Genomic DNA, 72,089 nt, shown 5'->3' on the forward strand with positions numbered 1-72,089 from the left:
GAATGGAAGTGCACACCACAAGCTTTCGGGCCTAGGTCGGGGCCCGGTGATAGCTCCAAGAGACGGCGTGAAGAGGTTGGGCCACTGCGTCTTACCACCCCAACGAGGCCAGCATTAATAGAGAAGTTATGGGCGTTGTGGGGGCAAGACGTCCCCGGAGTACTGGCTGGCCCTGCGGTGGAACGAGAGTCTGCATCGAGGAGGTGGACCCAGGGGCAGCCCGGCTTGCGGCCGCGGCCTATATGTTTGCACTTTAAGGAGTCGGAAGAGGCAACACAAAAGGTAGACACTGTGCTGTGGCAGGGGGACTCGGCTGGACCAAGGACCACATGTTATAAGTGGGGGCAGAGGGTGAACCCTCATCGCTAATCGTCCATCCCTTCCTAGTGATGAACGCACGTCGGAGCTGCGGCCATTGGGCCGGGGACCGGTGTAGGTACCTGGTCCCCTCATTGTCCCTCTGGGGAGTACGGCTCCTTGGAGGCCCGCACTGGAACTGGTTGCCGGCGGAGCCCACACCGGGACTTAACGGATCACCCTCAAACAGCATTGCCCCGAGTGTCCCACGGACCTCCACAGGTTGTGCTCCGCTAGAACCACAGAGATAGGCAAAGCTAGGGTGAAACAAACAGGGGCTGCCCCAGAACAGGACGATGACCCACGAAAGCAAACACGGGGCAGCATGGAGACACAATTGAAGGTGGACCCCATCCAACAGCAACTATCCAAGATCCTGGAGGCCACTTTGGACACCAAGGTGATGCTGAACCAGGACATCATCACAGTGTCAGTGGTTCTGGGGCTCCTACGTGCATAGCGTAGGGCGGAGGATGGAGAAGGTCGTAGCCGGCAGAACAATATACGGATCATCGGCCTGTGGGAGGGGATCGAGAATGCAATTCTAGAAACTAATCAAAGGCTGGAAGACGTACAATTTGGCTTTCGCCCGGGTCACGGTAAGGAGACTGCATTAGTAACAGTCCTGGACGAGCTTAGAATGCGAGCAGACAGAGGTCAGTCGGCTATATTGATCCTACTGGACATGTCTGCCGCATTCGATAGGGTCAATCAGAAGATCCTTCTGAGGCGGCTCGTGGAAATTGGGGTAGAGGGCACGGCACTGACATGGTTGCAGTCATACCTTTTGAATAGACAGCAAGCAGTGGTCCTACCCCCTTTTCTATCGAAATATGGTACCATCCAGCATGGTGCCCCCCAAGGATCGGCAATCAGTCCGATCCTATTTAATATTTATATGAGTCCGTTAATTCCAATTATCAAATCTTATAAAATCAATTTGGTGAATTATGCGGATGACACTGAACTCATTCTGTATCTAGAGGGAAGTCAATCAATACCACTCAATATTTTTCATGAATGTATGCAAAAAACTTAGATGGCTTACAGATAATTCCCTGCAGTTCAACTGAGAAAAAACAGAAATCGTGTACTGTACGGACAAGAAAGTCCCTCGCCCGCTCCCGGCTAACTTTTGGCCTGCCCCCTCAGATAAGCCCCCGACACCCTCCAAGGCAGTGCGCAACTTGGGGGTGGTTTTTGACAACAAGCTGAGCATAGAAACCCACGTAAACAAAACGTTGGGAACATGCTTTTCCCTTGTCAGAGCACTGCGGAAAATACTCCCTATGTTACCAATGACAGCCAGGGCACTCGTGGTGAGAAGTGTAATTCTGAGTCGACTGGACTATTGTAATGCTCTGATATTGGGCGCCCCAAATTCTCTGATCATGAAACGTCAAAGAATTCAGATGATAGCTGCAAAGCTAGCCCTAAAGAAACCACGTAGATCTTCTGCCTCCTTGTCCCTTAAAGAGCTCTATTGGCTTCCAATACCACAGAGGATACAGTTCAAATCACTCAGTATCATCTTCAAGGCTCTGCGTGGACTAGGGCCGACGCCACTGCAGGGAAAATCTGTCTGGTATGCCCCTATAAGAAGCCTATGATCCTCTGCAGCCCATCTGGTTAGCACACCCAGAATTAGAACCACCAGGTTTGGAGGAAGAGCATTTAGCTGTGCAGCCGCTCGCTTATGGAAGGAACTCACGCCTAACCTTCGGAAAATAGAAGATTTACTACACTTTAGGAAGAAGCTTAAAACCTGGCTCTTCCCAAGGGTGTAATGCAGAACAGTCATCCTTATGGTAATATGTGCAAATAGGGGAGCTAATGTAACCTCTGTGCCAGGATACCCATGGGGTGACAGTGAGCTTTATACGACAACATTACATTACATATGGTAGCACACCTAGAGCCATGGCTCAGCACGTTGGTTGCCCCGGGGACCCTGACGCTGTTTTACACCCTTGAGAGCACATCGGGCGTTGGCTCACCAGGCGGCGCCAAGCCGCCCCTGCGAACAGCGGTTGGCAGACTCCTACACTACAGGGACAAAGATATCTTGTTGCAGAAAGCTCTAACTGACAGCCCTTTTGTAGTGAGTAACAGTAAAGTCTTGATGTTTCCGGATTATACCCTTGATGTCCAACAGAAACGTGGTTCGTTCCTGGAGGTTAAGAGAACATTAAGGGAAGAAGGCCTCCAGCACTCCCTCATATTCCCTGCCCGGCTCTGCATAGTACTGGATGTTAAGACCCACTTCTGCGATGATCCCAAAGAAGCTTGGGACTGGATTGAGGCATATAGAACCAAAACCCCCCAGCCAGCTCAGGGCCAGCATCCTGCAATTAAAGGCCGCAAACACAGAAAACAACCTAAACGGAGACTTGAGCACACCCTCTCAAAGAAACTGAGTCCCTCCCAGACTGAGCGTGAGAGAGCAGCAGCACTTCAGGCAGTGGTCCAGATTGTTCGTGAGGGTGGCTCCCCATCGGAGGCAGGATCGCGATCTATGAAAGGGACCGAAGGTTCAGGTTTGGACTCTTCCAACAGAGCTAGCTTCGATCTGCCAGTGGTGACCCCGAAAACTGCAGACAAGATAATATAGCTGGACCCCATACCAGGAGCAGCCGCAACCCTGAATACTCTGGGGTGACCAACACCGCATTGAATCACGAATAATCGAACTAGGATGGATGAATGCTGGGGCTGGTGCACGAGGTACTGCATTGCAACACGTCACACCTCATAGCATCGCTTCGCACATCCCTGTGCGTTAATTTGTGCGGCCACGATCCCCCGAAGGCTCTTGCTGTGGCTGGTTTGGGCCTTTATTAGACTTTAAAGATGAATTTAAGGTTTGGGTAGATGGTCGTTGCCAGTATGCTCTTCAGCTGGGGAGTTGTTGGGATTTTTGGCCTTTGATTTGCTCTGTACATAAAGCAGAAAGGGGCATGTTTTTTCATTTCTTCGAGGCCTGAGACGGGGTGGGGGACACAGGAGGGGGAACTGGACTTACTTAAGATGCCAACACATCTCCAGTAACTGAGGTTCCTCAATTGGAACATTTGGGGGATGGAGTCGATGTCCAAGCGTCACAACATATACAAATATATGAAAAGACATGGTATACAGATAGCCCTCTTACAAGCAACACACCGCATCCAGGGGGAAGTAGAAAAGCTGCGTAGGCGATGGAGAGGGCAGATATGTGCCACCACATTCTCGGCGTACGCCCGAGGGCGGCTGATATGGACTAGACCAGGGGTCTATTTGAAGCAACATGTACCTTAATAGATCAAGAAGGCATGTATGTCCTACTCGCGGGAAGAGTACTGGGCCAAGAAATCACGCTGGGCTCCTTATAATCACCCAACCAAGACCAACTGGCCTACATGGCTTGTCTCTGTCCATATAGATGGCATAAAGGCGGGGCATGTGATTTTAGGAGGGAATTTCAATTGTGTGGCTGATGTTGTATTAGACTGCTCCCACCCCCCGATCAGGGGAGCTGGCTCATCAAACAGCAACAGTGTTGCAAGAGTGGATGGTTGACTGGGAGCTGCGGGACATTTGGAGGCTGCAACACACAGGGGACAGGGAATATTCCTTTTACTCCCCCATACACCAACTTCACATGAGACTAGATGCCTTCTGGTGCTCCCCAGATATCAGCGGCTCCATCAAGTACACGGAATATCTAGTTCGGACATTTTCAGATCATAGCCCTCTACTGCTGTCATACCAACCCTATGGGCATTGACCCCTGATTCCCAGTGCTGGAAACGTTGCATGATGAAATTACCGGATGCCCCAAGATACTTCCCGGAACTACCACTGGTGGGGCTGCCACACGGGGAGCACAGTCGATCCTTCCGGCCTAACAATTGACATCCTGGACGGAGGCCTGGATTGAGATGGTGGGAGACTGCTACAGGGCAAAACCTTACTCCCTTTTTCAGAGTTGGTTGACGGGTGTGGTCTCCTGTCATGGCAGTTCCTCACATATGAGGGGCTAGTGCAGACATTTGGGCGGCTGTGGGGTGCGAGCAGGGAAGAACCAGAAACTCATGCGGTCCTGGTTTTACGCATCACAACTCGAGTTTTCCCTGACCCCACTGTTGAAGCTGAGGGGTGAATGGGAGAGGCTCCGAGACAGAGAATTCACTGATACAGAATGGAGTAGAGTGTTAGAGTCACTTAAGAAAATTTCTCTCAATAACCGACTAAATGGACTGGATCCAAGGGTAGTGCACTATATAGATAAGAGTTAAAGGGCTTACGCCAGCATCCAATCGCAGAACTCTGGAAAGATGCCCTATTAGTTTGGGAACCCCTGAGCCATTCCAATAGTTTGGATGAAGACAGTGGGACCACCACGGACTGAGGAATTGAGATCAATGGGAACAAACCATGCCTGACCACTGTAGAACTAGAAAGTGATTGTGACCACCGCCGCATTCCCCCCATGTGACACGACATGGAACCACATGACTACACTAGGCGCGGCTACGGACTGGGCTCGGATTGATCTAAATCAATCCACAATGTGCACCACCCATAAAATGCCTCTTGAACACCTTTTGGTACCCCTAACCTGTGCTAGTTGAGTTCTTTGGTTTATGTACTATTTGTTTTATGCCTTCCATACATGATTATTAAATGGCAGTTCAACACTTCCCACCCAACCGCAACAACCCCGGAGAGGGGAAGACACACCACTTCTCACGGAAGAAAACAATTGAGGACACACAAACTTATGTAACTATTTGTCCTATTGAGTAAAGTGGGTAGGATTCACTAGCCACTAAGTGGATCTCTTGTATCCAACCACTAGCAGATAACTGAATGCACAGATATTGCTGGATAATGTCCTCATAAGCTGTACTCCACGTGCCGAAAAGATGTGATAATAAATTAAACTTACTCATTCTGTAATGTAAGTTAACAAAATGCCAATAAAGATATTTTCGAATACAAGAGTGCTTTCTGGACCAAGAGATATCTTTCTGCCCAAATTGGTGTAATTCCGTTCAGCAGTTTGGGATGAAGCCGTGTCTAAAGTGTCCCATGGAAATTAATTACCATGGAGAAATAGCTTTTGGGACCCCCCCTTTTTACTAGGACCCCCACCTGACGGATCACGCTGGAATTTTCCAGACAGCAGCTGAAGTGACTGCCCCAATAGTTATGAAAATTTCACGAAGATTTGTCAAATGGTACCAAAGTTACTGGCAAATTAAAAAATGCTATAAATAACTACTGGGGATATATATAGGTAAAGTGGTCTTCTTCGTCATATATATATATATATATACATATATATATATATTTTTTTTTCCAATGTGCTCGTAGCTTTCAGGAGTCACTCGAGAGCTCGCCTCTACCTCGGCATCTTGAATAACAGTTGGTAAGCCCTACGCGTTTCGAGGCCGTCCGCCTCTCATCAGGGGCTGGCTTTTCATTACTTGCGCCTGAACGCTCTCCTTGATTTTTGCATACTTAATTGATTAATGGCCCCCAGTGGGCCGCGCTTAGTGCGCCGAACTGCATGCAGGGACATGTGGTCCCAGAAGAGAAATTGTATTACCCACAGTGGGCTCCAGGCACCAAGTTCATGTAAAAGCATTTCCTTTCCTTAGTAGGAGTCCAAATTAGTCGAGGCAATGTCCTTTGTAGTTTGGGCTTACTGTGCTGCTTGGATGGACGTAGTCTCTAACCGCAGCCTCTACACTTCAGATGGTGCTCTCCTGCGCGGCCGAACAACCGCGTCAATATTTTTTTCCAATGTGCTCGTAGCTTTCAGGAGTGACTCGACAGCTCCCCTCTACCTCGGCATCTTGAATAACAGTTGGTAAGCCCTACGCGTTTCGAGGCCGTCCGCCTCTCTTCAGGGGCTGGCTTTTCATTACTTGCGCCTGAACGCTCTCCTTGATTTTTGCATACTTAATTGATTAATGGCCCCCAGTGGGCCGCGCTTAGTGCGCCGAACTGCATGCAGGGACATGTGGTCCCAGAAGAGAAATTGTATTACCCACAGTGGGCTCCAGGCACCAAGTTCATGTAAAAGCATTTCCTTTCCTTAGTAGGAGTCCAAATTAGTCGAGGCAATGTCCTTTGTAGTTTGGGCTTACTGTGCTGCTTGGATGGACGTAGTCTCTAACCGCAGCCTCTACACTTCAGATGGTGCTCTCCTGCGCGGCCGAACAACCGCGTCAATATTTTTTTCCAATGTGCCCGTAGCTTTCAGGAGTCACTCGACAGCTCGCCTCTACCTCGGCATCTTGAATAACAGTTGGTAAGCCCTACGCGTTTCGAGGCCGTCCACCTCTCATCAGGGGCTGGCTTTTCATTACTTGCGCCTGAACGCTCTCCTTGATTTTTGCATACTTAATTGATTAATGGCCCCCAGTGGGCCGCGCTTAGTGCGCCGAACTGCATGCAGGGACATGTGGTCCCAGAAGAGAAATTGTATTACCCACAGTGGGCTCCAGGCACCAAGTTCATGTAAAAGCATTTCCTTTCCTTAGTAGGAGTCCAAATTAGTCGAGGCAATGTCCTTTGTAGTTTGGGCTTACTGTGCTGCTTGGATGGACGTAGTCTCTAACCGCAGCCTCTACACTTCAGATGGTGCTCTCCTGTGCGGCCGAACAACCGCGTCAATATTTTTTTCCAATGTGCTCGTAGCTTTCAGGAGTCACTCGACAGCTCGCCTCTACCGCGGCATCTTTAATAACAGTTGGTAAGCCCTACGCGTTTCGAGGCCGTCCGCCTCTCATCAGGGGCTGGCTTTTCATTACTTGCGCCTGAACGCTCTCCTTGATTTTTGCATACTTAATTGATTAATGGCCCCCAGTGGGCCGCGCTTAGTGCGCCGAACTGCATGCAGGGACATGTGGTCCCAGAAGAGAAATTGTATTACCCACAGTGGGCTCCAGGCACCAAGTTCATGTAAAAGCATTTCCTTTCCTTAGTAGGAGTCCAAATTAGTCGAGGCAATGTCCTCACCCGGTAGGAGTCAGTGTTAGAGATGAAAGTAGGTAGGGAGTTCCATAACTTGGTGGGCGCCACAGAAAAGGAGCGGCCACCCCATCTGGTACTATGAAATCTGTGGATCACAAGTTTCTTCTATGAGGAGGATCCTTTGAGAAAAAAACTTCAGATGTAGCGTACCCTTACTATGCATGGCCTTAAATACCATGCTCAGAGCCTTTAAGTAGATACGATTCCTGATGGGGAGCCAGTGAAGGGAACGAATCTCATCCCTGGCTGACAGATGCTTGGGAATTTAGAATAAGACGGCTGCCGCATTCTGTACCAACTGGAGCTTATCAAGGGAGATGCCACTGATGTTCCGGTACAGAGCAATAGGTGACCAGAGCAATGATGATCGACTGGTGCAGTTTGAATGGAAGAAAATACATGACCTTTTTTTAAATCCTCAGAATGTAGAAACATGTGCTGACCGTGCGACTGACCTGTTCATCAAAACTCAGGAGTTTGACCAGATGGAGTTTTGCGAGCCAAACACCAGCACTTCAGTCTTATCTGCGTTGATCTTCAGTGAGGTGTCCTTCAACCAGCAAATAATGCTGGATATGCACTGATTGAACATCTCAGATACCCAGATGGAGACGATAATTTGTGTATTGTCAGCATAAGATAGCACCTGAAAACCAAAAGACCGCACCAGATCGCCCAAGGGAGTCACATAAGGATTGAAAAGGGTGGGACTCAACGATGAGCCCATGGTCACCCCACAGGAAAGACTAAAGGCCTTAGCTCTAAAGCCTCCGTAGCTGACAATATGGGCCCTATTTGACATAAAGGAATGGAAAAGCTGTAAGACTTTCCCAAAAATTCCCACTTGCTGCAGACGCTGAACCATACGCACCGGGGAGACGGTGTCAAAAGCTGCTGAGAGGTCGAGCAGTATCAAAACTGCTGCTCTGATTTACCCGCATACGCATACAATCAGTAACCACATGGTATTCTGCCTTGTGGGCTTTGGGGTGCCACTAGAGTGGGCCCCAGGCAGAGGAGGCACTGCACAGAGGACAGGGCCTGAGTGCAGAATTGAAGTGCAGAAAGAACAAGCTACTACAGCAATAAAATGTCTTAGGGGTGAGAAGGGCAAAAACCAACAGTCTTGGGCCCTTGCTCCTGCCACCGGGAGCAAAACGAGACCTGTCCTATTCAAATCAACCAGCGAGGCAGAAGAACTGGAGGATAGAAGTTAGAAGTTTGGTCCCATGGGGGAACCGGCTGGGATAGAGAATGAACGGTGTTTCACTCACTAAGCTTCAAGGACTGAAAATTTGTGAGGAAGCAGAAGAAATGAGTGACACTACGCTCCACTATACTCTACTCCAGGAGAGGGTGAGATCCCACAGGAGTGGTGCTGGGTGCTTTTCATGGCCCCATGCTCATATCTATAGAGCGGGTTGCACTGGGCCTCAGATTATCACCCTCATAGACAACGGGTGGGAGAAAGATTAAAGGAGTTGACTCCCTGCACCTCCTCTTTAGAGCCATGCTGGCAATGGGAGTGGTTTAGTGCTGCAAGGACTATGGAGGCCCCAACAGGAAACAAAGGGGCTTAGGTGCCCCGATTTGGGTGCAGGCACTCTAAAAAAACAAAGACAAAGCAAACAAAGGATGCGGTGTTGGTGTTTCAAAGGCATTGCCATGGGCAGCACAGCAGAGTGAGGGTTCTCCTCATAAGACAATGGAGCAGTCCAGTAAATGTTCATAATGTGTTTTGTGGTGCCCCAAAAGGTCAGGGGCACCACAAATGAGCTAAAGCACGGTTTGTTAACTGTCAGGAGTTCAGCAGTCTTAAATGCAAATCTTGTGTGGCTCTCTAAATCTCCAAGGTCCTTACTTACCTGACCTTGGGGAGACTTACCCATTGAGTTTAAGTATTCCTGGACCTGGGGATTTTAACCTGAGTGCTTTAGCATGCAGATACCTTTATTGCAGGGCCTAAAGGCTGCTTTAAGGCATATGTAAAAGTAGAAAAAAGACTCATGCAACGAGTTTGTTGAAAATGTAAATCCTTCATTGACAATGAGAACGTCAACAGTGAATCATTACATGTATTAAGGAAGGTCATTAAAATTCTTTATTGACAATCAGAAAAGTAACAGTAAAGCATTAAATGCTCTAAAGAATGTCAATTTTAATTTAAATCATCCTTAGTGGTTTTAATGGTGCTGAATTGGTTTATTATGACATATTTCTGCTTTTATTAATATGGTAAAATCCTGAGATTTACACTTTGCTAACTCAATCCTAATATTTTGTGTGTAGTATTTGCGAGGGCTACCATAGTTTTAGGGTTCAGGGCAGGCTCGGTGTGATCTGTTAGGAGGGTGTCACAAATAGGTATTCCACCTGCTATTCTGTATATATTTGTAAATCAATGTGTAGTATTGAGTAATGTGAGCATAATTCAATAAGTTTCCTTTCATAAGTAAAAGCGCTGTCTGGGAAAGGATTTATTGAATGTTGTTTGTTGTGTGCTTGAGGACTGGTGTACTAGTCTAAACCACCACCTATGAGTAGGACTTGTTCCCAGTAGATGGAAGATTGCAGACGTATTACTAGTCAGTGCTACTAGTTTTATGCTATGCAGCATGGAGGACTATATTAAGTTGCATGGTTAGCTAAAATATGCTGCAACAAATGCAAATTATGTGGCACATTATCTGTCAGCATTATTTTTATCCATTTAAGATAGAAATAAAAATGTTGGTAAAATCTGCAAATTGTGTGTCAAATTATGTGGTAAATACAGTAAATCCATAACTATGCAGTAAAAACTGCAGCAAAAGAATTGCCTAAATCATCCGATCCATCTCTGACCCTACCCTGCACATTTGTCATGCACAGTAATGACATTAAGGGGTCGATTCCGATCCCGTAAGGAAGGCCTTCCCAGAGCCGTCCGGAGCTGTAGCCTACGACCGACTCGTACTGGAAGCTGCATCTTTCAAACGACGAAGTAAGATGCTCAAAATCCCTTACTTACCGAACGACTCTGTCACTTCGAATCCATCTCCATTTTCCCAACGAGAAGCCTCCATAAACGCTGAATGGAGTCATACGGAGGCATATTCCCAGCCCGATTACGGCCGGCCAAGTACCATGCGTACTTCCCATGCCCACGAATGCGTCGCCACTACCCACACGTCAGAGCATCCGGAAGCGGAGTATTTCAGTTTCGAATCACGTCACAACACGATCCCTGCGAATGAGACGGTGCAGACATGTATCCTATAGCTCATGTCATACCCATACTCTATGCCTATGGCCAATACTACAACCCCAACCAACGCTTTCATCGTAGACGGTAAGTCAGACAACCACCACACAAAAACGCCACTATCCAGCGAAAGGCAACATTACACACAGCTTGTGAGAAACCACATTGTGGTGGGGGGAATACTTGCAGCATTGTCTACCCTAAAGGGGGATGAATGGATAACACCACCAGCAATCTAATGCCAATAGGGGGTGGATGGCTAACACTCCCAGCAATCTAATGCCCATAGGGTGGTGATGGCTAACACTACCAGCAATCTAATGCCCATGGGGGGGTGGATGGCTAACACTACCAGCAATCCAATGCCCATAGGGGGTGGATGACTTACTGCCAGCAATCTAATGCCTATAGGGGGTGGATGGCTAACACTACCAGCAATCTCATGCCCATAGGGGGGGTGGATGGCTAAAACTCCCAGAAATCTAATGCCCATAGGGGGGCGGGTGGCTAACACTACCAGTAATCTAATGCCCATAGGGGGGTGGATGGCTAACAGTACCAGCAATCCAATGCCCATAGGGGGCTGAATGGCTAACACTTCCAGCAATCTAAAACCCATAGGGGGGTGGATGGCTAACACTACCAGCATTGTCTACCCCATAGCAGGGTGGATGGCTAACACTACCATCACTGTCTAGCCCATGGGGGAGGATGCCTAACATTACCAGCAATCCAATGCCCATAGGTGGTGGATGGCTAACACTCCCAGCAATCTAAAGCTCGTGGGGGGTGGATGGCTAACACTACCAGCATTGTCTGCCCCATAGGAGGGTGGATGGCTAACACTGCCAGCAATCTAATGCCCATAGGGGGATGGATGGATAAAACTACCAACATTGTCTACCCCATAGGGGGTGGATGGCTAACACTCCCAGCATTGTCTACCCCATAGGGGAGTGGATGGGTAACACTACCAGCATTGTCTACACTATAGGGGGGTGGATGGCTAACACTCCCAGCATTGTCTACCCCATAGGGGCGTGGATGGCTAACACTCACAGCAATCTAATGCCCATAGGGGGGTGGATGGCTAACACTACCAGTATCTAATGTCCATGGGGGGTGGATGTCTAACAATCACAGTGATCTAATGCCCATAGGGGGGTGGTTGGCTAACACTACCAGCAATGTTGAGACAACAGGTTGTTCACACTACTGGTGTACATACCTTCACAAACACTTTTCAACTCTGTCACATATGACTATTTAAACCTTCTCTCAATGTGTGCCAGTCACATCCACATAAGACTTCCATGAGCAAGAACACCATGGACGCATGCACAGTATCAACAAACCTCACTCATTAAACATGCACCGTCACTGCCCAATTGCACAATAGTGCCACAGACCACAGCACTTATCACCTGCAAAAATCGAACCTTGTCCAGCTGGATATTTCCCTATCACATCTACACATTCATACCATACCTTGCGCAGTATGGAAGCAGAAAATCAAGCTCCCATACGCTGAATCACACACCTGCATGTCAAGCAATCACATAGGGTAAATGTGAACAAACCATGTCACCAACACCAGAACTGCCAATGAATTTCAGTCACAACCCACACACTGACATTCTCCTAAATGGTGCTTTCGCCATCTCATAGGAGTCTACACTACACGAAAAGTAACATTGCACCAGTCTCCATCCCCTCTACCATTGTGAGTGCCAGCTCATCACATGCAATATCAACCTTGCTAAACACACCGGCAGCTAGGTTCCGCAAACACATTTCAACATACTCCCCTGTGTGACTTTGCAGAGCATAGATGTGACACAGGCTCAAGTGGCATCTGCATGGCAGACGGACACACTACACATCTGAGTACACATAGTCCAATCATCTGAACACATGTAGCACAGGGCCAACCAATATACATCACAACACCCCTAGACCAGTTCAGTGTGACCAGGCACAGCATCAAGCATAGCTCAAAAGGACATTAGTATTCTAGCACAAATTACAACTTACACACAAATCTCATACTCAATTACAAATGGTGTGTGGGTGAATACATGATGTTAAAGCTTGCACAGACAAAAAACAGCATCAACATGAAGTATCCAGACAAAAGCAGGATGGCACCACGCACATTTGGATGAGAAAGCACTGGACTAGTAAGACAGCGGAAACCTTGTCAAACAAGAACACCTTCATAAACTTGAGTATTTGGAGGCAACAGGGTCTGATGACGTTCAGATTCATGCTCACTTCACACACACCACTGGCTCAGGATATGTCACAGATGGTCACACTGCCATGATGGAAATTCCCTACAGTGGAAGCCCACCAGTGGCAAGCTTGTCATTGTCAGGGGTCTACCAGATCAAAAGGAGACACAGATATGGCTTCAACACTATCAAGTCACATGATAGCTTTTGGATCAACGCCTTGTGTACATGATTGTGTCCAAAGTCGCCACCACGTATACAAAATCCAGATGTACCCAGATGAACTGATGAGACAGGTGGCTTGCTGCACATCATAAACATATTCTGCATGCCCATCATAAACTGTTGCACTTTGTAACACTTGCACTATGTTAACATGTGTTAGCATTACCTATGTGCAAAGGTGAAATGAAAACTGGGACGCTTGGCAGATTCGTGTCACTTTCATGGCCCTAAATCATATGGATGATGATATCCTGCAAAGGTAAACTATGCAGACTTGTATACATACTGTATAAGGTCACATACTCTATGGACCACATGCAGTCCATGACATAACAACCTCATTGTATACCCACCACAAGGATTGTACATGAGTGACAATTGACTTTTAAGCAAGTTGTGGGACACAGAAATCAACATTAAGGAACTTCCAACATGCTTTATTCTGCATGGAAATGCAATGTTGTGAAACTGGAACATAAGGCCAATGGCCAGTCCATATTTTTAAAGTCTTTGAGGGATCAGGGGTAATCCCTCTACATCACCTGCCTGCGCACCCTGGGAGGGGCATCTGGGGGCATGCCAGGCACCAATGGGACTGTGTTGGGTTGTGGGAGGAATGGGATCCGGAGGGGTGTGTGGGTCCACTGCAGTGGGTGGGCTAGATTGAGATGTGTGTGGGTCCACTGCAGTGGATGGGCCAGACTGATGGGGGAGGGACCACTGCAATGGATGGGCCAGATTGAGGAGGGGGGTCCACTGCAGTGGATGGGCCAGATTGAGGGGGCGGGGGGTCCACTGCAGTAGTTGGGCCAGATTGAGGGGGTGGGGGTCCACTTGCAGTGGCAGTTTCAGACTGAGGGGGGACAGTTGGAGGGGGGAATATTCATGGGAGAGGGGGAGGGGCTGGGCCTGACTTTATTTGGGATTGTGTATTTGTGGATGGGGAAACCTGTGATGGGGATGGACTCTTGATTTTGGGAGGGGGACGCTTGGATTGGGATGGGTTTTTTTTGGCGGGGGAAGTATAGGTCGGTGGTGGGGTTTTTGATTCGGAACTCAGGGGGGGATTTTCGGGTGGGGGGATTTGGGCTATTACTCTTTGGGGGAGTGGTAGGGCCAGGTTTGGATGTCAGGTCAAGTGGGGGGTTCCTCTTCCCCTTGGGAGGGGGGACAGATGGGTCTTTGGGGAGGAGGCCAAGGTCACAGAGAAATAGCTTCTGGGCAGAGGGGGGTGTAGGAGAGTCAAGGGTAGGGGCTGTTGAGGCAGAGGGATCTGAGGTATGCAGAGTGCCTGTGGATGCATGTTTGTCTTGTTTCGGTCTCTCCCTGGTGTGTGTGCTGTCAGTCCCCTGAGTGTGCATGCATGTGTCTTTGGAGTTGTGTGTGTGGGGTTGTGTGCTGCATGTGGATGTTGATGTGTGTGCATGTGCATGTTTGCATGTGCTTGGGTCAGGTTGGGTAGTTTACTGTGGATGGGGAAGAGGAAGGAGGGGTGGGGGACTGCTGGATCAGGGACACTGCTGCCGTCAGACATGGAGGCAGACATGTCCGAGTGGATGCCCTCCATGTATGACACCAATTGTGTCAAAAGACAGGTATGCACATGGATGACATTCAGCATGGATGTCTGCCCCACATGGATCTGCTTCAGTAAATCCTTGGCCTCCACACTCAGGGCAGATGGGGAGACTGGTGCAGGGGGTGCGGTGTCTGGCCCAAAGGAGACATGCTCCCCTACATGGGAGCGGCCACAGACACTGGGCATGGGAGCAGCGGGAAGGGTGGAGATGGTGGTGGCGGGCTCAGATCTAGTTTGAACCTATCCTGGCACACCCACCACCAAAAGGGAGTCATCACTGGAGGTGTAATCTTCGGCAGCTCCTCCTGATGGTGATGTGGAGCTGCCCTCAGTGTGGCTCCCCTCACCCTCCATGCCACTAGGTTCCTCCTCCTCCTCCTCCACACTGGACCCAGTCTGGCGAGCTGCTTCCCCGTGGTCAGTGGTACTGCCTCCTCCAGTAGCCGGTGCTGTGAACAAGAATAACAAAGAGATTCACATGAGTCAATCGCATGTACTTGACACATAGGTATCATCACAAATCATCACAGAGCAAGCAAAGACATCATTCTGACTGCAGCTTTCTACTCATTACACATATGTGTATATGGCACTTGCCAGTCTGCCAGTTAACCATGGTTCACAGACACATGATGTCATGTGCAACATTGGTTAGCTCAATGTCAAAGCCAACAACCACACTGTCAACTCCTACCCTACGTAGCATGTGGTCTGATTTAGAATGCTCTTTATGGTCTTGTGTCATGACATACCTGTCTCATCTCTTGCAAAGGAGTCTTGAACTGACACTGCAAACATTCTTCCATACCCAGTCATCAAATTTTGAAGCTATGGCTATGGCCTAACTGGGGAAATGATCAACATGCAATACAGCAGGCTTCCATAGTCAGTGAATGACTCATTTCACACAGATAAAAGTGATAGTGGTCATTTGTCCACTGTATTAGGTACTCTGCTGTCAGGTCACACATCTGATTCTCATTTTGTAAACCACAAGGTGTTAGGGCCGAGCTAGGGTGAGAGGCACTTGGCACACTCTCGTGTGTCAACCATGGACAGTGTGAGGGGGATTCTCCAGGATGTCATGCACATTGTATACAGTCCAACAGTTACCTATTTGTAAAATGTCAAACACAAATTGAAGACCAATGACTGCATCATTACAATGCTTCATGTGGTACACTATGCCACAGGCCTGTCTGGGTGCACCATCTGTATGGACTAGTAGTACAGAACCTCAACATCACATGATTCCAGTCACCACTGTGTACCAATCCTGTCCCGACTATTTCAGTCCACATCTTTGGCTGCCAAGTCTGCATGTCCCTTACGTGGTAGACACAATTTGCACACTTTGACAAGCTGACAATGCCCTTGTTCACCATCAGGGTTTGTGAGCTCACAAATGAAACTGGATGCACAGGTGACATCTATCATGATGAAAGTAATGCAGCATGGATGGCCAAGCCACAAGTATGTATAGTCACGAGATTTTACACACATGTAAACAGTTGTGTATGCAAAACATAAACAATACATTTAACCCCTTCTGTGCCACGCCCTTTCCCCCTCCTGTGCCGGGCGTTACATTAGTGGGTGGGGTTCATGACGAGATAGTCTCGTCATGGGCACAGCGCGACCGTGCTCCATGACGAGACTATCTCGTCATGGGCACTGAAGAGGTTAAAGCGTAGCCTTGTTTCCAACAGTGACAACCTGTGTCTGTCAAATATTGTCACGTGTAGTCACTGTAACAAAATCTGACACATGGATTTTCTAATTTGAATGTGGAAAAGGGAATAACACATACTAACTTGTGATAGGCCAGTGTCACAGTTGCCCGGAATTGGCATACCTCCCCTTGGCCCATGGGATACATGTGATTACGCTGAGCACTACAGCTGGGACAGAAATTTGCCAGAATGAGCAACGTAAACTCAACAAGGCATCCACATTAGTGTCACCTGCTGCCAGGATGTATAGCATTGGCATCACACACCTTTGTGCTCCACTTGCAACATACTGCACATATTTATTTGAACCACACTGAGTACAGGTGATACATAAGTCACTGTGCTGACACATGTCAGACAATTGCATCACTCCACTGATACAGTCCTAGGAGATAATTTGTGAAAACATGTTTTGGCTACACATATTTACTGCTTTTGTGGACTGTGAGATCCACTATGTATTGGGAAAAGTTTCTGACTGTGAATCTACTGTGTCTGAGTCATGTACAACACAGTCAATTTTGACTTTTTGTACCGTGACATTTAGCTGCCATATCAGCTTGTGAACGTTATGTGAGTTGCTGTTGTGTGTTTGTGTACCAGGCATACATGGAAGATTGCAAACCTAATGCCACCCCTACATTGTAGACGTTCAGTGTATGTGATTGTACATGTTTGTCAGACATGACATCATCACAGTGTCCAACCTATGACAGTGGTGTGCAGGTTTCTCTTGGTGACCCACTGTATGTATGTCTAACATATATGTGGCATTACATAATCCTATTGTGTGTACCTTTCAACCGTGTGATGGCTTTCACAAACACATTTCTTGTATAATGTGTTTGACGTGTTGTTGATAATGTGATGGTTGCTCACATGTACGGTGACAGACACTAGTGACATAGTTTGTTGACATGTCTGGAAAGGGAACTAATGCTGTGCTTTGTATCTGGGCTCAACAATTATCCTATCAATATTAATTTCCAAATTCCTGGGACTTCTTTTTGTCCAGATATCATGTTAAGTGTTACAATTCATTTAGCTTTGTACGTTGTATACTGACATCAACTGTGTTTACACTCTACACACAGATATCGCCGAAGACCTCCAGTCTCCAGGCCCTTCCCCGACCTCCAGACCATGGAAGAACATGATTGCATCAGTAGATACCACTTTACCAGGCCACTTATTCTTGAGCTGGCTGACCAGTTGGCACCGCATTTGCAGCCTGGACGCCGATATCCCACTGCACTGACCCCCAAGGTGAAGGTGACGGCAGCACTACATTTCTTCAACACAGGTTCATTTCATTATACTCTGGCAAAATCAGGTGGCATGTCACAGACCTTGTTCAGCTGTGTGTTTCGTGGTGTTTTGGAGGCATTGCTACATTTCCTGGAACAATACATAACGTTCCCAACACCTACACAGTTGACAAACATCAAGGGGGAGTTCTATCCATTGGGGTGCATGCCACATGTCATTGGCTCAATTGATGGGACACATGTAGCTTTGATCCCACCACATGCCAATGAGCAGACCTACAGGAATTGCAAACATTACCACTCAATCAATGTCCTGGCGGTATGTGTGGCTGACATGGTGATCTCTCATGTGTGTGCACGTTTCCCTGGACCAGCACATAACGCGTACATCATGAGGAGTAGTGCCATCCCGCAGTTGATGTCTCAGCTGCAACCTGAGCGTGCCTGTCTTGTTGGTAGGTTATGTTGTATGTTTAAGTTGTGTGTGGCTTGTAAGTCATATTGTGCTCTGTTTTCAGACAACTGAAGTATTTTCTGTGTTCAGCCTCTCCTCCCCATTGCCTACCACCCTCAGCTTCCCCTTTTACAGGAGAGGCTGTTTCAAGACTTGATTCGCAAATTGGGAATCCGGACATGGGGTGATCTGTTCACTGGTGGGCAGTTTCGTGACAGGGACCAATTCTTTGTTGGTTGTACGCCCACCCCTCTGGAGCTTTTCACTTACGTTAGACTGAGACATGGAATGAAGGCCATACTGCGGACGTTCCCGGCTGAACCTGAGATTCTCGCTCCCTTACATAGGCTCCTACAGGCACCCTCACCCTCCCATTTAGTCTCGATACTGTACCACGCAGTTCGCTCTGACACTGCAATCGAGAGTTCGAGGGCTCGTGGGGAATGGGAGTGGGAGCTGGGGGTGGAGCTCGGAGATGACAGGTGGGCCTACTGTTGTACGCAGACGGAGCAGATCTCGGCGAGTAGCAGGCACCGGATCATTCACTTTAAATTTCTGAACCGCCTCTATTGCACTCCGGTGACCAAGCACAAATTTCACCTGCAGGATTCTGATGATTGCGAGAGATGTCACGCCCCTCAGGCGGACTTCCTTCACTTATCCTGGGCATGCCCCACTATTCAGGGCTACTGGGCTCTGGTGTATTCTGCCATTGCGCAAATGATAGAGCTTCCTCTTGTGCCTGAGCCGGTACAGGCGTTACTAGGCTATACTAAACAAATTCCACGTCCAAGTCGTAAATTTGTCACGATGGTGCTTTTATTAGCGAAACGGCGTATTGCTTGCCGGTGGGGACGGGGACGTGCCCCGAAATTCAAGGAGTGGCTCAAGGATCTTATCTATTGCCAAGAGCAAATACTGACATACTCCGAGCTACTTCCCACCCGGTCTCGCCCTGCCAATATATGGGGCCCATTACAAAGTTACCTGTTACGGTGCCCGGAGGTTCTGGCAGAAGACGCTCCCCCTTTGGTCACTGAAGACCCGAATCCCAGCATCCATGGTTTACATCCTGCACAAGATGGGAGGTGAACTGTTACAGCACTACAGGCGCGTCTGCGGTGCTTATCCTTTTCCCCTATGTGTTGCCTTGTGTGCGACGGAATTCTGATATTTTGTACCACATGGTTTGTTTTTATGTGATGTAAGTTCCCAATTTGTAGGAGGTGGCCGTGCCTTGGATGGGGTGTGAAGCATTGGGGAGTTCTGCCCGGGGGTTCCCATGTCACCGCCGGATGACTATAATGTACACTGTTCCTCTACCTGATGTCTTTATTACCTGTACCAGCCACTGGACATACCCACTACTGTGTAAAATTGCTCGCTTGTCCCCTGGAGAAATGGTGGACGAGATGCCCATATGACTGCTGACTTGCATTGTCACTTGAAGTTGAATATGTTTTTTCTGTATGAATGTGAAATGGAACCATAAAATCTCAATAAACAAAGTTTAAAAAAAAAAAAGTATTTTCTGTGTTCAATGTAGGAGACTCTGGATACCCCAACATACCTTGGTTGCCTACACCACTCCGGAACCCTGTCACCCCAGCTGAGATTTGTTTACAATGAGGCACATGGGAGGGCCAGGAGAGTGATTGAGGGTACATTTGGGCTACTGAGGACAATGTTCCAATGCCTGGATCGGAAAGGTGGTGCACTACAATATGGACCCCTGAAGGTGTGCAAGATTATCACAGCACCATGCATGCTCCACAACCTGGCAATCCGGGAAGGAAATACCACTTATACTGGATGATGGAGACCAGCAGCCACCAGCAAGGGAGGAACCAGACTTGGGACATGATGCCAGTGATGATGAGGAGATGAGGGTGATTTGCGACAACAACTTATCCTCAACTTCTTCACATAAATGTGAGTATTGAATGAGAGGAGTCAGCCCATAAATGTTTGTTTGTGTGTTGCCATTGTCCTATGAGTATGTATGCTGCTGAGTGTCTGTTATTCATCAATGGTTTTTGACAGAATCCCCTAATTCAAACTAGCATGTGAAAAGGACAATGCTACACTCAGTAACAACTTGTATTCACACAGACATTGGTACGCTTTAGCTGAGACAGTTTGCGACATCAAGCTAAATGTTTCCTGAGTTCCTGACCCAATTATATTTTTCTCCTTCCCAGGATTATTCACCATGTTCCCAGGATCATTCACCATGTCAACTGCTGAGTTGTGACCACACCAGAGCCATGAACCTGTGGCATACTCCCAACAGTGAACATTGAGGGGTGCCTTGTCTGTTTGCACACATCCACAGGTTATCCTGATACAAAACATGTTCCATGGAGATCAATTTTGGTAACAATGAATGTTTTAGGACTTGAAGATGGGGACGTGTGCTGACAGTAGACTACGATGGCATCATTACCATGTGCGATGGGTTGTGTGATGACCTGGTTGTGTCTGTCTCTCATGCTGTCACTGGTTACATCTACTGGCAAGCCAGTAGTTGACATTACTGAATTGATTCCTTGTCCAATTTTGTGGACACCTTCATCTTTGATCTTCAGTGCGCCATTTCAACGTGTACATATGTGTTTCAAAGTGACGACATGAGCAAGTATTTGGTACAAAGGGCCTTATGTAGGTGGGCTTGCATTTACCACTTCATAAATACCGAATCATACCGATTCGGTATTTATGAAGTGGTAAATGCAATGTAGGTAATGAGTCGGTAAATATTACCGATTCGGAAAAATTCGGTAATTACCGAATCGGTATTTACCGATTCGGTAATGAGGCATACCTTCCCATTGATGGGAAGGTATGCCTCATTACCGAATCGGTAAATACCGATTCGGTAATGGGGGAGCACATGCAAGGGTGGCAGGGTGTCACATTGACACCCTGTTGCACCCCTGAATCGGCCATGTGTGCACATGTGGCGCACATACATGCCCTAAGGGCATGTATGTCTGCCACATTGCACACTTAAACGTGCACATAAATGCTTTTTGTCACCTATTCGTCATTTACCACCAACCTTTAGTTGGTGGTAAATGACGAATCCCCACACCCACCACACACTCCCCCTACATCTCATTTCATGATTCGGTATTTACCGAATCGGTAAATTTACCGAATCGGTAATATTACCGATTCGGTAATTTTACCGATTCGGTAAATACCGAATCATGAAATTCTCCCCCTACATCTCAAAAGCCAAAATACCGGTCGGTAACAGTATAATTACCGAAAATCGGCCGTTACCGACCGGTATTTGGCTTCCTACATGAGGCCCAAAGTGATTTATTTTAGTGCATGGTTGATGACAAATGAGTTGATGGGCGACTGATCAAGCAAAACAGGGACAACAAAGTGCAGAAAGAGTTGGTAGTGTTTGAAGATGAAGTTGTCAGAAGTAAGTCCACAGTTATTTGAGTCCAAAGTCCAACTAAGATCCTCCAGTCAATGTGGGAGAGTTCAGTGAGAGTCAACAAAGTGAACGCTTGGCACACAATGGAGGGTATCAGGAACATCTTTTCAGTTCCAGTGGATAATGTGTAGCCATTGGTCTCTCATGTTGTCTTCTTCAGCGGATGACCCTTTTTCGTTTTCTCGGGGGAACCCTCAGGTGCAGGCAGCAGCGGGTCCGCAGGGGGCTCTCCACCAGCATCCACATCACTCCCTATGGTTGGTGCAGATATTGATACACCTGATGTTGTGGGCACACAGGGAGGTGGTGACATGTTGGTGGCAATCTGCCAGAGGCAGGTGAGAATGTCCCTGTGCACCGCTGTCAGGTCTTCATTTTTTGACATGTATTTGTCCACTTTTGTATAATGGGCTGCCTTCTGTTCTTGCATGGTCCTGAGGATCCCACCTACCTGGCCAAAATCCCCTGTGCAACCCTCATTTGCATTGAGGATTCTAGATAGCTGTGGGTCATCTACAGCATCAGCACCAGGTGCATGATGGTGCATGTCTCCACTGCCCCTCCCACCACACCTACCCATCCGAGCAGGACCAGTTGGTGCTGGCACAGTCACAACAGAGCCTCCTTCCTCGTTGACAGTGGTGATGTTGTCTGCCCCGTGTTGCTGTGCTTTCGGTGTTGGCTCGGGCTGGTGTGTCCATGAGGGTAGGGGTCAGCAGTGTGTTGGCTGCAGAGGCAGGAGGGGTCGCAGAGGCTGTCAGTGTTACTGCTGGGGTGCTGTGGTCTGAGCCACACCTGATGGGCCAGGTAGTTCATTGTCATCCAAATGATGTGGAAAGACCTCAACGCCGGAGAGCTCAGGGTTGACCAGAGTCTGGGATTGGCTGTCCTGGTTTGTTGCTGAGGTGTTCCCAGCTTGCCCTGTGGGTACATGAAAGATACAATGTTCAGAGTTTGTCCTCTCCCAGCAAGGTGGAAGAGTGTTGTCAATGACCACACCTTCCATCATGCCCTGTCCTCCACACACCGTCCCAGCCAGCCCACACAGCACACCTGGGACCATGCTGTCCCAGATGTTGAGTGGAAAAGTACTGTCAAGATACCTGACACTGTGGACTGGTGTGGGGAGCACAAGGCCTTGGCGGGAGTTGTGGTTAATAGCAAACACCAGGTCCCAGTGTCAGCCATCTTGCAAGTACATTTGTATTCACTTTCAGGGACTGCATAGTCCCAGGTGTGCTGTTTGGGATGGCTGGGAAGGTGTGTGATGGACAGGGCATGATAGTAGACGTAGTCAGTGCAGACAGTCCTCCTCCCAGGTAGCCCATCCAGGCCATCAGGGAGCTTGATGTCCTGACAATGAGTAAAGTGAACCTTCAAGATGGGTGACACTGGGACCTGTTTGCTTCTGCCCACAACTCCCATCAAGGCCTTGTGCTCCGCACACCAGTCCCCAGTGTCAGCAATCTTGCCAGTACATTATCATTCAGTCTCAGGGGCAGTATAGTCACAGGTGTGCTGTTTTGGCTGGGTGGAGGGAGTGTGTGTGGGGCAGGGCCAGCTGGTAGATGTAGTCAAGGCTAACACTCCTCCTCCCACCCAGACCAAATAGGCCACCATGAACCATGCTTCCCTGACAGTGAGTACAACTACATTTAAGATGTCTGACAGTGGTGCCTGGTATTTTTTTGACAACAACTCCCATCAGGGCCTTATGCTCCCACACCAGACCCCAGTGTCGGCCACCTTGCCAGTACTTTTTCACTCACTGTGAGGTAAGCACAGTACAAGGTGGGCTTCTCGGGCCATGTGGGAGGAGGAGTATCTGCACTGACTTCAACTCCCATCAGGCCCTGTCCCACACACACTCCTTCACCCAGCCCAAACAGCACACTTGTGACTATGCTGTCCCTGAGAGTGAATGGAAATGTACTGGGAAGATGGCTGTCACTGGGGACTGGTGTGGGGAGCACAGGTCCTAGTGTCACGCATCTTGAAAGTACACTTTACTCTTTGTCAGGACAACAAACTCCCTGATGGCCTGATTGGGCTGCCTGGGAGGAGGACTGTCTGCACTGACTACATCTACTATCATGCCACCTGTGACTATGCTGTCCCTGAGAGTGAATGGAAATGTACTGGGAAGATGGCTGACACTGGGGACTGGTCTGGGGAGCACAAGGCCTTGATGGGAGTTGGGGGCAGAAGCAAACAACAGGCCTCAGTGTCACCCAGCTTGAATGTACACTTTACTCACTGTCAGGACATCAAACTCCCTGATGGCCTGGTTGGGCTGCCTGGGAACTGTCTGCACTGACTACGTCCACCATCATGCCCTGTCCTCCACACACCTTCCCAGCCTACCCAAACAGCACACCTGGGACTATGCAGTCCCTAAAATGAATGGAAATGTATTTGCAAGATGGCTGACACTGGGACCTGTTGTTTGCTTCTGCCCACAACTCCCATCCTGGCCTTGTGTTCCCCACACCAGTCCCCAGTGTCAGCCATCATGCCAGTATATTTCCTTTCAGTCTCAGGGACAGCATAGTGACAGGTGTGCTGTTTGGGCTGGGTGGGAGGAGTGTGTGTGGGAAAGAGCTTGCTGGTAGATGTAGTCAGGGCTGACAATCCTCTTCCAACCCAGACCAAATCGGCCACCATGACCCATACTTCCCTGACAGTAAGTACATCTTTACATTCAAGATGTCTGACAGTGATGCCTGGTGTTTATTTTGACCACAACTCCCATCAGGGCCTTGTGCTCACCACACCAGACACCAGTGTCAGCCATCATGCCAGTACCGTTCCATTCAGTCTCAGGGACAGCATGGTCACAGCTCTGATGTTTGAGCTGGGTGGGAGGAGTGTGTGTGGGACAGGGCCTGATGGGAGTTTTAGTCAGTGCAAATACTCTACCTCCCACATGGCCTAACAAGGCCACCTTGAACTGAGCTTACCTCACAGTGAGTGGAAAAGTACTGGCAAGATGGCTAACACTGGGGCCTGCTGTTTGATTTGCACACAGCACCCATCAAAGCTTGGTGCTCACCACACCATTCCACAGTGTCAGCCATCTTGCCGGTACTTTTCCACTCACTGTGAGAAAAGCATGCTTCCAGGTGGGGTTGTTGGGCAATGTGGGAGGAGGATTGTTAACTGTGACTACAACTCCCATGAGGCCTGTGCCCACACCCACCTTCCAGCCATCTCAACCTTTCTTCCTGTGACTCAGCTTCCCTGTGAGCACAACTGTGCTGGAAAGATGGCTGACGCTGGTGACTGTTGTTTGGAGCACAAAGGCTTGCTGTGAGTTTTTGGGAAGTTGGTACATGTTATGAAATAGTTAAATTTACTTTGACATTGCAGGTATTTTGTTTGTCAAACTGGCATACACGTCACATGCTCATTTGCTCCATATTGTTATGGCTTTGCTAATAGTGATTTGTATCACTGTATCCTTGACAGTGATGTTTGTGAATGTGTAATTGATAACATTAGTGGACAGTTGAGTAGGTACTCGCAAGGCTCTGGTGCTCCTGGTATTCCATAGACGCCCTCTGGCGGAAGGAAGTGCATGGATGGTGCAGGAGGGCCACTGCCAGTCTGCTGACTTAAGGTGTGTTCTCTTGCAATCAGCTTCTTGACCCTCCTTCGCACATCATAATACCTGCTCCTGATATCATCCATTGTGCGCAGGCAAGGTGCTTGAGCGTTCACCTTGTAAACTATCCTCTCCCACATCCTATTTCTTTGGGACAGGGGGGTATGTTGGACTTGGTTCCCAAATAACTGTGGCTCTACTCTGTGTATTTCATCTACAAGTACTTCCAACTCCCTAGCTGTGAAACGTGCCTGCTTTGGGGGCATGGTGAGGGTGAAGGTGTGGGTGAGTGTGAAGGTGTGGGTGAGGTTGGATGGGTAAAGGAGTGTCTATTTGAGGGTGTTCTTTCTCCCAAACAAAATGTGTGGCAGTTGTTTGCTGGTTGATATGTGCGGCAGGGAGCAGTGGCTCTTTTGGTGTCTTCTGGTCAGTTCTGTTGTTGCAAAAGATCATGGTCATCTGTTTTGCCCTTTATATAGGTGGATTGGTGGGTGTGGCTAATGATTTTGAATATTTTTTTTATTTTTGACATGGCCAATGCTTGTTTTCCTAATATTTGACATTTTCCAGTTGCATTTTCGCTCATAAACCGACATATTTCAAAGACCGCGTCGTACGCATCGTCATCTGTTCGCTGGTATAACCGCATCTGATTCATGCCCACAATGCTATGTTTCGCGGATCCTAAACGATTCGGTTGCATTTTCTTTCACAAGCCGACACATTTCAAAGACCGCGTCGTACGCATCATCATCTATTCGCGGGTTGAACCGTGTCTGATTCATGCCCGCAATGCTATGTTTCAGCGTTACTAAGCGATTCGGTTGCATTTTCTGTACACAAGCCAACACGCTTCAAAGACTGCGTCGTTCACATCGTCATCTGTTCACGGGTTGAACCGTGTCTGATTCATGCCCGTAATGCTAGGTTTCAGCGTTCCCATACGATTCGGTCAGATGGGGCTTGTTTCCGGACTAATTGCTTGGACGAATCGGTCTCCGAACATGTCGGTTGGAGTTTACATCCATTGCATCGTACTCCGTCGTTCGGACAGCTCGCGGTCAACTCGTTTGGAAAGCATTCCGGAACAGAGTCGGTAGTAATGCTTTCTGAACGAGATCAGAATCGGTCCCTACTTATGTCATTTCAGATGTCATCAATTATGTTATCAATGATATCAAAGCTTTTTATTTAATGTAAAGTAAGGTATTACGATGCCCAACTATAATGTCACCTCAACCTTTTTTTTTTCAGTGAATTTCTAGAGCTTTTTTAATGTGAAGTAAAAGTTTATTAGCATACCTAACTATCCCAAATATCCCACTGCACACAGCCTTCAGCCTTTGGCTGTGTGTGTGTGTGTAGGACGGGGTTGGGTGCCCAACCCCCCACAGGTACACAACCCTCGGTGAACATGGACTTCACCCATAATTGGCGGCGGGGTCGGGCGCAGGGCTACAGGCAACCACCTTCCTCATTGCTGGCCCATGTCACATGGTCACGCAACACTGACAGATACCCACCCAAAGTTTTTGGGTCTGTTTTTTTTGTTTTTGGTCCCACTGTAGTCTTGTGGTCATTTTATAGTACTCCTGCAAATTTTACCACCACCACAAGTGCCAGGGGTGTCAATGTAACCCTAACCTGCCCCCTTATAGGTTGTTTTATTTTAATTTATAGCAGCCAGGGACCGAGTCCCCGAGTTCTAAAATAGCAGCCACAACTTTTCTCTTCATGTTGTGGCCAGCCAATCACATCACTCAGTTTTGGTCGACTGCTCTCAGTCCTGCGGGACCATCCAATCAGAATGTTTCATTTGTCATTTTGTCCCTCTATAGTCTCTTGAGATTTCTCTTCAAGTTGCGGCTCGCCAGTCACAGTGCTCGGCCTTGAGGGATTGGTCCCAGCCAATCAGAATGCCTTATTGGTTGTATTTTGCCTTGATACTCCTGCGGTAGTACTACATCTCTAGATATCTATTAATTTTTAAGGTTAATTTCTCTCAAACCGCTAAACAGATTTTTACCAAATCACAAAAAAACACGTTTTGGGTAAAGATCTAGCTTTCTAAGCTGTAGCATTGTCTAAAGTTCCTATGGGAAATTGTAAGGGGAAAACATGTATAGGGCCCCCCCCCCTTTTTCTCGCCCCCCCCCCTTGTCAAATCACCCTGAATCTTTGCAAGAAGGAGATAAGGTGGATGAACTTTTGTTTTTTACGTGTTGTGAAGATTCATCAGATGGCACCATAGTTATTAGCAAAACAAAAAGTCCATTACTCATGGTAACACGTCCTAGGTATAATTACACAGCACTACGGTGAAATGTGTCACTTTTTGTTTCTGGATTAAATCAAATGGTGAACTTGAACTCACATCCTGGGGGGCCACCTATTTTTGTTTTTAAATTAAATCACAGGAGTGGTTTTCCTGGGAGGATTGACACAGGCACGAGGAACTGTGCATCGAGGGGGAGAAAGTGTATGTATGTGTGCGTGCGTGTGTGTGTGTGTGTATATTTATAGATATATATATATATATATATATTCACTGAAAAAACCATAGGTTTCACACATGTTATAGTTAGCGGAAATTTTACTGATAAAAAACCAGTGAAATTGCCCCGTTATAGTTAGTGCTGGCAACTATAACTCACGCGACCGCAATCCTCTGCTGATGCTAATACTGTATTTAGACACTTATTTGCCCATGTCTTCTTCCATACATTTTTAGCTATACATATATTACAAATATTTTTTTTTCATAAAGACACATATGTCATCAGCAGAAGATTGCGGTCGCGTGAGTTATAGTTGCCAGCACTAACTATAACGGGGCAATTTCACTGGTTTTTTATCAGTAAAATTTCCGCTAACTATAACATGTGTGAAACCTATGGTTTTTTCAGTGAATTTGCAAGGTTTTTTAAATGCTAATTCCTAACTATAACGTGTGTGAAACCTATGGTTTTTTCAGTGAATTTGTACGTTTTTTTAAATGCTAAGTTACTTTACGCCATTCGAGGCGTGCGCGCCCACTTAACGCAGTTCGTTCCGTGCACGGTTTTTATCAACTTTAATAAGCCCTGTACATTTGGTGGCCTTCGGCCACCAAAAGCACAGGGGGTGGGGTCAATGTGGATAGTGTTTTTTTTATTTCGATTTTATAATTTCATGTTGCCAAAATTTAGTTTTTTTTACCTATTAATAAGCCCTGTACATTTGGTGGCCTCCGGCCACCAAAAGCACAGGGGGTGGGGTAAGTGTGGATAGTGTTTTTTTTATTTTATTTTTTTTACCGTACGCTTACGGTAAGCGTACGGTAAGCGTACTCGGCGAAATTGCCGAAAAAAAAATAAAACCGTTTTTGCTCTTGGGGGATGTTTGGGGACTCCCTCAACATGACTGTGTGGGAGGGAGTTGTCAAAAATGCCCCGTAACATGTTTTTGGGCATCAAGTTTGAGAAATAACTCTCAATGCGAGAGACAAAATGGCGGACGCCGCTTCCTGGTTTCGGCCGATTCGAATGTTTACTAAGATCTAAGAGCCAATCAGAATCGCGCTCGCGCACGCCACCGTACGCTTACGGTAAGCGTACGGTAAGCGTACCGTAAGCGGGCTCAGATATATATATTGATTTAAAGGCTATTTTCTCAGAATCTACTGAACAGATTTACACCAAACCTACAAAAGGCACTTCCTTGACCTAGGGACTACCTCTCTGCCAAATTTCTAGTAATTCTGTTCAGCCGTTCGGGCTGTAGCTCGTTCTAAAGGTCCTATGGAAAAATGCATGGGAAAAACGCGTTTTGGGACCCCCCTTTTATCTCAGCCCCCGCTTGACGAATCCCCCCGAGACTTTCAGGGTAGGAGCGGAGCGTAGCGCCCCACGTATTTTGAGAAATTCGCGAGGATTCATCGACCGGCGCCAAAGTTATTCAAAATAGAATGTTGAGGTTTTCCTATGGAAAAGGGGTCCTAACTATAACTACCTACTGGCGACCGCCAGTAGGTAATTATCTACTGGCAGTCGCCTAGATAGTTATAGTTACAACCTAGTTTCCATAGGAAATCTCAAAATTCTATTTTGAATAACTTTGGCGCCGGTTGACGAATCCTCGCAAAATTTTCAAAACAAATGGGGCGCTCCGTTCAGCTCCTACCCTGAAAGTCTCGGGGTGATTCGTCAAGCGGGGGCCGAGAAAAAGGGGGGTCCCAAAACGCGTTTTCCCAATGCATTTTTCCATAGGACCTTTAGTCGAAGGTACAGCCCGAACAGCTGAACAGAATTACGTGAAATTTGGCAAAGAGGTAGCCATAAGATCAAGGAAGTGCCTTTTGAAGGTCTCGTGTAAATCTGTTCAGTATTTCCTGAGAAAATAGCATTTAAAACCATATCCATATCTATATGCGCGCACCGTGCACGCACTGTGCGCGCACCCTGCCGTGCGCGAGCGCAATTCTGATTGGTTGTTAGATGTCGGTAAACATTCGAATCGTTCGAAACCAGGAAGTGTCGGCCGTCATTTTGTCTCTCGCAATCTGAGGGGGTGAAAAACAAAGGCGGAGAACGTGAAAAGGGGGCAGGGTGGACAGTTCCTGACCCCTTAGCCTTGGTCAGGGGGTCAAAGAATGACCCCCAAGGGAGAAAAACATTATTATTTTTTTTTTTAAATCGCGGGGTGCGCGCACGGTGAAAAACCTGAAAAAAAAATTCAAAAATACATAACTTAGCATTTAAAAAACCGTACAAATTCACTGAAAAAACCATAGGTTTCACACACGTTATAGTTACGAATTAGCATTTAAAAAACCTTGCAAATTCACTTAAAAAACCATAGGTTTCACACATGTTATAGTTAGCTGCACATTTCACTCATGAAAAACCAATGAAATTCCCCCGTTATAGTTAGTGCAGGCAACTATAACTCACGCGACCGCAATCCTCTGCTGATGACGTCAGATATTACATCACTGATGACATATGTGTCTTTCTGAAAAATAAATATTTGTAATATATGTATAGCTAAAGATTAATGGAAGAAGACATGTGTAAATAAGTGTCTAAATACAGTGATGTAATATCTGACGTCATCAGTAGAGGATTGCGGTCGCGTGAGTTATAGTTGCCTGCACTAACTATAACGGGGGAATTTCATTGTTTTTTTACGAGTGAAATGTGCAGCTAACTATAACATGTGTGAAACCTATGGTTTTTTAAGTGAATTTGCAAGGTTTTTTAAATGCTAATTCGTAACAATAACGTGTGTGAAACCTATGGTTTTTTCAGTGAATATATATATATATATATTTAGTATATCTTGCTCTAGCCTAGTGGTCTCATAGCACCATCGCAAAGGTTACCCTTACCCGATTCAAGGATACACATTATATGCTTCTGGAGGATAAACAGCTTCTAAACTTATGACCTGCAGTTTGCAAATATTTCTCAGCAGTTACCATGTACGCTTATTGAGCTACTCTCGTGTGGTGATAATCACATTGTCTCAATTGTATTAATGGTATCTTTGGAAATTAATATATTTCGTGACTGAGCCCATATTTTTCCAAGTGATAGGTACTAAGCTGTATGACATTAGGGAAGGGGGTGAAAAACAAGTAAGCACCATTTTTTGCAGGTTTGCTTTAACGCACTCTCTCTGAGCACTGCCACACATGGGCAAGCGGAAAAAAGTAAACCCAGATTAGAAAGGTTTTGATTTATATGAGGTCTGTCTGTCATAAAGTAAAACTTCACACTTGTGCCTCGTACTTTTGCATAAAAGTACATTTCCTTCGAGTACAGTACATGCGATCCCGGTGTCAAAAATGTGGAGGGAAAACATGTTTTGGCACGCCGTTTTGATCCCTTTTCATGAAAATGAAATGTTGCCTCTCAGGAGACCGCGGTGGTGAATTTTATGTAAATAGATCTCAAAATGAAATGACTTTCTCCTGTGTCTCCGTCTCTCTGAAAGTGTGTCTTACTGTAATCGCTGTGTAGAGTAAAGTAATGAAACCTCCATCAAGCTGTCACTCACCGCGTTTAGAGGAATGTGGGCGAGCGGCTCCCTCGGCGCCGCTTCTCCCATTCTCATTCTGTCATTTGGAAATTTTGCAAAATTAGAAAATGGTTTTCAAAGATCATAATCTGTAGCATGTTTTCCGGGAGAGGGGACTAAAGACGCTATTAGACTTCAGAATGTATTTACAGTGTTTTCTTTCATATTCATGCAACAACAGAAAAGGTATTTACTTTTACAAAACAAAATTTTCTCGCTTAAAGTTAAATATTAGCAACAAATTGATGGATGGAAATGCTTGAATTAATTTAAACCACTAGTATTTAATCTGGACACATTCCAACCATTCATTTTTTTAGTTTGTCCGTGCCATTATTGAAAGTGACCAACAAAATGCAAATCAGTCTTGGTCCTGGTCCTTCTCCCATAGGAACAATGCAGATTAAACTGCCAGGGTGTGTTCCATCTGAACAACAACATAAGCAAACACAAACCTATTTCTGCCTTTTTGGGTTTACCGAAGCCGTGCCTAGCCTGATTTTCATATGATATAAGTAGTAGGGATACGTGGAATGATTGAAATGTGCTACATTTATTACTGTAAATATTTTGTCAAAAAATAAAAAAACGAGTTTCAAACTACCTGCAAATTTCTTGCGGTTAGCATGGGTTCTGGCAAAAGCCAAGCTTGTATGGTCTAAACTCAATATTAGCTTGATTTGTACCTAAGAACAAAATTTCAGTTTTACGTGTGTTTTACCGCTCTTAAACATAATTGTGTTGCTAGAGTATTCGATGGTTGATTATGAAGGTCCACAATAATTTGGCTACCATCTGCATACCAGATCCCATTATTAGATTAAACATTTGGGGGCATATCAACAACAACCGGTGATAATTATCGCTGAGCGCACTTAGCGCTCGGATAATTATCGCTGGCTAGCGCCGATTTTTATCGCTGAGATAGCGTGCTATTAGCAACGCTTATCTAATCAGCGATAAAAATCCTAGCGCTAACTGGCTAATGTGAGATTATCACTGGAAACCCAGCGATAATCTCACGTTAGCTTGTTGATAGGGACTCACAAACTTAGCCTTGATATCCACCTTCCATAGGATATCATGGCTAAGTCAGTCCTGAAGCAGGCGTAAGGAAGGTAGCGATAACAGGGGTTATCGCTACTTTTCCTGACGCTATGCTTCATAGCGTTAGGCTTGCTGATAGGAGAAATGTCGCTTAGCGACATTTCTCCAGTCATGCCAGGTCAGGAACGCCCACTTTGCATCTCATTAGAGATGCAAAGCTGGGCTTTAGGAATCCCCACGCTAAAGCAAGGTTTCACGCATTAGCGTGGCCTTGTTAATTAGGCGATAAAATTATCGCCGCTTTTCGGCCGAAAACGGCCGCAAAAGCGGCGATAATTTTTTATCGCCTGCTTGTTGATATGCCACTTGATTTGTTAGGTAAAGGGTGAGGTTCTACCTAAATGTTTCTTGACATTAGTTGGAGCTTAACCTAAGGGAGAGATTCTGATGAGTCCAGGATTAACAGAATGGGGAGGTTTTCAAAGATGTTCTAATAGTCGACAGTTGTGAAATCGGATGCAGGGCAAGGTATAGCTGATTCCAAACTTTCTGAATGAGCAGCCAGCAATATTGGACTTATTTACTGCTAGAATTTTCAGCAAGTGCCTTCCTTCCAAACCTATTGATCACGGCAGATAAAGCTGTCGAGGAAGAGCTAGACGAGGTTGTTTTTGTGGCAGTATAATTTGGTGATAAAAACAGAGATTTAAACTAGTTCCTTTGCAACTGAGTAGTTAACTTGTGGGGAAACGAGTTTATGAGATGGAAAGGCTACTACTGGGTGTAACTGGCCTGAGGTCGGATCCTGTTCAGATAAGACCCCACCTATTGCCACCAAACAAGCATTTGCTTCCATCAAAAAAGGTTGAGTGGTATCAGGAAGCTTGAATATGGGGGTTGAGCTGAACATAGTTTTGAGATTTTCAGAGAGTTTTGCACCTGTGTGTAGTTGGTGCTTATGTTATTTTATGTTATTTGTGTTTGTATAGCACAACAACTCACCCTGGCGCTGAAGCAGGAGCTGCATGGCCTGAGCCTGGGAAGTGAGGCTATATAAAGAGCCAGGTCTTGAGGCTCTTGTGGGTCTTCCAGAAAAGAGGTGGAGGCTCTGATGGGCAGATGCAAAGGCAGGTTATTCCTGGCTTTAGGAGTGAGGTAGGAGAAGGCACAACCACTGGATCTGGTTCTAGAAGTTTATGCAATTGTTGAAGTACGTGGGTCAATGTTGTGTTGTTAAGCTTTGTATGTGTGCATGAGGAGTTTGAAGAAATCTTGTTTGTAGATTAGAATCCAGTGGAGCTCTTGGAGGTGCGGGTGATCTAAGTGTTTTATAAGAGGTTGAGGGTGAGCCTGGCCAATGGGTTTTGTATTGTGTTGAGTCCTCTACTTAGTTGAGCATTGATTTCAGTATAGAGTGTTTTGCCGTAGTCCAACTTGCTGATGATGAGGGCGTGGATGAGGGTTCTGCAAGTGTTGGTGGGAAGCCATTTGAAGATCTGCTTGAGCATCTTGAGTGTGTGCTAGCAGAAGATGGTGGCTGGTTTCACTTGGCCCCTCATGGTGTGTTGGTTGTTGATTACCATTCCAAGGTTCTTTACAAGGTTGTCAGGGAGTGTGGGTCCAATTCAGCAGACCAGCAGGAGGAGTGCCAGAGTGAGGTGTCATTTTCAAAGATTACTATTTCTGTATTGTCTGTGTTCAGCTTGAGGTAGCTGGTTTACATCTATTTTGCGATTTCGGTCATGCAGGCAGAGAAATTAATGCAGGTGTTTGGTGTCTTTTTGGAGAGGGAAAATATGAGTAGGGTGCCGTCAGCATTAGATATGATGTTGTGGACGCAGATGATGCTGGTGAGTCGGGTCATGCAGGTGTTGAACAGAGTGGGGCTGAGTGAGGATCCTTGAGGAACTCCACAGATGAGGGTGATGGAGTTTACGTTGAAGGGGGCCAGGCTGACCAACTGTCAGGAAAAGAGAAAATTGGAGGACCTTGGATGCTGGCTTCGTGCAGTCGTTGGATAAAAAATGGGTGGGAGAAGTGTCAAAGGCTGCAGAAAGCCCCAGTAGGATGAGGGCCGTGATGTCACCTTTGCCCATGATCATCCAAGGGTCATCCATGGTGGCGATGAGGGCGGTCTCTGTACTGGGGTTGGTTCTGAATACGGATTGAGTGGTGTCAAGGAGGTGTTTGGCAGTGATATGGGTGACTGGGTGTTTGCTTATCATAAATGAGCTAAGCACTAAGAAAAGCTGTTTTGGAACATTTTCACTATCAGGATATGTTGCTTAGTCACCATGTCATACACGGGCCCCCTGGTGACACTGCATTGCAGCTTCAGCGAGTGACAGACAGGTATGTAGATTTTTGTTATTTCCTCAGCTGGCGATGGTCATAAATAGAGGGTCCCATCGAGGGCAGTGGTTCAATCAGTAGCGGCCCATGGTGGGAGTGCTGCCGGACACTGACATGGGGTGGGGGAGGGGCAGGGTGGGGGTAGTAAACTACGGATTACGGCCGATTAGAGGTAAGTAAACATATACATTTTAAAAACGAATTTCGTTGTGCGCGCTGCCTTGCATTTGGTGATGCAGCTCGTGCAACAAAATTTGTTTTATTTGGCCGCTACTGGGTTCAATGTCTGTTTTTTACTAGCTTACATAGAGTTCTGCTTTCAATAGACGACGAGTGATCGGCACAACCACCCAACAACAGCTAGTAGACACAATATGGTTACACGAGTAGCTCAAAGTTCGGCCTTATATTCAGTGTCTCCAATATATCACCAATCCGACCCACGTAGATAGTCCTCCCAACTATTTAGATGGTATTCTCAGGCCCCAGTTCTTGTCCATGAAAAGTCCCAGCAGAAGACATACTTATAAGTTACTAAACACACGTACATGTTTTCAATATTCCAGAGTACAATCCATTTAAGAGAGTCTGGCTTGCACAACATCACACAGGGTGGCATAGGGAATCGAAAAGAGGGTGTCACTGGGTCCCATGAATTGGTGAACTTACTCCCTCTCAAATATCCATTATTTATGGGCCTCATGTGTCTGCATATTTGCCTATAAACAGTCATAAATAGCACCCTTACAAAATTAAATGTTATGTCAGAGGGCTGTGTAATTCGGCTGACCAGCACAGTGAAGAAAGCAAAAAAAGAAATTATGAAAATAGGGAACTATAGATAGAGGCAAATGGAAACTGTACGTGATAGAGATAAAAACAAAATGTAGAAGTAAAAAAGGGGAGAAGAAAGGTGAGTAGACGCAAATGGGAAATAAAGAAAGTGAAGGGTGACCAAAAGGAAGAAAACATAAAAGGGAAGAACGTAGGTAATGTGAAAGGTAGGATGAATAGGCGAAAGGCAGGCAGGGTGAATGAATTGATGGCAGGGTGAAATGATTTACAAAATGCAAGTGTAAAATGATAAATGGGAGGGTTAAAAGACGAATATAGGAAATGTGAAAGCATGGACTGAAGAGTGAAAGGATCGATAAGTGGCAGTCTGAGTGAATGGAAGAATGAAAAGGTATGTGAAATGATGAGAAAGGAAGAGACAAAGCATTGATGGGTAGAAAACTGGATAGATACAAAGATATAGTAATAGGTGCAAGAATGAATGTATAAAACAGTGAAAAGATAGAAGGATTGAAGAAAGTTTAGTTGGACGTGTGAGTGGATGAAAGGACGAGCAGGTTGATGAATGAATAGATGGAAAGGTGAGAGGATGGATAGATAAGATGGCTGAAAGGAGGACGAAAGTGTGAATGAAACTGTTCTAAGGAGGGTCAGGTTCGCTGGCTTTGCAGGCTCAGTGTGACAGGAGGTATAGCTCAAAGTGAAGGCTGTTTTAATGTTCTAGCTACTCTCTTGATCACACAAGCATGCCTCGCGTTTTCAAATACTCGGAACTAAATCACTCCCTTTGGATTGGTCCTTGAGCACCCCCAAGCCAAGAGTAGCGCACTCACACATCCCAGACTTGTGCAGCAGGGCACATGCCAGAGAAAAGGTCCCTACACACCCGGACAGCCAACATGCGATCAACTTCCACACAAGCAGTAGAGTGGAGCGATTAAATGCTACATCATAAAAAATCATACATATTTCTCATATTGAAGCTTCGCTTTGCATGGCATCTCATTATGTATGAGAATACACATGCTGCACCACTTTTCTCATCAGAAAGCCTATGTTTCTGGATGAGTGTTTTGACAGTTGACATCACTTACGCTGTCTCCTTTGGGAGTGCTTGTTTTTGTGCCGATTGATGATGTATGTCAAAGAATTCGCAGTCAGTACCATTACCCTATCTCAGTACACACTGTGAATTCAGAAATTTCAGAAAAGGATGCTCAAGTAGTTTTCGCACCACTAATAAAGTATTTATGTGTCTGAATTCTCTAGAAAATGCTCAATCGTTTGTTTAATCCAGAGCAACCGGTAGTTACTTTCTTGTAGTCGGGCTATTTTATGAAGGTCTTTTGAATTAGCAGGGTGTCCAACGTCGACCCAAGTGGGGCAGATCCATGTCAGGTTTTTACCATCAGAATGGACTTTGTGAATTACTACCACTGAGATTCATCACTTCTCTGGTGTATATGTTTTGAGGAAAAAAGGATGTAATAAAATAATTAAGTAAAAAAATATGCTTCTTTTTTAATAACTAAAAGTCCCAATGAAGATATATGGATTAAAGTTACTTTTACAATTGAGTGTTGATTGCAGAATGTATTGAAATATCCATACAGAGCTGTGTACAGATTACAACAAGCATTGACAAAATCAATAGGTCTTGCCATTTAGACTTATTAGCTTTGCCAGCGCTGCTTGCCAATGCTATGCAGCATTGGGCAAAAGAAAAAGAAAAGTGGAGGTGACACGGTCACTGCTGGTGGGCACGTAATTTCATAGGTGGCTGCATTTGTTTTTTGACTAGCATCAAAAACACATTTTGAAAGGAGGAGGGGCTTTTTGCTGCTAGAGCCATCCAAAATATTGGTGCAAGTTATAGTTACCTTAGGTGAGTAGTTATAGTTACTTGAGATAACTTTGACTGATACATTTTAGTGGTTTTGTGCGTTTAAGATGGTATTTTTTAACTGACATCTTAACCTAACTATAACAACACTTTAAGCTTTGGGGTTTTTCAGTGAATTTCTAGTGGTTTTTTAACATAATATAGCATTTTATTACCATACTTATTGCCAAACCCCGCCACGCACAGCCTTCGCCTGTATGTGGGGGGGGTGGGGTTGGCTGCAGGCCCAACCCCCCTGTGGGCAAACAAAACCCCCCTCCCCTCAGGCACCCAATCCCTTATATATGAGGCGGATCGGTCATCTTTCTCCAACACTCACCAATAATTTTTATCAAATGTATTTTTCAATAATATAAACAATATAATGTTTATTAATATTGATTACTTTAAACATATGTAATAAAGATTTATTAAAACAGATGTCTGTAACTCTTTCTTTTTGCATAGTTTTTATTATTAAATTTTGTGGGTTAAAAATGTGAGAATAAATAGTCAGAGACTTATCGTTTAAAAAATAATGATATAAATAAAACAAACATGTCTCTGAGTCTCGCTTTTAACATTTTCAGACCAAAAATGCAATCATAAAAAAACAACCACAAAGGACCTTGCATCTTTTTTGTACATCTTCAGGCCATATTAAATGCAGACACAAAACCAGCCCCTAGATGGCGCTGAACTCCCAGTTGTAGAGCAAAAGCACCAGCATGGGAAGTGCTATAAGAAAACATGGTAAGTTCCCCTGGGGTCATGGTTTCAATGCCCAGGACCCATACTGTTTTTTTTTATGTTGGTAGGGGCTGCCAAAGTCCCGGCAGCCCCGACAAAATTAAAACCATTTTTAGTGGTGCCTTTGGGGATGTCTAGGGACATCCCCAAAAGCAGAAAATAGGTAGAAATGCAGATCATTATAGGGCAGTCCTTGAATTGGCAGTGACTATTAAATGAGCGGCTGTGGCCATCCATTTATTGTTCACTTTTTGTGTGGTTTTAAAAAAGTATTCTGGGTGTCTAGGTCCCACCCTGGGCACCCACTGTTTTCTTTTTTCATAAAGGGCTGCGGGAGGTGTTTCAGGGATTCCTGTTGCTCTGCCACTCCCTGCAAGCGGTCCCATTTTTCAGGACCACGCAGCAGCCAGCATTTTTTTTCTATTTAAGGGGTCCCCAGGTGCTCACCCTCTTATTCTTGCTGCAGGGGGAGTCACAAGGCCTGTGGTCCCACCGTCTCCCTGCAGGAGCCAGCCTTTTTTTTTAAAGAATTGGGACACCCCACAGCTGCTCCCTCAGTGGTGGTAGTGGGGCGAGGCCCAGGGCCCCCGCAGCTCTGCTGGGTCCCCTGCCTGCACCCATCCCAGGTCAGTGGAAGACGGCTTTGCTCCCACCCCGCGGGTGCAGTTTTCTTTTGCTCCTGCGGGGTCGGAGCAATTCTGTGTATTTTCCCTGCCTGAGAGCACAGGCACAGAAAGGTTTTGCTCTCCCACCAAACTTTTGGCAGGGAAAAGACGGTGTCCTGGGAATGGGATCCCCGTGGTCATTGTATGGCTCTCAGGGGTGCTGTGCTGGTGATTTGCAGCGCAGGGAGATGGGGTCCCATGGGCCCTTCTCTGGCTGGAGGAGGAGGACCGCATATCCCTTCCCTTAATTTTATATACATCCCTAGGAGATAGGGTTCCTTGGGACTTTTTAGGCTTGGGGAGGAGGGTATAACTGCCCCCTCCTCTTTAATAAGATATCGGCTCTGGGGGATGGAATCCCTGTGTCTTTTTAGGCTCGGGAGGGGGCTGCCTTCCCTCCTCCCCTTTATTAGGATATCTGCCCTGGGGGAGTCACGTGCCCCCCTTAAATATGAACCGCCGTCCTGAGCCTTGACCCACTTGGGGGGAATTCTTCTGAAATGTGCAGGAGCAAATTTGTGGCAAAATTTGTTTTTCAAAATTATGGCCCCAGGACCACAAGGACCCTCACATCAGGCCTAAGGGGTCAGGGGATCCCTACCCGGCCCCCTTATGTCTTTTTTTTTTTTTAAATGTCTTAGTACTCGGGACTGAGTCCTGAATCCTAAGATGGCTGCCGCCACATTTTTATTGATATGGTGGCAGCCAAACCAGATCTCACGATGAGACCTGTCTGCCCTTAGGATCCCCGGTGGTGTGATATAGTTTAAATGCTCAAAAACTACTGAACGGGTTTACACCAAATCACAAAAAGCACTCCTTCTGGACCAAGATCTAGCTTTCTGCCAAATGTGGTGTAAATCTGTTCACCTGTTTGGGCTGTAGCTGTGTCTAAAGTTCCTGCGGAAAAAAGGAATGGTGAAAATGCATTTTGAGACGCAACCTTTTTCTCGGCCTCCACTTGACTGATTACTTCAGAATCTTCCGTACACAAAGTAGACAAAAAGTTTATGGGAAAGTTTTGTGGAGATTTGTCAAACAGCGCCAGTTATTAGCAACACAGAAAAGGCATTTCCAATGTAAGCGTAACTATAATGACAGCCACTGGGTAATATATAAATATATAAAAAAAATACAAGTATGTTTATTATATATGTGTGTGTGTAGATAGTTATAGTTAGGACCGAGTTTCCATAGGAAATCTGAAAATTCTATTTTGAATAACTTTGGCGCCGGTTGACGAAACCTCGCGAAATTTTCAAAACTAATGGGGCGCTCCGCTCAGCTCCTACCCTGAAAGTCTCGGGGTGATTCGTCAAGCGGGGGCTGAGAAAAAAGGGGGCATCCCAAAACACGTTTTCCCCATGCATTTTCCCATAGGACCTTTAGTCGAAGGTACAGCCCGAACGGCTGAACAGAATTACTTGAAATTTGGCAAAGAGGTAGTCCTCAGGTCAGGGATGTGCCTTTTGCATATATGGTGTCAATCTGTTCAGTAGTTCCTGAGAAAATTGCAGTTAAAAGCACATAAATATCTATAAGCGCGCACCGTGCGCGCACCGTGCGCGCACGGTGCCGTGCGCGAGCGTAATTCTGATTGGTGGATTCATGTCAGTCAACATTCGAATCGGTCGAAATCAGGAAGTGTCGGCCGCCATTTTGTGTGTGACAGTGAAACAGAAAGGTGGAGAACGTGAAAAGGGGGCAGGGTAGAGAGTTCCTGACCCCCTAGCCTTTGTCAGGTGGTCCCTGAAGGACCCCGAAGGGTGAAAAAAACATTTTTTTTTTTTTTTTTTTTAAATCGAGGGGTGCGCGCACGGTGGCAAAAAATTCATTAAAAAAATTACAACACAGTATATTAGGAATATAGCTCTTCTTGGAGAAGTGAAGTGAGTTCTGAAAAGAACTGTTGTTTTTTGTCGAGCAGCAAAAAAAAAAAAAAAAAGAAAAACTGTTCACCAGGAACAAAAAAAATAAAAGGAAAGAAATTAGGGGGTGGAGCATGTGTGCTGCTGTATCTTGTTCTCTATTAGGTTAATGCTGCTCTCACCATAACAGAGAACAGCATTGCACACATTGCACCGTATATGCACCTTCTGGAACAGAGGGTGCATATCCAGAGGTCGAGAAGCAAGTGAAGCTGCGGCTGCAGATGATCTGCTCGGCTGAGCTGCGGCTGCAGATGATCTGCTCGGCTGAGCTGCTGGAGGGTTGTCTCTTGCAGCCCGAGCATAAGCCACAGGATGCATTGCTTTAAAGTGCCTTATCATGGAGTAAATACTAAAGGAGTATTTTTTTTTTAGGGTCTCCTCTAGATAAGACCATTCCACAAACAGTGCAGGTGACTTTAGGAGCATTCACCTTCTTCTGACCCTCTGGAAAAGTAAAAAATTGCCAAATAAATGAGTCCTTTTGTTTCCTCTGCCTTGGGGGCACAAAGGTCTCCTCCTCACTCCCTGAAGAAGCGTCCTGTTCTGCCATTTTCAGGTGCAAGAAAAGCAGTTCAGCTCCTTCTCCCAGGAAATAAGAAGTAATAATGAGGAGTGGGTGTGGTGTTGGAAGAGTCTGGAACTGAAACTACTTTGAACCAATGAAAAGTGTTGTTTCGTAATCACATGACTTGGAACACGCGCGCATGCGTGCATGGAGCACGCGCGCACGGAGCATGCACGTAGCACGCACGCATGCACACACGGAGCACGTACGCATGCGCACATGGAGCACGCACGCATGCGCACACGGAGACGGTGCGTGCACCGTGCGTGCACCCTGCATGCACGGTGCAAAACTTTTTAAAAAACTGTTTATAAGTTTATGGAAGATATAGGTTTCACACTTAGGAATTAGCATTTTAAAAACCTTGCAAATTCACTGAAAAAACCATAGGTTTCACACACGTTGTAGTTAGGAATTAGCATTTAAAAAACCTTGCAAATTCACTGAAAAAACCATAGGTTTCACACATGTTATAGTTAGCTGGACATTTCACTCGTAAAAAACCATTGAAATTCCCCCGTTATAGTTAGTTCAGCTAACTATAACTCGCGCGACCGCAATCCACTGCTGATGACGTCACATAGTTAGAAATTAGCATTTAAAAAACCTTTGAAATTCACTGAAAAAACCATAGGTTTCAGGGGCGTTCTAGTTAGCTGGACTTTTCACTCGTACAAAACCATTGAAATTCCCCCGTTATAGTTATAGTCATTGGAGATGTCATGAGTGATGTCATGAGGGATGTCACTGAGCATGTCATGAGTGATGTAATATGTGACGTCACCAGCAGTGGATTGCGGTCGCACGAGTTATAGTTAGCTGAACTAACTATAACGGGGGAATTTCAATGGTTTTTTACGAGTGAAATGTCCAGCTAACTATAACATGTGTGAAACCTATGGTTTTTTCAGTGAATATATATATGTATTCACTAAAAAAAACCAAAGGTTACAGGGACATTATAGTTAGGCTTAGATTTCACTCGTACAAAACGGGTGGTGGCCCCGCCCCTTTGGGCTCTATTCTGCAGTCATGCCTTCTGGCACGTATCCCGGTGGGAAATGGGGTCCCTAGTCACAGGTGAGGTCAAAAGGGACTAGTGACTCCAAGTCCAGGCAGTTTATTGTTCCACACAGCAGGATAGCAGAGGTGCTTTTAGCACTGGGGAAATAGCCCCACCTCCTTGGGCTCCGTTCTGCAGCCACGCCTTTTGGCATGTAACCTGGTGGGAAATGGAATCCCCAGCCACAGGTGAGGTCAAAAGGGGCTAGTGACTCCAAGTCCAGGCAGTGTATTGTTCCACACAGCGGGATAGCAGAGGTGCTTTTAACACTGGGGAAATAGTCCCACCCCCTTGGGCTCTGCTCTGCATTCGCGCCTCCTGGCACGTATCCTGGTGGGGAATGGGGTCCTCAGGCACTAGTGAAGTCAAAAGAGTCTAGTGACCATAAGTCCAGGTAGTGTATTGTCCCGCACGGTGGGATAGCAGAGGGGCTTTTAGCGCTGGGGTGATGGCCGCGCCCCCTTGGGCTCCATTCTGCAGTCAAACTTCCTGGCATGCATCCCGGTTGGAATTGGGGTTCCCAGGCACAGGTGAGGTCAAAAGGGGCGAATGACCCCAAGTCCAGGTAGTCTATTGTCCCGCCCGGCGATATAGCTGAGGTGCTTTTAGCGCAGGGTGATGGCCCCACCCCTTTGGGCTCCATTCTGCAGTCACGCCTCCTGGCGTATCCTGGTGGGACATTGGGTCCCCAGTCACAGGTGAAGCCAAAAGGGGCAGGTGACCCCACGTCCAGGTAGTGTATTGTCCCTCATGGTGGGATAGCAGAGGTGCTTTTATCGCTGGGTTGATGGCCCACACCCACTTAGGCTCCATTTTGTAATGTATTCTGGTGGGATGATATATTTCAGCTTCTTTGAATTTCAAGGGCCTGCCATGGGGAGGTGGTGGTCTCTGGGGCCGACAACAGCCAGGGCGGGGTGCTCTGTGGCCCAACTCCTTCTAAAAGAAAAACAAAGTCCTATGAAAGTGGTCCCCAGGGCCAGGAGTCCGCACGGACCCCCTCCTCAACCTTTATGATAGTCCCAGGGAGGTAGAAGTCCACGTGGCTCTTAGGGGGTCCACGCAGCACCCTCTATTCTTTTAATTTTTAGCCCCTGGGAGGTGGTGGTCCCCAGAGCCCGGGGGCACGTGGCCACCCTGCAAAATACTACATAAGCCTGGGGCAGGTGGTGGTCCATGGGGCATTAAAATGCCCCATCCTTTTTCAGAAAAAAACGATGGATTTACACCTCATAACAAATAGCACAGTTTGTAGACCAAAAGCTAGCTTTCTGCTAAATTTGGTGTCATTCCATTCAGTGGTTCGGGCTGCAGCCTTGTCTAAAGGGGCAATGGGAATTAACAAGGGAAAAACATTTTTTGGACAACCCCCCACCCCCCTTTTTTTCTTGGCCCCTGCTTGACAGATCTCACCAAAACGTTCCATGCACAAAAGACTCCCTATGACACTTTTTGGGGGAAATTTCATGAAGATTCGTTAAACGGTGCCAATGATATAGGCAAGTCAAAAAAGGCTTTTCCTATGGAAACATGTTCCTAACTATAACTACCTACTGGATGTTTTGGGCACAAAAACAAACACAGCTTAAGAAAACCATATTCACAATGTCCAACAAACATACAGATAGCCATGAAAACAGAACAATAAAATTACAAGCATTAATGCTTTCAGATTAACAGTCACACAAACCCTGCACAGCAGGTGGTGAAGGGTAATGTGCATCAATGAGCAAAGTGGGGTGTGCAGCAGAACACTAGTGATGCACCTCATTAGAGCACTAAGCGAGTCACCTCAGTGGAGACTGGGTGAGGTAGCTTGAAGGACCAATTGGTGCCATGCATCAGGGAAGCAGTGAGCTTTCTGCATGAGATGAGTACTGTGTGTTGTGTATCAAGAGCACTGGAGGATGTACAGTTGGGGCTGATATGTGATTTGTGAGGTCACACGCAAGTCCGAGGAGGGTGTAGAGTGTGGTGTTCAATAGGGAGAAAATGCCAATCTGCAGTAGTTACACACAGGTAATGTGAGAGAGGCCTCAAGTTGCCCCATGTCAAGCATGAGCAATTTATCTAGTCCTGATGTTTCTTAGCTTACTGAAACGTTTACCTTTTTTCATATTAAAACTGCTGGTCAACACATTTTTCACATTAAAATGCTGGACTACACTTACCACAATGTAAAGAAACAAATATCATATTTGAAAAACTACTGAGGCCTAATTTTGAAAGACAGATTATGGTGTTTACAATCTTTCTTTCTAATCTAGTTGAGTGATTTGTTTGTTGGGGCAGGAAGTCAACTGTGGCTAGATACCATAAACAAAATATAATATTTTGTACAGGGGCTGTTGTACACAGACACATACAACTAATGAACAGGCAAACAGGTACATCTGTACGACTTCCCTCTCTCCTGGTCAGATGAACCGGTTAAATATTTAGGTGTCTGGGTGCATAAGAATCCGGAGGTGGTGCTCACTATGAATTAAGGACGCACAGTTTCTAATATTACCGAACAGGTTGCTCGTTGGACGCGATTGCCTTTATTGCTAATGGATAGAATTGCAGTTGTAAAGATGTCAATACTACCTAAGTTGCTCTATTTATTTGTTAATGTCCCTTTAAAATTGTATGTAACGTTTTTCAAAAATACTGCAGACCTGTCTGTTGTCATTGGTCTGAGCTGGCAAGCAACCGAGGTGCAGTTAGGCTACATTGGCATTGCTGTTTGATTATGGGGGTTTTGAAGCTCCTGACTTGAGGCTCTATTACTTATGTGTGCAGGCGTAGTTTGCACATTATTAGTACTTCCCACAGAAATATATGCTGCATCTGGCGGTTGAGGCGGACACTGCACACCCGACGCCACTGACTGCTATGATCTTATGCAAGGGTGCGGCGAGGCATCGGTGAGAAATTAATCCAGTTGGATGCACTGTCTGGGCATGGCACGCTCTCGTGAAGAGGGCGGGATTAGAGCATATTTACGCTTCAGATATGCCAATTGCCGCTCATCCTGACATCTCTGTGTCATGTGAGCGTGGGGCTCTGAATATCCTACGAAGTGTGGGAGTCACGAAATTAGGGGATATGTACCGTAGCGGCGCCTTTCTCTCCTTGAGTGAGTTCCAGGGCGGGCAAACATATAAGGCTATGCATGGTTTCATATATGCTAGATTGCGGTCTGCAGTGTGCACTCTATCCTCAGATTTCCCACAGGATCCAAGAGGGTTAAAGGCACTAAAAGCTGTATTAAAAATTGGGGAGAGCCGCGGGCTAATCTCTAAACTGTATGTAGCCTCTCAGAGAGAAAATGAGTTTGTCCATTCACCCGCGTGGGAAAAATGGAATGCTGTCACGAGAAAATTGGTTTGAATGTTGCAAATTAATGGGGCGCTTAACAGCTAATTGCAACCATCGAATTATTCACTTTAAATACTTTCACCAAATCTACTATACCCCTGTTAAATTGTTAAAGTTTGGACTGCAGGTTGATGATCGATGCCCTAGGTGCCGACTAGCTGGAGCTGACTTTTTACATCTGGCGTGGGGTTGTCCTGGTATTCTAAAGTTCTGGGAGAGGGTGACGGAAGTCCTCACGGACATGACAATGGAAGTGGTTAGCTGCATACCTGAGGTTTGCCTGCTGGGATTGTTAAAGCAAATTAAACCCTGTAATAGACTTATAGTGGCTGTTGCCACCCTGTTTTCTAAACGGGCTGTTGCAATGCATCTGAACTCTAAGGCAGTGCCCATTTGCGACCTTGTGTTCTGCAGGGAGCAATTAAATGTATATGCTGAAGAATTACCTGCAGCCTTCAGACCTAAAGACTTTTGGGCGCCACTTACTGTGTATCTACTTGAGCACCCTGATCTAGTGTAGCTTGTAAATGCTTGCCTGTTGGTAGTGTTAATGCTGCACCAATGTCATGATATGTTTTAGTGATGTACTGCACATTGGTCTGTATATAGTAGTATTGCTTCTCACCGCCTTGTTAGGCTACGGGGTTGTTGGGATGGGGGAGCGGGTTGGGTGAAGGGTGTAGTTTTGTTTCACCAATTCTTAAAATTGATACTACTGCTATACAAGTATACCTCAAAATCGTTGCCAGAATATCAATTAATTGCCTGTGTTTGTATGCATATTGTGCTTTAATAAAGACATTTTAAAAAAAAAAGAAGGCACATCTGTACAGTAGCAAAAAAATGATTTATATGTCGCATCATCAGTCCTGGATTTGTTGCCGGCAGCATTTGTCATCCTGGGAGTCACACTATATTTACAATACTAACAGCAAAAATGCAAGTCCCAGTGTACAACATTCTGTGATTAAAAAGCTAGAAATGAGTTATAAATTTGGGGGACCAGGACACAAGCAGGTTCTTTATTTTTTCTAATAGTAGTTTCTCATTTTGGTTTAGTGTGGTCATAAGGTCATTACCAAAGTGGATCCCCAGGTATTTTATAAAGCCTGTTTGCCAAGTCAGTTCCGATCCTCCCAGGGAGTCCCTGGAGATGTGGATGTTGAGAGGTTTGCATTCTGATTTGTCCCTGTTGAGCTTATATCCTGAGTGTACTGAGTATAAGTCTATGGAATCAATCACGGCTGCAATAGAGGTCTTAGGCTGTTCTGTCACGATAAGAAAGTTGTTCCGTAAAAACGAATGTACCTGTTTTGTAAAATATCATAAAACTACTTTGAAATTAAAAAAAAGCTATAAATGAGTGACGTTGTCTGCATTATGAAGACAAAAAAGGTTTCTTGAGTTTCACTTACTTACCCTACTGTGCTTAAACGCTTTCATGGGGCAGTGCTTGCATTGTAATCCAGGTACAAAGCGTCTCATGCACTAAATCACTGTAAAGGGATGTGCAAGAGACACTGAATCTCTGAACTTGGGCCAGGTAAAGCACTGAGCCAACAGATTTTTGTGAAGACTGGATTTTTTCTAAAGGTGCAGCAATAAAACATCAGATGCCAAAAAAGATTCTTTTGTTCATCCATTAAACTCCATTCATGAAGCATGACGCTACTAACTCAACCAATTGCAAAGCCAGCAATTCCCATTTTCACATCGTAGTCCATATTACCTATAGTTGGCTGAATGCGGCAAATGGTAAGCCAGACCTCAAACTGGACTTTGTGAGGTCCTTTGGGACACAACCAACCATTTTAGGTGTAAGAGTGTGAGTTAGGACATTGTGTATGTGTAGGATGGGTCATGAAACACGACAAGGCCAATGGTTTTCACTTTTAAAGAAACAATGGACTACTCAGCAGTCAAACTGAATGATTCATACAACTTACGATGTTTTCCCTTTTCTTCCCACAATTCCTTTCATCTGAAAAGAAGTTATTATTCAGATTGGTAAAAAAAAATGTCTGTTACAAATGCTTGAGAAAACAAGTTGTAAATACAGAGTAATATTCCACATTCCACGAGGGTGACTTTCAGTCAGTCTTTGATATCCAGTCAGCAGATCTAATTGTTCTAGTACTTATAGATTCCTTTCCGGTTACGGGGATGGGGCATAACGGCCAGAGCTACCGACTTCAGAGCTGGGGAACCAGGTTTGAACCTGGGTGTTGGCTCAACATCCTGTGTTTCTGGGCAAATCACTTAATCTCCCCGTGCCTACAAAAAATGAATGTGTCCTTGCCTAAGGTAACTGGTGCTGATGTAAAGTGCTCCAATACCTTCGGGTGGAGTTTGTGTTATATAAAACTGAAAAAAAAAGTATTTGCACTTCTCTCATCCAGTTCTGCCTTTTTATCCAACAGATGAGTGCATGCTGGGACTTGTAAAACCATAGTGGAAAGGTGAAACTACAAGTCCCGGAATGCAAAGGGCTGTTGACTAAAGCACCAAGCCTGCCTCTTGGCAGCTATTCAATGATTTGCAGATAAAATATGTGGAAAATACATCGCTGAATTATTGACAATTTAATATTTGGGTAATTGCGGGTATTTCAGGGAACTTGAAAATTGGTCTCAAAGAGAAAGACAAATAACTGAACTTCATAGTTATCAATCTGCAAGGTTCATAGCTTGTGCATTAAATGTTTAGGGCTGTAGGATGGCATTAGGTATAGAGTTCCACTACTACATAGCTGAATGAGACTGAAGGTCGAGTTCCCTTATAAGTTATGGAACTCCACAATGATTTGCAATTTCCTTATCATGTACAGCAGGGTGTACTTTATTCCTCATAATACATAGTCACACCAGCACCTTCCCCAGAAACCACTTATATTCTTGGTGCATAGCTATTTCGTATGAAAGGGAGAACATGCTTGTAAACATGAAGAATAAAAATAGATGATCCAGTACAAAATTAAACAAGTCAAAAATGCTGTTAGATATTGTTGAAAAAAGATATTAGAATCAGTTTAAAACAAGTCAGTTTTATTTTTTAAGTGCCGTATCCCAGAATTTGTGGAAACATGCAGAAAGTTTCTAACTTTTCTATAATTACCTAAGGAGTGCAAAAAATAAACATGTTGCCATAAATACCTCATTTCTACTTGTCACTGTACTACTAGAGAAAAAGAGCAGAAGAAAGAAAAGTCTCATTTAGTTTTTGTTCTTTTAACAGCTGCTTTAAATATGCTCTGTGCCTGGACCTGCCTTTCCCCTGGCTACTGACTCCGGCAGCAGGCATTGTGATGCCAGAACTCAACTGTAATAAGTTATTACGGTTAAGTGGCTAAGTCAGCTCTTTATAATAGGCGACTGGGTGCAGAAGTCGCCAATTATATATCGGGTAAAGCACTCCCTGCCGTGTATTATAAAGATATTGTAAATCACTGAGGAGTTCCATTATAAGGTTATGGAACTGTGAGGTGACTTGCAATATACTTCTCATCTATGGTAGGGGGTAATTTATTCCTTATACTACATAGTCGCACATCACTTTTCACACAAACCACTTAATTCCTTGGTGCATAGCTCTTACATATGAAAGAGAGAGCATATTTGCAAGCATGAAGAATAAAAATAGAATATCTAGTGCAAAATTAAATATATCAAAAAGTTTGACATGTTTTGTAAACAAATATATTAGAAACAGCTAGAAAAACAGGGCTGAAGAAAAAAAACTATATTTTGTTTGTATTCTTTAAACAGCTGCTTTAATTAAGCTCTGAGACATGACTTGCCTTTCCCTTTGCTGCTGGATCTGAAAGCAAGAATTATTAAGTCAGAACTCAACTATAATAACTTATTTCAGTTAAATGGCTACATCCTTTCTTTATAATAGGCCAATAGGTGTTTCACAAGTCATCTAACACAAAGAAATTAGAGATAGGTTTTCATACAGGGATTTCAAAATCTCATGTATTCTTAAAAAAAAATCCAAACATTTTTTATACAGGAATTGCAGAATCCCATGTATTTTAGATTCCATTGTAACATGGAATGAGATGTGTTCTGCTGGCCATGTTGCAGACATCAGTACCAGGACCCCTAGAGCCTACCGCGTTTGATTGGTTGTTTCATATGCCTTTAGAAATTCCTTTGGTTTTGTTGGTGATAGCTTACATTTGTTCCGCCTTTTGGCTGTTTTGTTCCCGCCCTGCAGACTGCCCCTGCTACAGGGATCCTTTCACTATCTGCCATATGTTTTAGTTTGGGCGCACTACTTTTTGCTTCATGTTTAGCTTTAATCTCGTTATCTCACAGTGCCGTCCACTACCACCTGCCTCACGTCGCTGCTGCTCCAACGGCCCCCAATGTTGCTTCTGGTAAAGTAATTGTTTTATTTACAACGAGCACTTTGGTTTGTGGATGTGCAGTCGCATGCCTTTTATCAGCACGGCGGCCCGTCATGCTTCATGTTTGGCATTAACAAGCTTATCTGACTGTGCCGTCTCCTACCACCTCCTGCACGGCACTGCTGCTCCAAGGGCACCCAATTTGAATTCTGGTACTGTAATTTTTTATTTACAAACAGCACTTATTTTTGCGAGTGTGCTGCCACACGTTTCATCAGCACGGCTGCCTCAGCACTTCATGTTTTTTGTAAATTACCACATCTCCCAGAGTCATCCCCCAACACCTCCCACACATCGCTGGTTCTCCAATGGCCCTGTAAATCTTTCTGTATATTCTCATTATTTAAACTCTTAAACATATCCCACCATGATACGCTTCTTCTCTTTAAAAGCACAACTTGTTAAGATCTCTTTTATGCCACTTCACTTATAAAACACACAACCAACAAAATCATCAACATGCGCTAGACTGCGCTTGCATACTGCATTGCGTCAAGAAACAGCAGACATACTAGAGCCAGACAAAATGTCCACAGCAAATTGAGTTTACTGTCAAATGTAATATTTCCTGCTTTTACGTGCACACTCTGTTGCATTCAAAGCCTTGCTAATCTCCCTCTGTTCATGTTTATTTTCTCGTTGAAAGTTTCAGAACATGCTGTGCTGAGCACCCCGTGCCCTCCTCCCATGCCCTGTAATTTAACTCTACACCTCCAACGCCATCCGATGGGTTTACTACCCTCCTCCCTCATGTTGTTCACAAAATGCCTTTCAAAGAAAGGGGACATGGAGTTTTGTGTGTTTCTAACTTCCTATTTTTACATGCATGGCACCATCAATGTGTGCATATCTACAAGTGTTTCCCTTTACTTGTTTTTTTTTCTTCACAGGACTACACTTTCGCTGGGCCTGGCCGCTGAATCAAATTAATGCACCTGCATCCATCATCACTGTTTTACCCTGAGGGCACATAAGTGAAAACATTTACATTACAACGCAAATAGCTCTAACTCTAAAAAAAAATGCGAGACCTATTGCATTGCAAATGCTTGTTCCAATATCCTGTCAGTTTGTTTCTTACACCTAGTGATTGGGGAAGAGTAATTTCATTAAAAAGTAAGTGGGGAGAGGGGCCGATTGGAGCGGTTGATGCAGGTCAATACATCTTTTGGACAGTGGCGTAGCAAAGGTTGTTCTGCATCTTTCTTAGATGAGCGCTGCGCATGCCCGGATGCACAGGTGGTGCGATCCTTGCAGCTGGAACCCAATCTGGCCTGCGAGTGTCTGGGCCCGGGCCAGGATTGCGTCTCTGCTCTCTCCCCCCACCCGCCTCCGGCGACCCAGCAGCTGACGGCCCGGGGAGTATTGGCCGTGAATCATAGCCCTCTCCCTTCTGTTGAGGACATGGGGACTGATCACGGCAGTGGAGCTGGGCGAGGTGCGGCCTACTGCATATAAAGCATTATAACGGCTATCTGGAGGCGGCGGCAGGCACAAAAACGGGCAAGACATGGAGGGCAATGTTTATATACCAGCTCCCCCAAACTCTGAGTAAAACTGGAATCGGCGCTGCCTGACTTCAAAATGGCGCCAGCGGAGGACATAATGCCTCGTGATAACTCCGGGCCATCTCAAACAACCAGTCCCTCGCCAGGGTATCCTTTCCTATGCTGCATCCCCACTCTGACTCTACTCAATGGAATCCTGCTCTCTGTGTTCTTCTTCTGGATTCTTGACTTTGGTGACTTTTGTGCATCCCGCCACTTTTTTAAAAAAATTTGGGAGATGGTCTCCTTCTATACCAACGACCCGGACCTGCCATTTTGCCTGACCTTTGTTCCGTTCCTTTTCCCCTCACGACTCCTCCTGATGACCCTTGATCATTTTTCTGTTTTTGCTGGACTGCCTTAAATATATTTATATTTGTAAATATGTATTATATAATTGTCCAAGCCTAATTGCTGTTAAAATGTAATCCTGTGTGAAATTACTATTTGTATATATAGAACTCTAACCACTAGTATATGTAGTAGACCTTTGTACATACTACCATTCCTATGTGATTTTAGAGTTTTTCTGTTGGTATCTCTTCCTTATGTGACTTTACACCTTGTACATTTGCAATTTTTTTCTGTTTGTACCTCTCATGCAACTCATGTAATCCAGAGTCCTTATGTAGCGCAACTGGTTCTTTTGTAAAGCGCTCTGACACTTTCGGGTAATGTTCGCGCTATATAAAATCGCATTAAATAAATAAATAAAGGTACCTTGGGCTCTCATGCAAGCATTTACTGGTTTGATAATTAAAAAAAGACAGCCGTGTTTGAGTCCAGTCCCCTCCCCCCCCCCCACAGATCTCTTGGCCCCGGTGCCACTGCACCTGCTGCAATGTTGATAGCCACGCCCCTGCTTTTGGACCCCCACACAAAAGAAACTTATGCTAGTTCTATGGGGGGGGGGGGGGGTATTAGAATACCCTCCACCCCAAGCAGCCTTCATCGTGAAATAATCACAAACGCCTCTGCTCGCATCACATCACTGCTCGACAGCGCCCTTCGTGATTGCTTTCTGCTTTCGGTTAACAATTACATCGCGCCGGCGTGTCGACGTCCTCGGTATTCAGAGGCCCTGCAGAACGCGTGAGCTGTTTAAACCCGCTTTCTGGATCCGTTTAATGTGAAGGGAGGGAGCGGAATATCAGCGAAGACAGGCGCGCTCATCAATTAATAAGCGTTGCCAGTGTTTCCCGCGACTGACGACAACCTTGAGAGGCCGGCGCGCGCGCAGAGGACGTCTCGCCATCCGACGGCAGAGGGTGCTTGTGTGTGCCTTCCGGATTAATAGCTAACCGGTTGGAAATATTTAATTTGGTTAATGTAATCTGAGATCATTGTTTTCTTTTGTTCTCTGGGAAAAAGTAATGACAGCCAACAAGGTCGCCTCCAGGAAACGTGTAAAAAGGGAATAAAAAAGCATTTAAACTGCCTTTCGAACAAGGCGGCGGTGACTGGATTTAGTTCTGATATTCTGTGATGCGCAAGGCAGTCTTGGGAAAAGGCAGCCTTTGTTGACAGGAGTGTCAGCATCCGGCGCCTACATCTGGGCTTCCAGTGTGAAGGGTGATTGCAGGACGCGTGATGGGCTAATTGCCGTGACCCGCACCACCCACGTGAAATTAGTATTGCTGAGAATCCCTTCGTTTCCTTACTGCCATGAGCCTCTCAGTGACTTCCGAGGGTAGTGCATCCTTGAGTAGGGGTTGTATGTTAACATATGGATAACAAAAAATGTCTGTATGGTCTATTGTTTACAAAAGCAGTGCTCCATTGGGTGTAGATTTTATATTATCAGCTCCAATTGGACAATATTTTTGTCGGGGGATATTTAGGCCAAGGTATTCTAGGACCATTCCACTTTCAGTATTACCTCTCACTTGTCTTGTTTGTCCCCTAAAAATAAGGTTTACCTCATGCAGTTGACTGGATTTGCATATTGTAGACCTGTACGAAATGTGTTTTTATATATATGTCCTTGGCTGTATTGTATATAAGGTACACTGATCCTTTTTGTGCCATTGCACACATTTAAATGGTTGCACCAAGAGTAGACCAGGTCACCACTCCCTCTTACAGGGAATGTGCCACCCCTTCATTGGAGACACCTGGTCCGGCTGTTTCAAGCAATTGACCTGCCTTTTGCTCTGCTGGAGGAAACCCTGCCTGCTTTTCTAAGGCAGACAGAGATTCCACTGCAGGCAGATGCAGGCATGGCTGCTGCCAAAATAAAGTGGTGGCAAATAATTTTTAAAAAGTGCTTACCTGCTACTATCGCTGCCGGCATCCTCGGTGCTCCTCTCTTCCGAAGTCCTTGGGCCAGCACAAGCTCCCAGACTCCCCACCCAATACAGATGCTGCTTTCATGCTGTGAGAACTGGGCCTGGATTGGTCTGAGTGGCCTGGTTAGGTGTGCCATTTCTCCACCCAGCTGTACAGTACAGCTGGGTTGGAGAAATCTAAGTGCGCATGTCTTACAAGTGCCCTCCACTCCTCCTCCTAGTCTCTGTACTGTCAAGTGAGGATTGCCAGGCCCCGCCCTAGACTCGGCAGCATCGGCTGCCAGTGAAAAATAAAAGGATAGTAACATTGTTTAATTATTGTTTTATTTTTCATTCTGCAGTGGGGCGATGCTTCTTTGTCATTACAGAGGAGCCATCGCTGGGCAGATGTAGAAAGTGACTGCACCTGCCTGCAGGGGAATATCTGGAGGTTTCAATGGGCCCCTTTACTCCTTTTGCAAGTTACACCCTTGTTACACCACCTCTTTGTAGCACACAGTCAGTGCACCTCTCAGTTGCTCCTTGGACTCTTATCCTGTGTCTGTAATACAGTATGGGCACAGAGCCAGTGTTTCCTCATTTGCATGGGGCAAATAAGGCCCTTTAAGATTGTGTTGACAATTCAGTGTGCGGGCCAATTTTGGGGCTGTTTTTGGGCTTGTTTTATGGTCTGGCGGGCAAGTTTTTACTGCTGATTTCACGGATATGAAATCAAACATCGCCTGCTGAAAGCTCAAATCCATGCAGTCTTCCATACCTTGAAAAGCACTGATACGGCGCCTCTTTACAAATTGAATACTGCCCAAATTTGCAATTATGGTCCACTTTATTAGCTATCTAATTCACTAATGGGGTCACTTTTACTGTGGTGCCTTGGCCTATTTTCAGTCCCAGTCCGACTCTGCTGGCTCATTTTTCGTTCTTTTTTTTTCTCTTTTTCTCACAGTTTTATATATTGCGACATTGACCCGAAGGTATTGGGTATCAGAGCGCTTTACATGAGCACCAGTTGCATTACATAACAACACATTCATTTTTGTTAGGCACAGGGAGATTAAGTGATTTACCCAGAATCACAGGATATTGCGCGTCCTTGCCGAGACACAAACCCAGTTCTCCAGATTTGAGGTCGACCGCCCTAGCCGTTAGGCCACATCTTCTCCCCTTTCCTTGCAGAAACAAGTCACTAGTCAATCCTAAAACCAGATGCAACAGCAGCAGTGCACCCCCCTATAGAACTTGCCCCGTGGATAAAGGCCCTCACTAGCTTGCTCTTAAGGGAGAAACTAGGAAAACACCACTTGTAACAATGAGTCTTGTGAAGGAGCTCAGCCACACAACGTGAAAACACCATGCTTCCGCTCATGAAATGAATAATCGTGAAAATACTAGTAGCACCACCCAGAAACAACAAACACAAGACTAATCTTTATTTCTCCACCCTCCCTTGACCTTGTTGGTCTGTTTGCATCTTCTCGTTCATACACAACCATGAATTATAATGAAAATCGTGTTCAATATTTCAAGGCTAGGGGTGAATTTTGACTGCAAACCACAAGCTCCCATCCAATCTGACACACCTTGCTCAGATGCACCTAGAAGCAATTGAGGTCTGTGGTGTGCAGTATTCAAAGACACAAAGAGACCAAGGATTACCATGCTTATCTTTTAAAATGTATGCGTAGTATCCAGTCTACTGGAGGTAATTTCCAGCTTAAGCATCCACAAAAATATTGGAATGCAGTGGATGCACTTTAAGAAGATGAGGGAGTGAATTTGTGCAGTAGAGTAGCAGAGTAACAGAAGCTTGGGGAGCTAAGTAAGGGAACTCAATAGATGACTTTCCTTGTAGTAAGTGCTGTAATCTCATGTGATCCTTTTATTCTGTAAACAGTTACATTGTAACCAGCAGTGTGATTGTCCACACATTCAGAAATACGGCAAGTGTATATTTCCTGATGCGTAACTAGTACACATGCTACTTTTTTATTTTGTTTCACAACGAGAAAATATTTATTCCATGAGGCAACCTCTACTCATGACAGGTGGCAGATTACCTGCAAACAGCTTGTGAATACCCACAAACGTGCAAGTTGCAGGTTTTGCCGCCAAAAAATGGCTACAACCTGCCCCTATAAGGAGATTTTCTCACGCTTGATATTAAGCCATGCTGGTGTGTTAGAAATGTTGTCTCTAGTTGGCAGAGGTATGAACCCTGTCCAAGTAGAGACCCACACTCTAGTCATGGTAAGTGTAGTACACACTAAAAGTTTACCTGTTTTACCTGTGCTCACTCTCTGGTAGCTTGGCCCAGAGCAGTCAGGCTAAACTAAAGAGGCAATGTGTAAAGTATTTGTGCACACGTACACTTACTGTGAAACAGTGACAACACCATAACAGTTCTCCACACCAGTTTAGAAAAATAGCCAATATTTGTCTGAGTAAAACAAGACCAAAATGACACAAATCCAAAATACATAAGTCAAGATAGGAATTTTGCAAAAAACTGCAGTGCTTAGAGATCAATAGCTCCAACCGGGGCTATCTAGTCGTGCTAGACCGGGACAAATCCAAAATTTCAGTCCGACCACAATGGGGCGTATGCCAGATACAGGAGTCACACAGACCAGCTGACAGCAACTTGGATGCGTCAAAAATCATAGACGATGGAATACGCAGAGGAGGTGAGGCAACACGGATGGAGGTGGTGCGTCAGTGTAAGGTCATTGCGGCTTTGGTGCTCGGGGACTATACGGTGCAGAAAGGAGTTGATGCTTCATTTGCTGGTGCAAGCCCTTAGATCCTGAAGGCGGCGTGGCGTTGTGGATGCGTCAATGTCAGGAGCACTATGCTTCGATTCCAGGGCATTGAGGTCGAACCGCTGGGCTGTGATACGTCAGGAAAGTGCACCATGGACGTCGCGGATGCGGTGTCCAAGACTCATGCAGAGGCGGATCATTGGAGGCACTGCATTGAAAGTCGAGGTTGTTGCTTCGCGCACTTAGCGAGCTGTGTCCACGGTTCCGGTGCAGGCAGCAGCGATTCGACGATTTCACAGGACTATGCTGGTTCCGAAATGAAGCTTTGGAGTCGTTGCGTTGGTTTCTTGGTTGCAGCACCAATACTCACTTCCAAGGGCCAAGGACTGGATTTGGCACCACTTGGCAGAGTAGAACTCAAAGGAGCCCAGGTGCTGGTAGCAAGATGCAGGTGAAGTCTTTGCTGTCACTGAGACTTCAGTAACAGGAGGCAAGCCCAAACAAGCCATTGGAGAACCTTTAAATGCAGGATGTAGAGAGAGAGTGGACCTCTTCTCACTCCCAGGCAAGGAACAGCAAGCAGCAGGCCAATGCAGCAAAGCAAGCAGCAAAGTGGCAGTCCCTCCTGGCAGCACAACAGCTCTTCTTCCTGGCAGAATGTCCTCAGTCCAGACGTGTTCTGAGTATATGGTGTCAGAGGTCCAGTACGTATACCCATTTTAGCCTTTGAAGTAGGGAAACTTCAAAGAAAGGTATTTTAGTACACAAGACCCTGCCCTACCTAGCCCTGGCTCCAGGCACACTACAGGGGGGAATGCAGCTCTTTGTGTGGGGACAGCCACAGCCTTATTCAGGTGCAAGTGTCAACTCCTCCCACCACTCTAGCTCAGGAAGACCCATCAGCCTGGTGATGGGCCATCACGATATACAGCGCACACCTCAGCTCCCTTTGTGTGTGACTGTCGATAGTGAATTCGCAAAGCCCAGCTGTCACCCTGACCCAGACGTGTACTCTAGGGATAGGCAGAGGCACAAAATGGTTAAAGTAAGAAAATGGCAACTTTCTAAAAGTGGAATTTTCAGACCTGCAATTTAAAAAGCAACTTCACTAAAATATGTGTTTTTAAATTCTGAGGCCAGAGACACCAAACTCCAATTTTCTATTTGCATCCAGTTTGGGTGTTATACTTGTAAAGTGTTACAAGGCAGCCCCAATGCTAACCTATGAGAGAAATAGGCAGTGTTGTAATGAAAAACAAATTTAGCCGTTTTTCACTACCAGGACATGTGAAACTACACAGTAAATGTTCTACCTTTTAAATACACTGCACCCTGTCAATTGGGTTACCTAGGGCCTACCTTAGGGGTGTCTTATATGTAATAAAAGAGAAGGTTTGGGGCTGGCAAGTAGATGAACTTGTCAGATCGACATGGCAGCTTAAAACTGCACACACAGGCTCTGCAGTGGCACACCCGAGACAGGTTTGAAGGGCTACTCAAGTGGGAAAGACAATCTGTGCTGAAGGTCCACTAGCAGCATTTGATTTACAGACCCTGGGCATATGTAGTGCACTGTTCTAGGGACTGTACTAGGGACGTATTAGTAAATCAAATATGCCAATCATGAAGAAACCAAATGCCATTATATTTTAGACACAAAGCACATGCACTTTAGCACTGGTCAGCAGTGGTAATGTGCCCAGAGTGCGAAACCTGCAAAAATGAAACTCAGCACACAGTCTAAAAATAGGAAGTCAGAAGCAAAAAGACAGAGGAAACCACAGCAAAAGATGCCAGTCTAACGCAGAGCAATATTATTTGCAAGTACATTAATTTACAAATAAACATTCACAGTTTGTGAATCACAAACTTACATTTGCATTCATAAATGATGTTCTCCCTCCCATGTGAGAGTAGGTGGTCGTTTCAAGACAGGTGTACCTGTAAATTTTCAAGATTTGTTTAATTTAGAAATCTTTTGCAGGTCATTTTCGGCACTGAAGGCAATTTGAGATTTTATTCCATCAAGTCTTGAATCTTTTTTCACGGCGACAGTGGGCAGGAACACCCCCAAAATCGATCGGGATATATTATAAAGTGGTTTCTGCATGGTGAAAATGTTTTGGTAGACTTTAGAGATGTACCCCTGTACTCTCCTGTTTGCGTGTGTAAATACGGAAGTAGTGCTCCTTGGAATCATAGTCACAGATTCCCACGAGTGTTCATTGGGATCTTCTTTAAGTCTATGTAATTTGGTCCTTTAATTGAAACTTGACGCATATGTGGACGTGAATACATTTCAACCGGGTACAAAAAGAAAACCTTTTGTACATGAGTAAGTAGTATCATAAAAACGGTTTCTTAGAGATATCAAATTGTAAGTAGGTTTGTAGATAAAGGTCCATAGTGCCATTCTTAGGACACAGGTTGCCGGCACTACCAAAACCTCCCTTCTTCCTTCACTTCCTCTAAGCCATAAAAACTCATCTGTTGAAGCAACAGCTTCCCAGGTAACCTACTAGCATGTTGCGCCTCCTATGAAGAGACATTTGTGTCCATCTCTTCTGTATCATAACTGTAAATCCTCTTCTCTTATTTTCCCCTATATATGTTGGACCACATTCCCTTCTTATGTGCACTGATCTGTACAGCGCTCCGAGCCTTTGTGGGTAGGGTTGGTCTGTGAACAACCTTACTAATGCACATTTCAAAAACAATGGTCCTCATTAACCTAAAATTACAGCTGGGATTACCACTCCGCTAGGATTACCAACTATAGATATTGCCATTGCGCATTACTACTGACGGTACTGAAGTACTGTCAGTGGCAAATTCAGTGTGGGTAATTAAGGCCACCAGTAAACAATACTGCTCTGCAGAAAACCTATTTCTATGCTTTTGGCTTCTAAACAAAAAAATTGTCCTGTAGATTCCACTGCTGGCCAGAAAAAACATATTGACAATCCAAAAACAGATTTCAATTTCGGGGACAGGAGTAAAATTACCACAGGAAAAAACATGCTACAACCTTATGCAAATGTTACCACACTTTACCAAAGCTTCCCACTGAAGGAGCCGATTGTTGAATTGAACCACTTTAAGACCAGTTGAGAGCAGATTTTTTTGGGGTGATAAATTCTATCCATTTTAGGCATGGCAAAGTCCTCCTGGTTCACACCCTCCCTACGCCCCTAATGCCTTCCCCATCTCCTTCCCCTCCTGCCATACCAGAATGCAGGCCGCACATCATTATGGTCAGGTCATCTATCGGCTCTGCTGGCCTGCACACAGGAAGACTCTCAATAGCAAAGTCAGGAAAAGTCATATAACTTGACAGATAGAAAATTCCTAGTCAGTGCAGCTGGTGACCAATTGGTGTGCTTGTCACAGCTTTTTCTCATCCTAACGAAGTCGCAAAATTGAGAACACCTGTCTGACAAAATCAGGCTGAAGAAACTCCTATTTAGGAAATTGCTTTCAGGAGGAAAAGCTATTTCCACCAAAATATTATGATATACATTGGCAATACTGGACCCAGGTAGCAAACTTGAATCTGGGATAGATGAACAAATATAAACTTCTCTCAATTGCTAGAGTATTAGTAAGTGAATGAATATACATATATATATATATATATTTTTTAGAGAAAGCGGTTAAGAAAAGAAATAGGGTTGTGATAGTCTTTTTCTGTGTCTACCACAATTTGAAGGAAAGAGCATAAGAAGGAAGGGAAGAAGGAAGTTAATCGAATTAACACATCTCCAATAACATTCAACAATGTATACTTTGCTGGATTTGAAGCACCATCTTTTCTGGGGTCTTGCCTTGGCCACGCCAACAACAAACCTACCAATCGATTTCTCACTTTACATGGTACCACCAAATACAACAATTTATTCTCATCTTCCCCATTTGGTCTATACACTTTGAACACACTCTGCAATTCATCTCGGAACTAGGTTCGTTTTTTTCCCAATTTTAAGGAACTGCTCCTTAATGCTCATCAAGTTTGAGGTTGTCCAAGTGACAAAGACAGTAATTCTACCTTTTCCTGGGGAAGTAGTCTCTGGATGGGAGAGGGGTATCAGGAGCAGATGAGGAGGGGGCTTCATTGATGGTGTCGCTAGAATGAGGGGAGTGGAAGTATCTTCTAGCCAGTCAGTCAGTTGTCCTTAAACATTTGCTGGTGATTGTGAGACTGCGCTCTTAGGCATCTCTATGCCCAGTTGGAAGAGAACACTTGAGCGCTAGACCAATCTACAGTAGTGGAATCTTTACCTTGTCTGGTCACACATACACTTCTGCTTGGTGCTTGGATGTCAGTCAGTCACATCACAGTGCACTCTTGTCTGTTACCTCCTTGTGCTTCATGTGCGAGTGGTTACAAAGGTGCTGCACCGCCTCTAGGTGCATCAGCTGATGAACCCCCAGCCCCGTTGGCCGGCATAAGGAAAACGTCTAGCGAATTCTCCTCCCTTTAGGCTTTGCTCTACTTCTCTCTGTCTTGTGGTTCAGTGATCTAGGGGAACACATAGGGAGAAGGTAGAAAAGCAGAGAAACAAGCCCTAACTTGATCACTGAAGTGACATATATTTTGTATTCCAGTTACTCCTGGGTATTTTTCATACCTCAGAGTTGGGATTCATGTTTGTGCTTATGGGCCTTCTCGAGTGGCCATGTTCAGTTTTTATCTTGTTTTTATGATCCTTTAACATTTTGTTTTTAAATTCCCTAATCTGTCTATGTTTAAGGTACTATGTTCCACAAAAGACTTATTCTAATCCTCATTAATAAGTTGTGCCCACTGTTTCTGATACTTCCAAATTGCTTTACCATACTGGTGGTACATAGTGTGGGAAGCAGTCCCTTTCAGTGGGTACTCACTATGTTTAGATTTTTCGGCCCCGCAAACAAAGAAGACAGACAAAAGTGTTTGCCGGTCTTGTGCCTGCAGGTCATCGTGTGGAGGGGTGTGTGGAAGATATGGGAAATAGGTAAGTGCTCCCTCAGTTAGTTTTTAAACTGTTCTAGTGCAGAGGAAGAGGAAAGGTTTCGTACTCTCACACCTAAATATTGCCTTGCATTCATCTGGCCTTTGGATGTGCGCCCAGAAGGCAAAGCTGGACTGGCCGTATGGGGTATTGGGCATTTCCATGGGAGGCTGAAGTGTGGGGGATCGTTTTCTTTAGCGGGGTGCATTTTTTTTAGTAGTGCACCGGCTGCAGAGTTCTTTGTATATCAGCCGTTTTCAGGCAACAATAAAAGTTTCAAGATAACTCTTATGATTAATGTACCTTCTAGAAAGAGATGGAGTTTTGTCTACTGACAGTTTTAACTAATCTAAGCTAGAGCAGAGGGTTAATATGCCTGCTGCAAAGAACATACACCATGCAGATCACAGAAGTATTTTATGTGCATAGCTAAGTGGGTTACCGCTTTTGTCACAGAGAGCCTTTTGTTACTTGCAGTTCATAATGTACAATCATAATCTAGTACAGTGAGCTATGAACTGCCATCAAAGAACTGCATTCAAAACTGCATGGTACAGGTTAAAAAGTTATGTTTTCCCCAAGTCTCTCATTATCTTAATGTTGCTAAAAAGAGTTTGTGTAGAAATAAATTCGAATTAGTAAAGTCAACTCTACCCACTGTGTTGCATTCTGAATCCTGAGTTTGTGCTTCTTCAGACCAAGCACTCTTAGAAAATGCCTACCAGTATGAATGACGTGAATCCTACACATGGTAGTCTCCTTTGTCTTATGTTTCATTTTCTATACATTGATGTACACATGATTCATTGTCTCTGTAAGTGTGTGTGATGTAAAGTTCTCCAACACACTATACTGGTATGAAAAGCGCTACAAAACAAACAAAATACATATGAGAAAGGGGCTATAAAGAGATGAGAGGCACTGTTGGAGGGTGATAGTAGGGTATCATTGAAGAGCCCGATGCAGCGCGAAGCGTGTTACAATCAATTTGGTCTTCAAACCCCTACAAACATCTTTATCTCACTAGGCCCATTTCATTATCAAACCTTCAGTCTCACATTAGTCTCAATTATTCCTCTGATTTTCCACTAACCATAGTCCTCTGATGAAAGATTTGTTGAGCCTGAGAAGGACTAGAATATTAAGAAATGTGAACAGTTATTCCATGAGGAACTGGAATAAAATAATTGTTACCTCAAACCTAGTTTGAACACTTTCTCAACCACAGATCTAATCACTTTGAGACAAGAAATATAACCAAAACAAGGAGACAAAATCGATAAAGATATTTCATGAGAAACTTTATCTAAAGCCTCATATTACATGGACAAGTCAGGAAAATACATTTAAATTCAGATTTAATCACAAGATTATTATTACAGGTAGCTACACAGCACTAAACAAAACATTATTAGACAGCTGGAAAATCCTCTGTGGAGAGAAACAGGATAAAAAACTAGTTACTTACCTGTACACTATGGTTCTCCAGTATTATCTTTCATAGATTCACATGCTTGCATCTTCCCCGTCGTAATGGTGGGAGTCTCACGGTAACAGAATGACCATAGCAGTACTAGAAACCTGCATAAAAAAATCCCATAGGGAATCACATTATTTGGTAACCAAACCTCATCATTATTTGGTCCAAAACTCAGCCAATCAGCTGCTAGCCCTGACATCACACTCCCCAACAGAGCCATCATACCTCAGATTTCCAGCCCCAAGTGAGAGACAAGGATATATCTAGAGATAAAAAGGTCTACCTGAGAAACGGGGAGGTGGGCGGGCCGCATGTGAATCTATGAAAGATAATACTGGAGAACCATAGTGTACAGGTAAGTTTTTCTCCAGTATTGAATCTTTCATAGATTCACATACTTGTATCAGAATAGCGAGCAGTACTTGTACCAAATTGCGTTTCCAGGATAGAACCCCACATTCTCTGCGGGCTCTGCTCCTATTTCCAGGATATTAACAATCTTAGAAGTAAACTATCTGAAGAGATTTGTAATAAAGTATGCTTATGCAAAGACAGTATTCAAATGTTGCAAGAAAATAAATAGTTAGATACACATAGATATATTTGCAAATATGTATACAAGAACAAATATATATATATATCTATATATCTTGATAAATACCTTATAGAAATAAATGGCGTAGAACTGCTTGTCCCACTGCTGCATCCTCTTTCCATGCTGTGTCTAGAAAATAGTGTCTAGTGAAGGTGTGCGCATTTTTCCACGTCACTGCCCTGCAAATGTCTGGCAGAGACACTCCTGCAAACAGAGCCGTAGAAGTTGCCTTCTTTCTCGTGGAATGCGCGTGCACCCTGGATTGTAGAGGCTTTCCAGCTTTGTCATGACATAAGGAAATGGCCGAAGTTATCCATCTCGAAATGTTAGATCTGGACAGCGCCAAACCTTTTCTGGGTCCAGAAAAACCACAAAAAGTTGGTTTGTTTTCCTGAAAGACTTCGTTTTGCCAATGTAAAATTTTAAACATTGTTTAATGTCTAGAGAGAGTAGGGCTCTTTCCGCAGACGAAGAAGGATCTCTAAAGAATGTAGGTAACACTACAGGCTCATTAAGATGAAAAATGGACGGAACCTTAGGAATGAACTTTGGATTTGTTCTAAGGATAACTCTATCCGGTCGGAATTGGAGAAAAGGTTCTGCAATTGAGAAGGCTTGAATTTCACTGACCCTCCTTGCAGACGTGAGAGCTAACAGCAAGGCTGTCTTCCATGAAATAAACTGTAAATCCGCTTTATGCACTGGTTCAAACGGCGGTTTCGTGAGCTGCGTAAGAACCGTATTAAGCTGCCAAGAGACTATCGGGAGTTGCACTGGGGGAAACACTCTGTAGAGCCCTTTGAGAAATTCTTTTATCACTCTTTGTGACCAAAGAGATGGATGGTTAGGAACCCTCCTATATCTTGAGACAGCTGCCAAATGCACTTTTATAGACGTATGTGAAAGACCTGTTTTAGCCAAATGCAAAAGATACGGGAGAATTTGCTCTGAAGAGGCGTTAAAGGGATGCAGATTTTGAGATGCGCACCATTGACAAAATCTCTTCCATTTTGCCGTATATGTCCTATTCGTAGAGATTGCCCGAGATCGTGAGAGAATATCTTGGCATTCCTGAGAAATATTTAAAGATTGGAATTCATGTTCATGAGGTTCCATGCTGACAAGTTCAGCGATTTCAAATTTGGATGGAGAATTTGACCTTCGTTCATAGTGATCAAGTCCTGCAATAATGGGAACTGTATTCTGGGTGCCACAGATAACTTGAGAAGTTCTGAGAAGCAAGCTTATCTCAGCCATGCTGGGGCTATGAGAATTAAGTGGCACGGTTCTGATTTCATCTTCCATAACACTCTCGATATCAGAGGAAATGGAGGGAATGCGTACGCGAACATCCCTGTCCAGTGCATCTGTAGTGCATTGCCCCACAATCCCTTTTGAGAAAACCTGCTTGCAAAGTGTTTGCATTTTGAGTTGTGGTGGTTCACGAACAGATCCAACGATGGGGTGCCCCATAGACGAAACACTCTGAGAAGTTGACTTGGAGCTAATTCTTACTCATGTGAAACACTGGATGATCTTTTCAGGATATCTGCCCTTGTGTTGTTCACACCTGGAACATGCTGGACTTGAAGTGAGATGTTGTGAAGCAGTAACCACCTCCAAATCTCTTGCGCTTGTTTCGACAGGAGTTTTGACTTTGTACCCCCTTGTTTTAATAGGTAAAACATCGTTGTTGTACTGTCTGTTCTGACTAGTACTGTCCAATCGTGGATTCTGGGGAGAAATGCCTGTAAGCCCAAGAAAACCGCCTTTAGCTCTAGCAGGTTGATATGAAGTTGAGCTTCGCGGTCTGACCAATGACCCTGTATTACGAGGTCTTGGAGATGTGCCCCCCAACCTTGCAGCGATGCATCTGTCATCATAACATAACTGTGATGTTGAGGTTCGAAGAGCGTACCTTCTGTCACATGTTTTCTGATTTTCCACCATGACAGGGCCTTTTGGATTTGAGGATTGATAAAGATCCGATCTTTGAAGGACCCTTGAGATTGAATCCATTGTTTGTCTAGAAGCTCTTGAAGAGGCCTCATGTGCAGTCTGCAATTGGGAAGTAAGGGGATACAAGAAGACATCATCCCCAATAAGGATTTGAAGATTCTCACAGAAGTGCACTTTTTTGTTTGTAGATGCAACGCTAGGCTTATGATTTTCTGAGTACGCTCTTCTGAACGATAAGCTTTTGCTTCCTTTGTGCGAAGCATGGCTCCCAGAAATTGAAGGGACTGAGATGGAATGAGGGACGACTTTTCTAGATTGATCCTTAGACCCAGACGACTGAAGACATCCATGCAACATTGCAGTGAGCGCTGGGTGTCCTGGAACGAAGTACCTTTTATGAGCCAATCGTCCAGATATGGGAAAATTTGGTGACCTTGAAGTCTCAGGTGTGTTGCTACTGGCGCCATACATTTCGTAACAACCCTTGGCGCCAACTTCAGACCGAATGGCAAGACTTTGAACTGGTAGTGGCGCCCTGCCACCATGAAACGTAGAAACCTTGTGTGATTTATATGAACCGGGATATGAAAATAAGCATCTAAGAGGTCCAGGGATGCCATGTAATCTCCTTTGAAGTAGGAGTATTTCTTGCAGGGATTGCATACGAAAAGATATCTTTTTGATGAATTTGTTCAAACTTCTCAGGTCCATTACCTGCCTCCATTTCGATGTGTGTTTTTTCTTTATCAGAAAGAAATGTGAATAAAAGCCTTTCCCTCGTTGAAGACGCCGAACCTCTTCTATTGTCTCTTTTTGTAAAAGAGATAAAATTTTCGCCTTGAGGGCTGACAGGTGTTCTTGCTTCCTGTGAACAGGAGGATGATTCGGAGGTTTCTGTATAAATTCCAGGGTATGGCCTTGATGCATCACGTCCAGTACCCATCTGTCTGTTGTTATCGACAGCCATTCCTGATAAAAGAGAGAAAGGTAATGATCCTTGAGGCATGAGCATGTGGCGGGCTCTTTGACAGAGTCACTGCCTTCTATTAGATTGCTGCGATTTACCTCTCGCAGTAGACTTCCCTTTGGACTGCTGATGATACGGGATGTTGGAGGATCAAAATTGTTGGTTGCTTGAAAACTGACGATACCCCTGCTGACTGTATGGCTGGTATCTGCTGGACTGATACGAGGATCTTTGATTGTATTGTCCTCTATTTCCTCTCTTCCGAAATGACTGGAATCTGCCCTGCTGCAGCGAGCCCAACGCTTGTGCAGTGTCTGTGTCAGCTTTGATACCTTGGAGAGCATCATCAATATGTTTTCCGAAGAGATTTTCTCCGTCGAACGGCATGTCAATTATTTTAGCTTGGACTTCGGGTCTAAAAGAAGTGGCTTTAAGCCATCCTTGCCTTCGGAGAGCCACTGCACCCGCCATTTGCCTGAATGCTACAGAAGACATATCCATTGCAATATCCCTATGGATTCAGATGCCGCCCTAGCCCCATCTTGTAATATGGCGGCAGCTTCTTCCTTTTTATCCTCAGGCAGGTGGGCCAACAACGGTGCTATATCTGACCACATCTGCCTATTGTACCTACTGATGAGAGCTAAAGCATTTGCAGCTCTAATGGAAGCTGCTGCCATCACAGCAAAGTGCTTCCCCGCACCATCCATCCATCTTCCTTCCTTATCAGGAGGAGCTGCAGAAGTTGAAACTGGGCTTTTTGACCGTCTTTGAGCGGCTTGCATCACCACTGACTCTGGCCGCGGATGTCCAATTAAGCATGCTGGAGAAGATTCCGGGGCCCAATACTTTTTCTCTATCCTGGGCTCCAAGGCCGCGACCGAGGCCGGATTCTTCATTATTTTCAATCCCTCGTCCCAGATGTGATCGATAATAGGAATCGCTCTGATGGATTTTCTTGATTCCTCTTTAAAATCGTAGAGAAAACACTCAGTTTCCTGTACTGGAAGTGGGAGTTCAAATCTCTTTGAGGCTTTTTCCATAATATCATGGAATCCTCCAATATCCTGTGGAGGAGAGTTTTCTGGTGACGGCGATGGAGACGGTGTAGTAGGTAGAATATATTGATCCCATTCTATCCCAACTGGATTTTCCTGAAGAAGTTCTCCTTCTTCTGGTTGCTCTCCATCACTCTCCGCTAAATCATCCCTGATTGTAATAATTGGAGGAGATTGAACCTCTTGACCTTTTGCACTAAAGGTGGAGGTGGAGGTTGAGTTACTTGAATTTGAGTAGGACCGGCTGAAGACTTCGAGGCTGGGTCGTTAGCTTCAGGAAAATGGCGGTAATAGTCGTTGATCATGTGACGTAAGTAGGTCACCAGAGAAATTGGCATTAAGACAGACTCTTCTCTCACATCAGGCTGTGCTTCTTCCTCGTCCTCATAATCATATGATTGTTGAAAAGACTCATACCTTTTCGATTCGGGCACTGGACGATCTTGGAATTAAAACACCTCTTGAACCTCCTGATATTCTTCTTCATCCGAGCCCTGACTCTTTATTTGAAGCTGGGAAGGGCTATAAGCCACTCCCGTCGACTCTTCATCCTTAGACTGTAATTCTAGCAGATTTGATGGAGGAAGCGGAGAAATTTTTGCCCCGCCTGTGAATTCTGTAGATTTCTTCACCGTCGACGAGCCCGTCGACGGTGGAAGGGACTTCGAGGATATCGATGATTTTGCCTTTGGGGACTTAAAAGACGTAGTCGACGGAGCTCCCGTCGTTGGAGTTCCCGTGGACGAAGAAATACGTATTATCGCCGACGAAGTCATCGCCAAAGTCATCGGCGACGAGGTCGTCGTCGACGGAGTCGTCGGCGAGGTCGACGCCACTCTTCCCGTCGACGGGGTCTTCGTCGAACCTTTGTTCGACTACGTTGTTCTAGTTGTCGACGCAGCTATCGTCGTCGAGATTGTTGTCGTCGACGGTGCCGTCGACGTTTTCACAGAAATCAGTGCCGGCGACGCCCCTACCTTTGTAGACGGAGCTAAAGACACCTCCCTTGACTCTGAGGACTTCTTCAGAGGAGTGTGAGGAAGAGAAGACGAATCTTTGGATTTCTACTTTTTTGGTTCCACTTTTTCCTCAGGAACAGAAGACTTCCTCTTCTTGGAAGACTGGATATTAACCTCCTCTTCAGAGTCAGAATCTGAAGTGACCTTCTTCTTTTGAAGCCACAACAGTAAAGGTGCCTCTCTGTCTCTTAAAGTTTTTGCTGAAAAGGTTCTGCAGTGTTTGCAGTCTTTTGGCACATGTTTAGGATGAAGACAATACAAGCAGTCCTTTTGGGGATCTTCAGAATACAGTCTAGGTTTACCACAGGATCTGCAGGGCCTGAAAAGCCTCTTTTAATAGCTTTCAGCCATAATAGGTATAAGATGTAAAACAGTACCTTAAATCCAGAAGAAAGAACTTGCAGATGGAAAGGTCAAAAAGTTCACTCAGGAACAAAACTGAGCAAGGCTCAGGGAGACTCCTTCTCACACGAAGGCGGTTGGAAATCTGAGGTATGATGGCTCTGCTGGGGAGTGTGATGTCAGGGCTAGCAGCTGATTGGCTGAGTTTTGGACCAAATAATGATGAGGTTTGGTTACCAAATAATGTGATTCCCTATGGGATTTTTCTATGCAGGTTTCTAGTACTGCTATGGTCATTCTGTTACCGTGAGACTCCCACCATGACGACGGGGAAGATACAAGCATGTGAATCTATGAAAGATTCAATACTGGAGGACTTTGAGGTTCAGTTATTAATCATACAAACCAAAACAAAGCTGAGTGGTTCAAGTTCATCATCCGCACTTCCGCTTGCCTAAAACGCAGTCTAGTGCTCAGGGGGAGAACAGTTGCTCCTACGCAGAGCTGATTGGTTGAGGGGCGGAAGGGGAGTACCTAAATTGCCACGCTGGTGCAGACATGCACAGTGGGCGCACCACTGGCGCGCCACAGGCAAGCCCTTCTATGCCTGACCGGGTCCAGGGGCCAGGACCCCTGGTCAATTGTTGTTGTACTCAGCGGAAGAACTAGAGACCTTAGCCACAGGAAACTATGCTCTAAGCAGCAATGTTGTAGCTAAGCTGAGAGAGGAAAAAATCCTGAGAGAAAATGGAGGGGGCAGACCTATGATACCGCCTCCCTCTAGTATCCCACCAAAACATTGTATCTAAAAACCAGCCAAGAATGAAGGTGGCAATTCTCAACACACGCTCCTAACAGAAGCACCACCTTGAAGTCTTCTCACTCCTGCAAGATGGGGACATAGACCTCCTGGCACTTACAGAAACCTGGTTAGGTGACATCTCAGTCTCTGACATCATTGCAGCCCTACCGGGAGAGTTTGATGCCCTCTGGCATAACCGCGGAGATTAAACAAGAGGAGGGGGTGTGGCCATTCTTTTTTAAGAGGCAGTTAATGGTCACCAAAATAGTGGCAGAGAACATTGATAATGCAGAAATACTTGGGGTTAAAATCTAATTTCAAACCTCCTGCCTTATACTCTTGGTAGCATACCGTCCTCTGCGGCAAACCCCCTGCTTTAACGATCTCTTCTCGGAGATTATTACTGACCTCTGCTCATGGTACCAACGACTCCTTGTGGTTGGAGGCTTCAACTATCATTGGGATAAAGTACCGAGAGAGCCACTGGCATGCCAATTTGAGACATCAATGGACTCGATGGGGCTCCATAAACTGGTCAATGGCCCCACCCACGCCAAAGGTCACATGCTGGACCTCGCAACCACGGGCTAGTCTAATAGGCATCAGCTCCTGTGCCTGGTCTGACCACTCATTAATTAGCTGCTGGGTCCCGATGGACATCCAACTGTCACAACCACCCCCAGAGTAGAAAAAGGTGCAAAGCTGGAAATAGACTGAATCAGTGAACCTAGTGGACACCCTACTCAGGCTCCCCCCCCTAAATTTGAGATAGGAAACTTGGACCAGGAAAGCGAAGCCCTTACCGGTAGTCTGTGTGCAACCATTGACCAAGTGGCACCAGAGCGGAGGGATAAGGTTAGAGACAAAGGTAAGGGGGCCTCCTGGTTTAATGAGTTTTTGAGGGAAAGGAAGCAAAAACTCCGCCAAGCCAAGAGACGGTGGCGTAAAGCTTATGACCCAGCCGAGCTGAAAATCTACAAAACTTTACTCACCTCGTACACAAATCTACTACGAGACAAGAATTACAGTCGCAGCAAATAGAGAGAGACTTTCAGAATATTGAAAGAACTCAGCCAAAAGGCTGAGCGGAAATCGGCAGCTGAGCCTATTGACTGCAATGCTTTCCAATCCTTCTTTCTTCAGACGGTCAGGGATATCCTCTCCGAGATTGATAACACCCCTATCAATCAGAGCTCCCTGTCCCAGCTCCTAGCTGCCCCCCCCTGTAAGCTGCTTACCACCATTCCCAAACTAGACTCAGCCTCTCTAGCATTTCTGATGAATCAGACCAAATCAGGTTCTCCTGCAGATACCTGCCCCCCTAGGATCTTCCGAATGGCCCTTCCTGGGCTGGAAAGGCAGATCCATATCCTACTTAACAACTCCTTGGAGTCTGGCTATCTGCCATCTAAACTGAAGGAGGCCAGAGTCATCCCCCTGCTAAAGAAACGAGGGGAAGATGCGGCTAATCCCAAAAACTATAGGCCCATCTCCCAGCTTCCCATCCTGGCGAAAGTTGTGGAACAACATGTCCTTAAAACACTCTCGTCCTTCCTGGAGGAACACCAGCTACTCCACGGGCATCAGGCAGGTTTTAGAGCCCATCACAGTACTGAGCTGGCGATACTGTCAGTACTTGACGAGCTTAGAATTATGGCTGACAATAAAAAAACAAGCATTGGCATAGCCAGTAGGTCTCGGTTTTGGGACCTTCTAAGTATTTAGTTATGCAGCACAATATCCTTGGTGCAACCACATCAACTGTTGCGTGGCTAAACACTTATAAGGTCCCAAAGGCGAGACCTATTGGCTATGCCAATGCTTGGTGTGGTTGTGTGTGTGGTTGTATGTGTGGTTGTGTGTGTGTGGTTGTGTGTGTATGTGTGGTTGTGTTACCTTCTGGAATTTACTCAACACCGCATCACATACAGGATCCTTTGCTCACCTGATCACGCCATATTCGTTAAGAAACTATGTGGGAGAATCGGCTCTAAAACTGTGAAACCGTGCCCTACTAACTCTGAATGGATGCGTGTGGTCTCCCATTACAGAAACTTCTGACAACCGAACCAATTCTTGTTAACTTCTAATCAAATAAAAACACTATTGTTTTATCAATTTGTCAACTGGTTTTTATTGGACTTTTTCAAAAACTCAAGCGTAGTGATTTTGAACACCCGCATTATATTCGTGTTCTACTGGTTTAACTGCTGTCAAAGC

The sequence above is a fragment of the Triturus cristatus genome, chromosome 3_2 (genome assembly GCF_964204655.1).
Source record: "Triturus cristatus chromosome 3_2, aTriCri1.1, whole genome shotgun sequence".
Taxonomy (NCBI): Eukaryota; Metazoa; Chordata; class Amphibia; order Caudata; family Salamandridae; genus Triturus; species Triturus cristatus.